At 36.2% G+C, this 72,089-nt stretch overlaps 1 protein-coding gene across 1 annotated transcript; it reads left to right on the top strand.

The window, feature by feature from the left end:
• The first annotated feature begins 46,386 nt into the window (after positions 1-46,386).
• LOC131162413 (uncharacterized) lies at positions 46,387-71,745 on the top strand. Its single transcript, XM_058118861.1, has 16 exons — positions 46,387-46,442; positions 46,524-46,614; positions 47,063-47,184; positions 47,571-47,621; positions 49,468-49,587; positions 49,675-49,794; positions 51,628-51,769; positions 51,912-52,082; positions 52,228-52,383; positions 52,501-52,607; positions 69,053-69,143; positions 69,445-69,586; positions 69,672-69,828; positions 70,086-70,202; positions 71,079-71,202; positions 71,313-71,745. Exons 2-16 carry the CDS (start codon positions 46,570-46,572, stop codon positions 71,556-71,558), a joined length of 1,911 nt encoding a protein of 636 aa, XP_057974844.1. The 5' UTR covers positions 46,387-46,442; positions 46,524-46,569; the 3' UTR covers positions 71,559-71,745.
• The last annotated feature ends 344 nt before the right edge of the window (positions 71,746-72,089 follow it).

The following is a 72,089-nucleotide window of genomic DNA, read 5'->3' as shown; positions in this document are numbered from 1 at the left end:
TCTCTCTTTCTCTCTAACCCGCGCCCCACTCTCTCTCTCTCTCTCTCTCTCTCTCTCTCTCTTCGATTCTCTTGTCGTTCGTGCCTGATTCGACAATTGGAAACCGCTACCAGGATTTAGAAGGAATTCTCTACAAGTCTAGCGGAGCAAATTGTTGATTTAAGCTTTTCGGTTATCACTCCAAAGTTCGGGTTCGTTTTTCAAGAGTCCCATATCATTTTTCAAGAAAACGGGTAAAGGGATTATATTATGTCAGCTAATCTTATGGATTTTACCAGTTTAAAATGTTGGAAATGTTTATATGTGTAAAATTATGGCTTTTCTAGGGTTTCCAAGCTTAGGGTTCGGTTAACCGACTTTATTTTCAAAACCAAACTATTAAATTCAAATATGATATTTTTAAATTAAAGTACCCAACTTTATGAATGTTTTCACCGGTTAGGAATTTGGGATTTCAAACCATAGGGGTATTTTACAACGAATCAAAGGTGGTAGGGTTGATTGTCTCCATTTTTCCTGTATTTAATTATATATCTATATTCTTAGTAAAATAACAACTTGGAGATACTCATACCCCTATTTTCAATATAGTATTTATTCTCTCAAGCAGTTGTGTATTTATGAATTACCTGATGAAAAATTGTGTGGCATGAGTACAGTTTTTAATTGGCATAAATGAGCAAGTTTTGTGTAATATTGATATGATACAACGGCCATATGTCGATATGTAATATGACAACTAGATGCTGAGTTTATGAGATGCCGATTTTACCGAGACAATATATAGTAGATATTTTACAAACTTATGAACAGCTATTGTTTTATGCAGTTTCATGAAAATGAATTATGATTTCAGTTTAATACGATGTAAATTGTCATATATGACTGTAAAACCCTATTGATATGATGTTATGTTATGAGCACGGTACCGTAGCTATATATATTGTAGGGGTGCCACCACACATCTAAGATAGAGTGTGGATATGGGAAAGGCGATTGGTGACCTTGGTAAAGTACTCCCCGATGCAAAAATTTCAGGGCTCCATCTAATGTAGTAATTCCGGGTGACTCTGTCTTCGAGCATAGGGTAGGCCCCATCGTACTACTTTATGTTTGACTTAGCTATAGTCGGTCGACTATATGCTAGGTCCAGCCTTCGAGCCGTACAACCCGTCATGGGGGGAAGCATGTCGTATGTTATGATTAGTGTGATGATGCTAAGTCAGTAGTACAGGTTGTATCTTCTAGGCATATATGGGTATATTTACTATAGAAAGGACTATATTGAGCTAGCAGCATGTATTTTCAAATATACAGTTCAATATTGTTTTAAAATTCCAGTTGAATGATCCAAAAAGTTAACAAAAATTATGTACACATGAAATCTCATGTTAACCACACACTAATGATAATATAATTCGTCTTACTAAGAAATGTCTTGCCCTTTTATACAAATCAGGTTTCAGGTCCTTTGAGGGATTGACTTTAGCATACCACCAAGCTGGTTTTGATCGTTGTTTGGTTTGTTAGTGCAGGTGAGTCGTAGACAGTAGCTGTGTTCATTTTATGGTTGTAATAGGCGGAGTATCGATTTATGTATGTATGTATGTTGGGAAACAGTTAGATACTCAGGTAACTTTATAGAGGATGTATGTTTTTCTGCTGTGTATATTTATACAAATCAGTATGGAACACCCGTTCCCCTTTTTGGGTGGGTTATTTATGTGTGGTATCAGAGAAATGTATGTTATATATGTTTAGTAGCACTCCGGGCCCACCTAAAGGGTCAGGGCGTTACAGTTGGTATCAAAGCAACCAGGTTGTTAGGTGTTGTAAACTTGGTTAGACAAGGTTAGGAGGTCATGCCAAAGTATAGGAAGATAAGAATGGGTAGAATAGGAATGTTGAGTTTTTCTCCGTAAGCCTAGAGGCTGAAATTCCATTAACTGACTTCTGTATTTTTTTGGATCAGTCGACGGATTCAGAAAATCACAGCAATCCATTGACAGTTTTGTTTCTGAGTGGAGAGATGAAACTTGATCTAGAATGGGAGTAAAAGGTTGGTGGAGTATGTCGTCATTAAGGACGTTAAGTTATTAAAGTAAGTCTTAAGGTATTGTAGTTGTAGCAGTTATGTAGGGTACCAAGATTTTAACAACTTTCTCGGTTGTCTCTTCAGGATGGAGTCCAGGAACAATACTACTAATGCCGAAGGGAGTAGCAGTGGGGGGTGACAGCCATGAGGTTGGTAATGACACTACGGTGGTACTTCGAGACTTCGCCCAACAGTTTACTGCGGAGGTTATGTGGAATTCTAGGGGGGAAAACCGTCCCATGGCTGAGTTAAAGGTTCTATTGATCAATTCACCTTACTGAAGCCTCCTACCTTCACAGGGAGTACAAACCTGATCTGTGCGGAGAACTAGATTCGGGAAATTGAGAAGATATTGGTTGTTCTGCATTGTACGGATGAGTAGAAAGTGCTCTGCGCGACGTTGAAGTTGACTAGAGAAGCCGAGAGGTGGTAGGAATCTGTAAGGATGTTGGAGGAGCAGAGACCGGTACCTATGGCGATGACATGGAACCGTTTCAGAGAAGTGTTCTTTAAGCAGTACTTTCCGGCCTCTATTAGGAATGCAAAGATGGAGGAGTTCATGAGCCTGACTCAGGGGTAGCATTCAGTTCAGTAGTACACTATCCGATTCATGGAGTTGTCCCACTTTGCTTCTTTTATGATATCGGATGACGTTAGGAAAGCTTGGAAGTTTGAGAGGGGTCTAAAGAAGGAAATCCTAAATCAAGTGGCAATACTGTAGATACAGGACTTTGCTACTCTGGTGGATAAAGCCACTCTGGCAGAGGAGAGCCTATAGGGAGATACAGTTATATTTTTGTAAGTAAATTTGATTATGTTATATTTTTATTAAAATTTATACCCGAGTTTATTCGTAAGTAAATTTTGATTTTGTTAGTTATTTTCATAAAATTTTTCCGAGTTTATTTTTATGCATATTGAATTATACAAGTTTTATCTTTAATATACTTGCATTTATTTTTGAGTTAAAAAATGTTCTAAATTCTTCGGGTATTTTACAACATTAATTTCTATTCAAGAAAATATTTTTAATACGAAAATTGTGTGGCATTATTTTATTTTTACGTTGCATATTTCACGAAAATATGAGTAAAAATGAGATTTTCATGATATTATTTTAATTGTATAAATTATATAATAAGATGTTTTCAAAACCCCTTATGGCTCAGACGATACAAAAAATTACGAATGCTCGGTACCGCAACTTAAAGTTTAAATGGATCAGAATGCACCCACACTGTTTACAGAGTTGTTTTATATGGTAGTGGATTTATCCTGAATGCACACCTGGGTTGGACCAAGGTTTAATAAGGAAAATCTCACGTAATGATTATGTACGTTGATTTAGTTTGACCGGCCAACCAGTTAAATCTAGTTTTCGGACTGCACAACCCAGTCATGGAGGTAAACATGACTTACGCCTAACAGAAACATGATTTACGGCTAACATGCCTAAGGGTGGTTTTTACAGTACATGTATATACATATTTAATTACATGTATAAAGTTATTGATCATTTGAAGGAAAAGTATATGCTTATGTGAACATGGCCATTTTTGTGCCTAAATGATAATTTAAGGGAAACATGTAAGGAAAAGTATGGATTTCCCCTGAATGCACACCTAGGTCGGACCAGGGTTTAATAAGGAAAATCTCACTTAATGATTATGTACGTTGATTTAGTTTGGTCGGCAAACCAGTTAAGTCTAATTTTCAGACCGCATAACCCAGTCATGGGGGTAAACATGACTTACGCTTAACAGAAACATAATTTATGGCTAACATGCCTAAGGGTGATTTTTACAGTACATGTATATATATATTTAATTACGTATATAGAGTTATTGATCATTTGAAGAAAAAGTATATGTTTATGTGAACATGGCCATTTTTGTGCCTAAATGATGATTTAAGGGAATAATGTAAGGAAAAGTATGTATGTGTATAATTAAATATTATAGTTATAGTTTTAAAATTAAAATTTTTATTTAACAATTACAGTATATGTTTATTAAATTTTACTGCCGTAGTTAATGGTAAAAGTTTTACGTAGAAAATTTTAAATTCACATTTATTTTAAAAGCAATTTTAAAGTTATAATATTAAATGTTGACTTTTTGAGTCTTATCTCGTTTTTTTATAATGACAAATACAAGATATTTAATGTTTGCCGAGTTTGTGTGCATGATCAAATTGGCAAAATTATATGGCGGCACACAGTGGCTTGAAGAAAAAGAAGACCCAAAGTGCCCAATTTCTTTGTAATTCATTTTCAATTCATTGGGTTTGTAATAAGTATCTATTGGTCTGTAATAATTAATGCATGTCATGCATGGTAGGGACTATAAGCTCAAGACCATAGATAGACCTTAGGGATCACTCTTCAATCAACCGACACCGAAGTTAATATTCAAAAACCCTAAGTCCTTGCACTAGCACATAGGAAGTCCCCATTATCATATATGCTATCGGGGGAAGTTAATATTCAAAAACAGTACTTAAATGAACAAAGTTAGTGTGTTCGGTCAAGCGAACCCTAACATACTAAACAACTTCGGGCGACCAAACCTCTCCAGGGTCAAAAAGTTGACCAGATGGTCAATCATTTCTAAAATGAACTGCAACGCCCTGGTCGACCAAACTGGCACGTGGGAAATCCCAATGCCCTGGTCGAATGAACTCACAGTTGTAAACTGGTCTAATTGACCGAACGTTCAACTTCGGTTAACCGAACTTAGCCCGGTCAACCGAACCTCGAAGGTTCAAAAAATTGCCTCAAGTCTGGTCGACCATCTCCTCAGTTCAAAAACACCTTAGTCGACCGAATTGAGTAACCTAGTCGACCGAACCTCTCGGGTTGCTTGAATTTTACCAAGGTTAAAATGGGGTTATTTTTTATTAACCATACTTAATCTTTTCTAAAAATTCCATCTATGTCCCCCAACGGTTATATTTTTTATGAATGTCTATATATACCAATTCGTTTGGAAAGATTAAGCATGGATTAGAAAATATCATTAGCCAAAACTCTCTGAATTTCAAAACCTTTGTTTTATCATATACAAGCAATAAATCCATCTCTTACTCATCCTACTTGCTAAAATCCTTTCGTAAGAGTATTAGTGAGATTATTTATATTGGCTCTCACTCTTATTGTATGTGTTTGATGTTAATTTTTGAGAGTGAGCTTGAGAGTCCCCTTGTGATTTAATTCATAAGTCTTCGGTGGGAATACTCTCTAGAGCTTGTGAATCTTGCATTATTGTTACAAGTATTCAAAGGCTTGTTCTTGTGCTTTGTGAAATATTTTTCAAACAAGCTTGATTTCAAATATCTCTTGTGCTAGAATTTTGAGGAAATCATCTTAGAGATATTTTGATTATATTCTTTGGAAATATTTGAAACCCTACTTGTGGTTGAAATATATTTACATATTATTTCAAAGATTGATTAGCTATACACTCTTGCACTTGATTGAATATTGACATTACCTAGAGTGTTTTTACAAATTGTTTGCACTGAGTTTATAATTCCTATCTGGTTAAGGTGCATTGATTATTGCTTGTGCGTATTGGTACATAATCTACTTGTTTAAAAGTACATTTCCTTATACACAAAAAATTATATTGAATATCTGTTGTATTCCCAATGTGTGGTCAAAAGAGGGTGACTAGCCCTATAAATAGTCCCGAATTGGTTTTGACTCGGTTAGAAAAACTAGGTGCACCATCCTGGTAAAGTGTTGTAATCAGTGCCGCTCCACCCGTTAAGTGAGTTGTGGTGGAAATCCTCTTGTTTGTTAGCTTGAGGCAGGGATGTAGGTAGTATTGGCTGAACCCCAATAACATATCTTGTTTCTGCTCCTAAATTCATGCACTTTAATTTCCTACACATGTATGCTCATATTTAATTATTTATGAATGCATGCATGATTTAAATATTGTGAATAATTGGGAAATACTTAGATAAACCCTAGGTTGTGCATTACTGCTGCTAGCTAATTTAACCAAGGAAGAAATTTTTTTTAAATACCCAATTCACCTCCCTCTTAGGAATACACTAATTCCAACATTAAATATTATTTTACGAAAGTATAATATTATGAAAACTCATTTTGGCCACACACTAATAATAATCTTATTTACTTACTGAGCGTTGTCTCACCCCAATCATTATTTTACATTTCAGATAATTTTGAAGAGTATACCAAAAATCTAGCGTAGCAAATGCATGGGCGGGAGTAGAAGAATAGACTAAAATAAAAATTTAGCATAGTATAATTTATAATATGTTTGTGTATTTTAGAATTTTAGAAATTTTCATTTTAATAGTTGAGACTTATATTTGTAATAAAGTTGTGAGAGGTGTGGTGTGTCTACTGTGAGTGTTGTGAGTGCAAAGAGGTTGTGTTGTACGCGGAGAGAATTGTAGTAAGAGATAGAGAAAGTTGAGCAGTGAGGCTCCTTGTAATATTTCTTCCAGTATAGTGCAGTGGTGTGTGCTCTGCGGACGTAGGTCGATTCGACCGAACCGCGTAAATTTTCGGTGTTCCATTATGGATGGTTATTTTTTCTTTGTGTGTGATTGTTGCTCCATGATTATCCCCAACAATTGGTATTAGAGCTTGGTTGGAGTAAAATCATCAGATCAAAAAAAAAATTCCTGGATTTTTTGAGCCTCTATCTAGTAGCTCAAAATTTAATTTTGAGGCCACCATCACACTCCTCTCGTCGAGACGAAGCAAATGGTGGCCGCCGAAGCTCCAAACATCTTTAGACGACGCCGCACGCACCACCATGCGCATCGCCGGAGAATTACGCCTCGCCACGCGTCGGTAACCTGCGGGTCACGCACCACATGCGCGCCCACGCGTCTTCCTAGCCTGGACTGCCTCAACACGACCTGGACTCCACCTGACCAGACCCAAAGACTCACTCATACCGGATCAACCCAAGACCCGATCTGCGAATCCATATCCGACCCGAACCGATCCAGACCCGAGAGCCACATTAGCGCTGCTGCGTTAGTGCCACGCCAGCGGCGCTGAGTTAGCCACCACGTCAACGAGTTGGCCTGCACTGCCAGGTCATCGATGGGCCCACAGTAACACGTCAGCAGGTGGACCCCACTACCATGTCGGTAGCAGACCCTACTGCCATGTCAGTAGGTGGGCCCACTACCACGGCAGCCTGCCACGTCAGCATAGTTGACTAGAGTTTACCATTTTTTACTAAGAGTTTGACCAGACCTTTCGAAGCCATTTCGGGTCCGTTTTTCGAGTGACTTGAGCCATTTCTAGGATTTTAGGTTGTTCTGGATCCAACCATGCTACTCGTTTGAGCTAATTTTATCTCTAGATTAGTGAATTGAGATGTCAAACGAAAAGAGCTCTCAGATCGAGATGTTTGACAGCACGAATTTCTGTTTCTGGAAAATGCAGATTGAGGACTATTTATTTGGTAAAGAGTTGCACTTACCATTGAAGGAGAAGCCAAAATCCATGCAGGAGAGCGAGTGGGAGTTGCTTGATCGAAAGGCTCTCGGAGCTATTAGGATGACATTGGCAAAGTCTGTTGCCTTCAACATCAAGCACTTGACAACCACCAAGTCCTTTATGGATGCGCTATCTAATATGTACAAGCAGCCATCAATCGTAAATAAGGTACATCTAATGAAAAGATTGTTTACCATAAGCATGTCTTCTGGTGAAAGTTTCACCAGACACCTGAATAATTTCAACTAGCTGTCGGAATCAACTCGCCTTGGTTAGAATTACATTTGACAGTGAGATTCATGCCCTGCTGATTCTCAGTTAGCTGCCTGAGAGTTGGAAAGGTATTGTTACTGCAATCAATAGCTCTGTAGGAAAATCAAAGCTAAAGTACGAAGAGGTTATCAGCATGATTTTGACAGAAGAGATCAGAATGCAGTCGAACAATGCCTCCACTTTAAGTTCAACTTTGAACGTGGAAAGCCGAGGAAAAGGAAGCAGGCATGGACGATCTAACGATTGCAGCAGATCCAGGACCAGGCGGTCTAAATCTAGAAATCCTAGAGGTTCCCAAGGCACAAAGAATGTTGAGTGCTGGAACTGTGGAAAGACCAAGCATTTCAGAAACCAGTGCAAAGCAAGAGTCTTTGGTCTTATACTTCGGAGCCTCATTTCATGTCACTTGCTGCAGAGATTGCCTAGAGGAGTACACACCAGGTAATTTCGGTAAGATGTACCTTACCAACGATCAACCTTGTGACATAACTGGCAAGGGAGTTGTAAAGATTAATATAAATGGGTCAGTATGGAAGCTGAAGGATGTCAGACATATTCCAGACCTAAGAAAGAATTTGATCTCAGTTGGTCAGTTGGCAGATGAGGGATACACGATGACATTCAATAGCGATGAATGGAAGGTTTTAAAGGGTGTACTAACGATTGCCAGAGGTAAGAAAAGCAGAACACTTTATCTAACCTCCAATGCCTCCATGTCTATTTTAGTTATTACAGGAAATGACGACAGCAACATCTGACACCAACAACTCGGTCACATGAGTGAGAAATGACTCAGGGTGATGCACTTAAAGGGAAAATTGAGTGGTCTACAGTCAGTGCAGATTGACATATGTGAGGATTGCATATTTGGGAAATAGAAGAGGGTCAGATTCCAAAAAAACACCCGTGCCCCAAAGAAGCAGAGACTAGAACTAGTCCACTCAGATGTGTGGGGACCGACGCCAGTCTCATCCATATGCGGAAGGAATTACTTCGTCACGTTCATTGATGATCACTTTCAGAAGGTATGGGTTTATTTTTTGAAGTATAAGTCGGAAGTATTTGATGCTTTCAGGGTATTGAAAGCTATGGTTGAAAACGAAACTGGTTTGAGAATTAAGAAGTTGAGAACAGACAACGGTAGTGAGTATGAAGACATCGGATTCAAGAAATTCTGTTACGAGCATGGTATCAGGATGGAAAGAACTGTGCCAGGTATGCCTCAACACAACGGCGTAGCAGAGTGGATGAATCGAACGTTGACTAAAAAAGCTAAAAGCATCTGAATACAGTCAGGTTCACCATTACAGTTCTTGGCAGAAGCAGTCAGCACGGCAACGTACTTGATCAACAGGGATCCATCAGTACCATTGGACCATCATATACCAGAAGTGGTATGGAGCGGAAAAGAGGTGAGACTTTCACATTTGAAAGTTTTTGGTTGTGTTGCATATGTACACATCAATGATCATGTCAGGAATAAGCTTGATCCTAAGTCTTGGAAATGCACCTTCTTCGATTACGGTGAAGATGAATATGGGTATCTCATTTGGGATGATGAAAACAAAAAGTTGATCAGAAGCAGAGACTTGATTTTCAATGAAAAGGTTATGTACAAAGACAAGCACACAGCAGAATCCACCGAACTAGTTCAGAAAGAATCAACCTATGTAGATATGAATGATATCACATAATGTGTCGGGACACAATAGCAGAATGCCAAGAATCCTCAGGCGGAGGAACCAGTGGAGCAGATCGTCGCACCACCACCTCCTACTCCAACTTCGGAGCTTAGGAGATCTACTCAGCCTCATGTACCAAACATAAGGTATATAGATTATTTACTTCTTACATATGGAGGAGAGCCCGAATGCAATGATGAAGCATGTCAGGTGGTAGATACGAGCAAGTGGGAGCTTGCGATGAAGGATGAGATGAAGACCCTCACCTCCAATAGAACATGGGAACTAGCTGAGTTGATCAAAGGTAAGAAGGCCCTTCACAACATATGGGTGTACAGAATCAAAGAGAAGCATGACGGCTTCAGGAGGTACAATGCTTGGTTGGTAGTTAAACGCTTCGAGTAGAAGGAAGGAATTGACTACACCGACATCTTTGCACTAGTTGTGAAGTTGACAACCATCAGATCAGTCTTGAGCATTGTTGCCTCAAAGGGCCTATATCTCAAGCAGTTAGATGTGAAGATGGTGTTTCTTCGTGGTGATCTTGATGAAGAAATTTACATGCATCAACTAGAAGGATTTTCAAAGAAAGGTAAAAAGAATCTAGTGTGTAGGTTAAAGAAGAGTTTGTACGATCTCAAACTAGCTCCCAGACAATGGTACCAGAAATTTGACAGCTTTATGCATAGGAATGATTTTCTAAAGTGTAACGCCGACCACTGTTGCTACTTCAAGAGGTATCAGTATAGCTATATCATTTTGTTGTTATATGTAGATGACATGTTAATCGCAGGACCAGATATAGAAGAGATCAAGAAATTAAAGCAGCAATTGTCAATGTAGTTTGACATGAAGGATTAGGCACAGTGAAGCAGATACTTGGGATGCGGATCTCCAGAGATAAGTAATAGGGAACATTGCATTTATCTCAGTCGGAGTACATTAGTCGTGTTTTACAGAGGTTTAACATGAGCAGTGCCAAAGCAGTAAATACACCTTTTCCATGACACTTTCGCCTTTCCAAGGATCAGGTTCCCCATACAGATGAAGAGAAGGACTTCATGGCTAAGGTACCTTACGCCTCAGCTATTGGAAGTCTCATGTACGCCATGGTTTGCACCAGATCGGACATTGGCCAAGCAGTGGGAGTAATCAGTAGATTCATGTCTAATCTAGGGAAGACTCACTGGGAAGCAGTGAAGTGGATCTTCAGGTACCTCAGAGGCATTGTTGATAAGTGCTTATGTTTTGCCTAAGGAGGCTTGAAAGTCAAAGGGTATGTAGATGCCGATTTTGTTGGTGAAGTTCATCATTGTGGAGCACCACCGGATACGTGTTCACTGTTGGCATAACAGCTGTTAGTTGAATGTCGTAGATATAAAAGATTGTTGCCCTATCCACTACATGAGCTGAATACGTAGTAGTGACAGAAGCTAGTAAAGAGATGATTTGGCTTCAGGGTTTGTTGACAGAGCTTGGATTAAAGCGGGAGAGGAATGTTTTGTACAACGATAGTCAGAGTGCGATACATCTGGCAAAGAACTCTGCATTTCATTCCAGAGCCAAACATATCGGATTGCGTTATCACTTCATCAGATCTCTATTATAGGATGGAGTACTAGCACTTGAAAATATTCAAGGTAGCAGAAATCCAACTGACTTGTTGACGAAGGTGGTGACTACAGAGAAGCTGAAGTTGTGCTCAACTTCAGTTGGTCTTCATCCTTGAAGACATACATGAGCACATCATTTGTCTATACACTGGTTGAGATGTTGTCTCCGTCTCCAAGTGGGAGATTGTTGAGATTTGAGATTGCAAATGTGGAGTCGTTGGCAGCAGCACCTTCCCCCGCAGCTTATGTAGAAATTGAAGACTTGCAGTAAATGGAGACCAACAACCCTCCACCTACCTTGCCTGCCATGGCTAACATTAAGCCACCATGTTTGAATTTCTTGTTAACCACTCCACCTCCCCATGGCTATATATAGTGTGTTGTGTTGCAGTGAAGTGTGAAGTGTGAGAAGTGCAGTGTATGTAAGAGGTGTGGTGTGTGTAGTGTGAGTGTTGTGAGTGTAGAGAGGTTGTGTTGTACGTAGAGAGAACTGCAGTAAAAGAGAGAGAAAGAGAGAGATAGAGAAAGTTGAGCAGTAAGGCTCCTTGTAATATTTCTCCTAGTATAGTGTAGTGGTGTGTGCTCCGTCGACGTAGGTCGATTCGACCGAACCACGTAAATTTTCGGTGTTCCATTGTGGATGGTTATTTTTTCTTTGTGTGTGATTATTGCTCCAGGATTGTCCCCAACAGCCACTGGTGCTTGGGTCTGGCCTTGGGGTACTTTGGTGGTGTGGGGGAAATGGGATCGAGGAAATGAAAAGTGAGGGTGAGAATATGGAGAGTGAGATGGTAAGGCTATTATGGCCAGGGGAAGAGATGGAGAGATGGAGGGATCTACGAGGAGAGGTTGGAGAGTGAGATCAAGAAAGAAATAGATGAGAGAGGAGAGGTGATGAATGAATAGTGAAAATGGAGACCCCCCCCCCCTTTGCTTTGTGCCCGAGACACTCTTTATAGAGAGTCCAACCATGCATTTCATGCCAAAAAGTTGTTAATAGAAGAATAATTCCCTGCACGTGCCTAAAATTTGTTACAAAAGAATATTTTACTGTGCGCATTTCTATTATTGGGGTTTTGGGAGAGAATCAGTTATGCACATGCTTTTCCCTTTTTATTTTTGAATTTCTTATACATTTATTTTTGTTGTCCGATTTTTGTCTCCCAAAAGAAAGAGTCAGTTTTACAAATAAAACTTGATTCCCGGAAAATAAAGGGCCTGGACTCGATTTAATAAAAAATAACTCACTAAAATTCAAAGAATTCAATTTTAAAATTAAACGAGTCAATTCAAAAAATTGAAAAACTTAATTTAAAAAATTAAGAGGCGTAATTTAAAAACAACCAGGACTTATTTTGAAAATAATTGGGACTTAACTTAAAAATACCAGGACTCAATTAAAAGAATTTTAATTTTGAGAAGGGCTCAATTGGATTTTTTTTAAAAGGATCCTCTAATTTCCAGGATTCGAAGTCAACTTTTATTGCGCCGAGTCTCTTCAGGAAGGCCGGGTAAAAATTAGGGTGTCTACAATAGGTATAGGTGTGGAGAGTAGGGGATGGAGGTTGTTAGCTTTGTCGTGATCCCAAGAGGGGGGGTGAATTGGTATTTTTAAAATTTAATCCCTAGGTAAATATTCTAACATCAGTATATTCACAACCCTATGGTCATTCTAGTGCAAGTAATGAAAATGTATACTGGAAAGTAAACAGAGCAGTTTAATCAAACAGACATGCACCAGAGAATAGTAAAGGTGACATACAGAAATGTTATCGAGGTTCGGCCAATTGCCTACGTCCCCGCCTTGGCTAACAAGCACAAGGATTACCATTATACTTGGTCACTTAAATGGGTGGAGCGGCACCTATACAAACTAGGTCAATTAGCACAGGGCTGACCTCAACCTTTACAACCAGATCATTTAACACAGGGCTGACCTCAACCTACACAATCATTACCAAGGGGGATTACTGCCCCCTCAGGCCACGCCTGAAAATACAACAATATTCTCTCAAATAGATGGTACAGAAATAGTGCTTTCACGTAAAGCAGATATGTACCCAAATACACGCATTCACATACACATCAATGATATGGATATAATGTAAGCTCAGTGATGCAAATTTTGTGCAATCAACACTCAATACAATATAATCAGTAAGATGCTCAAGAGTATTCAGCACAAGCAATATCTTGGAATCTAGACAATATGCTTCAATAGCCAATCAATATTCCAAAGATACGAATCAGATAATCAAACTAGTTCAATAAGATTTTCCTCAATGAAAGATGCACAATACTAGTTTGAAAATATTTGCTTGTTTGAAAAAATCTTTGCACAACAAAAACAAAGCTATTGGACACTTGCAATAAGATGCAAATATCCTAAGCTTACTAGGTTGTCCCAACATAAGATTTATAGAGTGAAAATATGTGGGATAAACCTAAGCAAAACTCCCCAAAAATAATATCTCAATTACACAAGCACACTAGGAGTATTAGCAACCTCTACTAATTAATCACCCAAGAAAGAACTCTTACAAACCTCTTACAATACCAAGATTTATCAAAGGATATTTGAGGGTATTTGAGCAAAGTGAGATTTTGAAATAGAGAGGATTTTTGTTAATGATTTTCTGCTAATCACACACTAATCTTGCAAATGAACTCATATTTATAGTCACGGGTAAAAATATAATCATTTGGGATATGATGGGAATAATTAAAAAAGTCTCAAATGATTAAAATGCAATTAGCTCGAAATAACCCTATTTACCCGCGGTTAAACTATTTTTAACCGGGCGAGGTTCGGGTGGCTAAACATTGGTTCGGTCGCCCGACCTAACTCAATAATAAAAGGTGTTCAATGCATTTCGGTCGCCCGGATGAAGCTTCGACAGCCCGAATCAAAGTTAGAAACATTTCTTCGTACATTCGGGTGCCCAGTCCTAGGTTTGGTGGCCCGAAACCATGTGTTCGATCGCCCGGGGTTATTTTTGAACTAAACCGCTTAGTAGCCCAGGTTGGTGGGATGTCCCTTTTAAAGGGTTCGGGTGTCCAGGGAAGATATGTGTATTATAGTTTGGTCGCCCAAAAGCCCTGGTCAACTGTTGACTTGTCAATAGTTCAGGCGCCCGAGGAGTTTTGAACTCTAGGGGTTCGGTCGCCCGAGCTCTCTCAGCATTTTGATTTTTATTCAATTTTAAGGCACAATTTTAACACACTCATATATTTTATGCTATATGTGTGAGTGTTGGAGCCTAGGGTTATGCTATGATCTTTCGAAGGCCGTTTTGAGATAGTCCCAAAAATCCAGCGTCGGTCGACCTGCCCTAAAGTCATTTAGTCCCTATGATCATTCTATGGTCATTTTGAGCTTACCATATATCCAATATGCATGATGTGCAGGTAAGGTAAAATACAGACCACATCCTAAGTTACTATTATAGATCCATATTACAAATATTGAATTTACAATTACAAACAAAAAGTATTCAGGGTCTTTTAGTTACTTCAAGTGTCCTTCCTTGGAATATTCATTTAAGCCTGCACAAACACTTGAAAACCATCAAATACCTAAGTATTTGTCATTATCAAAATTGGGTGTGACCTATAAGGTCAACAGAGGTTAATCATGAGATAAACTGAGAGGAGATTAAAACTTTAATTAAGGAGGTGATGGAGGAAGAGGACCTCTAATCCGTAGTTAGAGTTACCAAAATTTTCATTTCAAATACTAGGGCCAAAATAGGAATTTTATCAAATGAACTCACATATCGTGTTATGCCCCGAACCCAGCAGGGTCTGAGGTGTTACTTTCTATAAATATTTCAACAGTGGAAGTAAATAAACTTCAAATTTTTTTATTACCAAAGTACTAAATAACCTTATTACAACAATATCTTCAACATCAAAACTAACATTCTTAAAATTCTAAAACATTAAAGCATAACTATTTAGTACTACATCAATATTTATTCTAAATAACTCTTTTTCTTCTCGCCCACGCATTTGCTACACCTGATTTCTGGTACACTTTTCAAAATTTTCTGTAATGTAAAATAATGATTAGGGTGAGACGACGCTCAGTAAGTAAGAAAGATTATTATTAGTATATGGCCAAGATGAACTTTCACAGTATTATATTTTCGTAAAATAAAATTTAATACTATAACTTCAAAACTGCATTAAAAATAAAAAAAAAATTTAAAAATTACAGCACAAAATTTTTACTATTAACTATAACAGTAAAATTTTATAACCATATACTGTAATCGTTAAACGGAACTTGTAAATTGTTACTATAATACTTAATTATATATACATATATATATATATATATATATATGTGTGTGTGTGTGTGTGTACTTTCCTTTGTGTTTTTCCTTTAAATCATCATTTAAGCCTACTAAAAATGGTCCTATTCACACACACACACACAACAACAACAATATCTTTAACACCAAAACTAACATTCTTAAAATTCTAAAACATTAAAACATAACCATTTAGTTCTACATCAATATTTATTCTATATAACTCTTTCTATTCCCGCTCACGCGTTTGCTACACCTGATTTCTGGTACACTCTTCAAAATTTTCTGTAATGTAAAATAATGATTGGGGTGAGACGACGCTCAATAAGAAAGATTACTGTTAGTGTGTGGTCAAGATGAACTTTCACAGTATTATACTTTCGTAAAATAAAATTTAATACTGTAACTTCAAAATTGCATTAAAAATAAAAGTAAATTTAAAAATTACTGCACAAAATTTTTACTACTAACTATAACACTAAAATTTTATAACCATATATTGTAACAGTTAAACTGAACTTGTAAACTATTACTATAATACTTAATTATATATATATATATATATATATATATATATAATTAAGTATTTTAATATTGTAACTTCAAAACTGCATTAAAAATAAAAGTAAATTTAAAAATTACTGCACAAAATTTTTACTATTAACTATAACAGTAAAATTTTATAACCATATATTGTAACCGTTAAACTGAACTTGTAAACTATTACTATAATACTTAATTATATATATATATATATATATATATATATATAATTAAGTATTTTAATACTGTAACTTCAAAATTGCATTAAAAATAAAAGTAAATTTAAAAATTACTGCACAAAATTTTTACTATTAACTATAACAGTAAAATTTTATAACCATATATTGTAACTGTTAAACTGGACTTGTAAACTATTACTATAATACTTAATTATATATGTGTGTGTGTGTGTGTGTGTGTGTGTGTGTGTGTACCTTCCTTTGTGTTTTTCCTTCAAATCATCATTTAAGCCTACTAAAAATGGCCCTATTCACACACACACAGATACACACACACACACACACACAGAGATATATATATATATATATACACACACTTATATTATAGAAATCTTCCTTAGGTCTGTTAACTATAAGTCATGTTTACCCCCATGACAAAGTTGTGCAGTTTAAAGACTGGACTTAACTGGCTAGACGAACAAACTAAATCAAACTGTAAACTGTAAGTGAGATTTTTCCTATTAAGTCTTGGTCTAAGACTAGGTGTGCACTTAGAAGAAATCCACTGTTCTGTAAAACCACTCTGTAAACCGTGTGAGTGCACTCTGATCTTTATAAACTTTAAACTATAGTACCGAGCATCTGTAATTCTGTGATCTCTAAGCCACAAGGGTTTTTGAAAACATACTACTTTATAATTTATATAATTTATATCATAATATATATATATATATATATATAATTTATGCAATAAAATGAACAATACCATAAAAATTTTACCATATCTTAATTGTTTTATAAAACATGCAAAGAAATTTAATGAGCTCATGCCATACGATTGTCATACTAAAAAAATATATTTATTTTTAACAAAATATTGTAATGCTGTAAACTATCCCAAGAGAAATTAAAACATTAAAACTAAACTCGGGAATATTATAAAAACAACTAACATAATCTTACTTACTTATAAACTCAAATATATTTTATTAAAAAGAACTAACATAATCGTACTTACTTACCCTTACTTAACCCAGTGAAACAATCACGAAGAATTTTTAACTCTTAAAATGAGATTGGAAAGAGTGGAGAAATGAGAATTTTATCTTTCACTCACTTTTCCTTTTCTTCCTCTGAAAATTTTCTCATAAATGAAATTGTGAGAATGAACTAGGAGAGTCTCCTGTTTATAGGCGTGTATGTGGGTGTGGGTGAGTAGCAGCAAGCAACATCTATAGTTGAAGGGATACTGTGTATGTATATATAATATCTATATATATAATTGCATTGAGACCTTTTTGCATATAATGAAGTGCTTGTCCGAGACAATTGCATGTGCTCTTACTTTAAGCAAAGGAAATGAGTTATGAATAGTCCATAAAAGTTGATAGTTTTCTTACAAGTTGCACTCATCATGTTGGAGGTTAGATAATAATAATAATAATAATAATAATAATAATAATAATAATAATCAAAGGTGGATGAGGTTTGATACTTACATTTGATGTGTAGATGGATGCTTACCTTTATGTCAGTGGCATTATCCAAGATTAATTAATTACTCAAATTAATTAAAGAGGAGATGGTGCTAGAATCAATTTAAAACATATTCATCCTTACTATTAATAAAACTTCAATGTGTCACGTGTCCCATTCAGCGTACATTGAATGTGCAGTTTTAATAAAGCAGTTATTATTATTATTATTATTATTATTATTATTATTATTATTATTATTATTATTATTATTATCGTTATTGTTATTATTATTATTGTTGTTGTTGTTGTTGTTGTTATTATTATTATTATTATTATATATGAAGAAAGTACGTAAGTGGGTATAGGCTTTAAATAAAAATTATTATTGATATAAAGTATTGTTATTTGATTATTTACTTAAAATGGTGTGTGAAAAACTAGAAATGAGAATGAGCTTTCAATAAAATTTATTATAATATTGAGGTGTGCGGAATTAAGTGGCTAACTCACAATTACTTATATTATATATTTACATAATGCATGCCAATCAAAAATATTATTTCATATATATACTTATATATGCACACCAGCTATGTCTACCTCATTTATCCTATGAAATTCCACTTTGACCAAACCGATCTCTAGGGAGCGATTGAGCCACATGGTCTTTAAGCACTCGCTAATTACGCGTCAAAACTACGTAATTGGGCATCTTAACCCGGGTTTTACGGTTTATATTTTTAATTAAATGTTTAAAATTGTCCAATATTTTAATAAAGTGCCAAAATCATCATTCTTGAACTTTATTGCATTATTTATGAAGTTTTGGTAATTTTTTGTTGCAGGAAAAATCTCAGAAACTAAAACCAACACCTATTCGTATTTTATGCATAACTTTTCTGTCTGAGTTCCGATCGAGACGATTCAAATTTCTAGAGAAAGAGGAAAGGATTATATAAAACTCTCATGTTTTGAGTTTTGTGAGAAATGGGCTCTAGAAGAGTCAGATTTGTGATGAATAGAGAATGAAAAAAATAAAAAAAAAAATAACAATTCGGGTTGGGTCAAGTTGCCGGGTCAAGTTGGTCTTGTGGGTTTAGGGCAAGCCATTTTTTTCCCATTTAAAAACTCACTTGTTCTTCCTTTTGCCCTGTTGGGCACTGCCCCCAACCAACTCTCACTCTCTTCTCTCTTCTCTTTCTCCTTCTCTTCTTCTTCTCTTTACCTTGATTTATTTCCGTCTTCTCTTTCTCTGTTTCGGTTTGTATTTCTTCTTCCCTGTTCTCACTCTCTGTATTCCCTTCCCCCTCTGTTCTTTCATTCTCTCCCTCTTGAAAATCTCTCCTCCAGAACCAGCACCACACTAGCCTCTCCATCTCTACATAGCCCCTACGGCAGAAGGACAGAGCACAACAGCTTCAACCGAGGCATCGGGCCTTATTCCATTCAGTAGCAGTTCCCTTCCACAGCAGCAACTCCAGCCCCTGTTCTGGTATAGCAGCAGCTCTGCAACTCCACGACTCCACAAGAAGCCGACTGCCTTCCTTGCTCCACGCCACACCAGATCAGCAGCATCCCAGAGGGCCTTTGCAGCAACTTCCCTCTTCCACAACAGCAGCTGCCACGGCCAGTCACTCCAGCACTGCCAGCTTCACTGCTTTGTTCCTCTATCTCTCTTTCTCTCTCTTATTTCATTCCTTTTATTTGTTTAGTTTTCTTTTATTTCCAGTTTTTTTTAGCATTGAATAATTGTTAAACTTTGTTTTGTAAATTTTAATTAAAGCATCAATTTTTAATTCCCTCTCGTGGTTGTTATTATTTAATTTAAATTGCATTCATCCTTGTCTTATTTTAGTAACATTAAAGTTTGTGTTTTTATCGTGTTCCATTATTGTTTGCGTATTTTAAATTCTTGTTGAGTTCGTGTTTGCATTCAAATTATGGTCCTTGCTTCAATTTCGTAGTTTTGTTAAAAATTCGATTTTTATTGCGCGCGTGAGTGTTTAATTGAGTTTCCATTGCGCATCTTTGATTCCATGTTCTAGGCTACCATCCTTAATTAATGCGTGCTTTGATGTTTCCTTGAGTAGGTTAGGGTTTCCCATTTTTATTCTTTAGTTCTATGCATGTTAGTTTTAGGACTTTAATTTGCGTGCTATTTAATTTGTTAAAAGTAAAATAAAATAATTTTGAAAATCCTGAATCTGAACCGAGTTCAGTACATTTTTATTTTCAATTGGACAAACGTAACATTTGAGATTAAAACGCATTCCCTAAGGAGACGATCTAGCCCTTGGGCTAAATATTACACGACGTAACTCCTATACTTGGGATAGCTTTCGAGCTGCTCATTTTTTGAGTGAGTCACTCGCTTAAGCAAGGTCTTTCTTAAGCATCAAACATGAAATCAATGATTCTAACAGAGGAACACTTTCGTACTGACATTAGCTTAATGATCATCTTTATTATTTTATTATTATACTAGGGTAGTGAGTGAAAATAAATAACCGGTTAATATTTATATATATTATATTACTATGCTTTACTCGTATATGTATTTTTGGGATCATCACATCCTCCTTTTCTTATAAAAATTTCATCCTCGAAAGTAACTAATTATAACATTAATTAAAATCTATTAAGTTACTTAAATGGATACCTTGTCTAGTGTCAAACTTTTAGCCCAACCTCCCATTGTTGAAATGATGTGGGTTGGTCAAAATTAGATTAAAAAAAATGCAAAGATTGAATTGGTTATATATATATAATGGACACATATGGGCTTAAGTTAGAGCCTTAAGTCAACGTCAGCATTTATTGAAGTGTTGGCAGTGTCACTGCCGCCTGCCTCGGATCTTTTTCGGCGGCCTTGGACTTTTGCAATGTCGTCGGTATGGGTCAGAAAAAGGAAAAGAATGTATGTTTCTTCGACGAGGGAGGAAACGTTGCCCTCTTCTTCTTGTGGCCTCTGGTGGGGATGCTCGTAACGAACCATCGGGTGCCAATACGAGTGTCTCAACACGTAATGGAGCTGCTGAAAGTGGGTGAATAAACCAGCATCTTTAGTATGGTGACTGCAGTGCTGACACTATGAGGGCTAGGGTCTATTGGAGTGATAACCATGGTAAGCTTTATAGTTGGAGAATTGCTGATGGGAATAAGGGTACTAGCACAAGCAGTCGAGGTAGTAGTGGGAGCACTGCTCGGGGTGGCAGTGGAAGAAGAGGTAAGATCGAAGCTTGGTGGGGCAGTAGTTGAAGTGGTAGCCTCCTCAATTGATCCTTGCCCACACTTATGGTTTTCGAACCAGAAGCACACATTCTTTGGCTCAATTAGATTATACTGTCGAAGTCGTTCTGCGAGCAAGGAAGCTAGCCTTATAGAAGGAAGTTCCCTATCATTGTTGTGGAAGGCCTCCTCTAAAATCTCCAACTGCTCCTCCTTGGGCTTTCCACTTGTGGATGGGTGATCTAGCGCTTCTTTCAACAACTTGGGGTGTAACGACCTGCCTATTTTTTCATATTTACTTATATATATATATATATAAATAGCATACATAATAACCCTGTTAACCTGCTTATAAACTGGACTAATCATGATCAACCCGGACTCGTGGGTACCAAGGAAATACCTGTCATACATCTCTGATACCTAAGCAGCGGAAAACATAAATTATATACATACCATCCAACCAGTCACAATACCAGAGCTTTACTAATTATGTCATATAAGTACAAAAATCCCAAAAAGACCAAAAAGTCAACCTAAGATCATAACCCAAAAATAATCTAACCCTAGTTCACCTACTTACCCTTCAGACAGGGTAGTTCAGTCAATCTCTACTGCTACAGAGCTCGGTCCGCCTGCCTTTCTGGTTTTCCTGAAATGTTTGTAATGCGGTGGTGAGACACCTCTTAGTAAAGGAGATAAACAAATATCAGTGTGTGGCAACATGAGAATTTTCCATGGTATACATATAAGTAGTACAAAATTCATATATGGTAAAAACAGTTTGTTTGTTTATATAAGCCCTGTGATTTTGAATTTGAAAACCTTGTGAAGAATGTAATTTAATATTCAACAATCCTTTCACAAACACAATAAAGCTTTTGTTGTCAGCCCTAGATATAAATTTGAATCAAGCCCTGTATATATGGATTTGCTTAATATGATGTTCAATACAATATTCCATCACTCTTTCCAAATATTCAAAACTCAAATAAACTTTCAGTTAATTTATCTTTGAGTGTTTAACCAAGAAATGTACTCTCGTATGGTTTCCGCAAGATATGGTTTAACTAACGTACTCCCTTTCGGTTTTCGCAACCCAAATCAAAATTAAACTTTAGGTTTACTTGATTTCCAAATATGCGTAGTATATTTGATTTTCAATTTAAACCATCCACGCAATTTAAATATGCACTGAAAATAAAGAGTAGGGAAAGAAAGAGTGAGACAGAGATTTTTACGAGGTTCGGATTATACCCAGCCTATGTCCTTGCCTTTGGCAAACCACCAAAGGATTACTAAACCTGTTCCTTTAAAGGGCAGAACAAACCTTTACAACACTCCTTGTTTAAGGCTAGAGCCCGCCTTCTCCAAACGATATCCCCTCGTCCGGTCACTCCTTAACTAGGCTAGAGCCCACCTCTCTAAGCAATATCCCTTTGCTTAGCCATCGATCCAAACAATCCTTGAAATCGTCAATCTACAAGAAATAAATCAAATAGATGCGTACAAAGAACTTGCTCCTCAAAGAGCTGGTTAGTACACCAATTACAACACAACTAATATACTTCAAAGTAAATCACAATATGGAAATTAACATGAAGCTCAAGAAAGTATATCACCAATTAATTCTTTCAATGATTGAAAGATTTATAATTTTTAGCACAATTCCGGTGGAATAAGATCAGCTAAAACTCAGTTGAATACGTGCACAATATGTGAGCTTGAGAGCAAAAGAGAGTCTTGAGAATTTGAGAGCAATTTGAGAGTGACTTTGAATTTTTTCAGAATTTGATTTTTTTGGTTGTGTTGATTCAATGATATTTGAGGCTTATTTATAGACTTTAAAAAGTGTATAACTTGATCCCCAAGAGGCTTGAAGTATTCCCCAAGTTTCCATACGTTTTGAGCCTCAAACAACCCCATTTAAAAAATTGGACGTTATGAAAAATTCAAAACAGCCGCGTGACAGATGACTGTCCATTTTGGGCAGTCGTCTATCCAATTAAACCAAAGGGGCAAAAAGGTGACAATCGTCTATTCAAACCCACACAGATGCCTCAAAGTGCATTGGCAGTCGACAGTCTAGTTCTTAACAGTCGTCTGTCAAGCTGTCAACTTTGAGCACCCTTCAGTCTTTTGGTCATAACTCTTTTTGTATAATTCCAAATTTGACGTTCTTGGTGTCAAATGAAATATAAGAGAAAATAATAAAACTTTTATGTTGAACACATTTTAAAATAAATATTGTGTGATGGATAAAAATGCATATCAATGCAGTGTAAAAAAATTGACAGCATTTGAGAAATCCTTTTTTTGGTGCTTTTCATTCCAAAACTAATTCTAACTTTTTTAAAACAATTTTGACCTTATAAAAATATTTTCCAAGTATGTTCAAAGGTATCTAGGTCCAGTAAATTTACCTAAGAGTTTCATGCATCCATATTGAAATTCTTTGAAGTACTTACATGAAATTTCCTAGACTTTTTCAATTCTTGAATTCCTTGAGGCCTTTATACTTGTTTCATTTTTCTTTGAACTTTCCATGTTGATCACTTGGGCTTTCATTCTTTGAAGCTGTTTCTTTAATATCAATGCTTTCATGATCTTCAATCTTTATCTTTAAATCCATTTTTGAATCCATGCTTTAAGCTTCATATTGAATTCCTTCTTTGAAGTACAAGCTTTCATCAATTCTTTAACGCTCTATCTTTGAGTCCTGAAAATACTTCACTTAAACAAAGCATGTTAAGTTCTACTTTTTTGTTAGTAACAAAATAAGTTGTTTAGTCTTATAAGGCCAACAATCTCTCCCTTTTTGATAATGACAAACAAGAAGCAAAAATTGGAGTGAGCCTTAAAAAACTCCCCCTCTCAATAAGCATCATCTTAACAATATTTGCATGATCAATATCAATTTCAAAAACTCTTTTATAATTATGCTCATCACTTTATTTTACAATCATGCTCATCACTTTATTCAAGTTCAAGTTTTATTAATTAACATCAAGTACTTCTCCTCCTTTTGATATATTATGTTCATGCTCAATTTTCGCAATCCTATGCTCAATTTTTGCTTAAAACTTCTCCCCCTTTTGACATCAATCAAAAAGAGAAAAAAAAAATAATTAAGTTCAAGTAAAATCACATTTTGAGCATATCATCAAACATGCATATCAACATATTTACACACTCAATTTATTTTTCAATATAACATATGTAGTGTGTTTTAACAATCATATCTTTATTAACAGCTTTTTCCTTCTTTGACATTACTCGAGATTTCAATTGTTGATATTATGATACCGATTTAAAATTAAATTCATGATATCTATTTAAAATTCATGATACCAATTGAGAATTGATACCAATTGAAAATTTCTCTGAATTGATTAATAGGGAAACAATCATAATATAAGCAATAAGTTATACTCCCCCTGAATTTAATACATTCAGTTTTGTTATCAATTATGCTTTCATCATCCTATGTTTCAAAACATCAAATGTCAATATTATGCTAAAATCATTAATGTCATATCATGCTAATAGATATAATCATACTTGTCATGCTTAAAAAACAAATTTAATTTTAGATTGAGATACCAAGTAAGCTTTTAAATTGTGTTACCAATTAAAATTTTTAAAATGTGATACCAAAAATATTCATGGATACCAAAGACTCTATAGATACCAAAGTCATTATCACATTATACATAACTCATGAATACCAATATAACCATTATATCTCTTATAGCTCATGGATATTAATATAAAAAGCAGTAAGTCTATCCATGTAATTCATCAATAGCATGCATGATCAAGAATTAATCTCATATCAAAATTCATGCTTATACTCAATAATCTCATGCTCAGATTTTCAACATAGTGAGCCATAAATTTTCAATATAAGTCAAGCATATCATGTAGCATAGGTATGTAAGCATGTAACATATAACATTTCATATAGGCATGTAAGCATGTAGCATATAGCATTTCATTCTCAAATATCTTTTAAAAAAATTTTATGCAGTCGCCTGTCAACAGGGGGCAGTCGTCTGTCACTAAATAACTAGGTTTTTAAAAATGAACAGAAGGGTGACAGTCGTCTGTCCATATGATGACAGTCGTCTGTCCATGAACACATCAATTTTTTAATATACATAGAAGGTTGACAGTCATCTGGTAGAACACTCACAGACAGCTCACTGGTCACTAGCAGTCGTCTATCCATTACTTGACAGTCGTCTGTCGGTCTTCTGACTTGTATTAAAATACTTCAAAACATGCCAGTCGTCTGTCTTTGAACAGACAGTCGTCTGTCAGTAGATTTTCCTCATTTCAATATATTTTTGAGTTCTCTCTTCTTTGCTCAATTGATCTTGGAATATGAACTTGTTTAACTTTGAAAAACTTGTTCCAAGTTTTATACTAAGGTCTCTAAGTCTCTTTGCCTAATGAGCTTCAAAATGAAAAATCATACTTGAAATACTTATGTAATAAGCTCAGTTTGATATTTTCTTAATATTTTCTTAAGTTAAGCCTTGTAAAAAATCATCATATGATTTTGCCAACTATGTCATTTTGAATTTGTTATAATAAGCTTCTAAACTCATCTTTCAGTTTGTCTACTAGTTCGTTTGTTGATCATGAATTAAGTTACTTTCTCAATTTTTAAAGGGGAATGACTTAATCTATGGAGTTTTTTATTTATGAACTAGTCTTTCTTCTTGGTACCCATACTTTTTTGGGTCCGGTTGGTTTGATAAAGGATGTTTCTTTAACTCTCCATATTTGTTTAGTTTTCACTCCTTTTCTCTTAAATGGACATTCAAACTTTATATGCCTATTTTTCTTACATTGATAGCATATTGTATTAGTGTAGGCATTACTAGATGTGGTAGCATTATCTTTGGAGGCTTTTGAGAAATAAACCATGTAAAGATTCCTTTTCTTTTTATTTTCAATTCCGTTAAATCCAATGCCTTCTTTGTTTAGAGACATTCTTTGGGAGCCTATCATTTTGTCAAAGTTTGTTTTTCCTTTAGTAAAGTTATAAATGATTTTTTCTTTATCTTCAATCTGATTTTTGTGATCATTTAACTCTACCTTTTTCTTGTTATCAACCTTCTTCTGAGATTTCTCTAAATCTAGAAATAATTTTCTTATTTTATCCTCTAATTCAAAAATATACATATCTTTCTCATATACAGTAGAGGATAGGGATCTAAAGTCTTCTATCATTTTTTCATTCTTACATTCTAATTCTTTAATTTTCAAGTCCTTTTCTTTTTCAATAAGAGTTTTAACTTCTAATTCTTTCATTGCAGCATCATACTTATTTTCAATTTTCTTGATCCTTGAATCCTTTTCCCTTTCAGCATTCTTAAGGGATTCTAATTCTTTCATTATACCTTCATTCTTATTCTTCAATGAAGCATTTTGTTTATTTACTTTGATCAGCATCTTATGTACTTTGAATAGATCATTTTGTAGTTCTTCATAAGATGGCATACCCTCATCATTGGATTCATTTGAAGAATTACTACAAGAATTATCTAAGGATTTGGCTGAAGAACTTTCCTCATCGTCCCAAGCCATAAAGCATGTATAAGCAACCTCTTGGTCACTTGATTCAATTTCAGAACTACTTGTACTCATCATGTCCCAAGTAGTGGCTTTCATGGCCTTTTTATTTTTCTTCTTAGACTCTTTCTTTAGTAGTGGACATTTTGGTTTTATATATCCAGCTTTGTTGCAATTGTAACACGTAGAAGTTTTATTCTTTGATTTCTTGCTAACTTCTTCTTCTGATTCATCTGATTCATCTGATTCAAATTTTTGATTTCTTCTCTTGAATTTGTTTCTCCTTCTTAGTATCCTTGCTAGCTTTTTAGATATGAAGGCTTCTTCATCTTCATCCATTTCACTACTTAAGTTTTCTTTTAAGGCTTTAAAGGCTATTAATTCTAGGGCTTTGGTTTTTCCATTTTTTTCATTCATTGTCATTTCATATGTAAGGAGAGAACCTATAAGTTCATCTAAGGAAGTGTTTTTCAAATTTCTTCCTTCGGTTATGGCAGTGGCTTTTGGTTCCCATATGGTTGGTAGCCCTCTAAGAATTTTCCTTATCATTTCATAAGTAGTGTAGGTTTTTCCTAGTGCATTTAGGGAATTTATTATGTGAGTGAACCTTGTAAACATATTAGTTATGGATTCATTTGGGTTCATCACAAAGGCTTCATATTCACTTTTGAGCATATCGATCCTATTATCCCTAACATCTATAGTGCCTTCATATGTTACTTCTAGCTTGTCCCATATCTCTTTAGCTGATTTGCAAGCCATTATTCTATTAAATTCATTGGCATCTAAAGCACAATATAGAGCATTCATAGCACTAGAATTTACTTGCAGCATCTTATAGTCTAAGTCTGTCATATCAATTTTCTCCTTAGGGACTTGTTTTCCATCAACTATCTTAGTAGGATTTGGTCACCTTCCATGACAACCTCCCATGCTTTCCAATTCATAGTTTGGAGATATATTTGCATTCTCTTTTTCCAAAAAGTATAGTTCAAACCACAAAAGATTGGTGGCCTAATTGAAGATTGTCCCTCTCCAAAGGGAGCTACGCCTAAGTTAGCCATTTAGATCTTTTTATAACTTCTAGTTAAGAGTTGCTATAACCCCTCTCTAATACCAATTGAAATTAGGAATAGCTTCCCAAGAGGGGGGTGAATTGGATTCTAAAAATTTCTTTTAATTCCTTTTAAGATACATTAAACTTCTTTTATTTCTTTTAACCAATTCTTGATTTGTTTGTTTAATTCTTTAATCAATCAAGAACTTAGTTCTTTTATCCAATCAATAACACAATTAAACAACCAATCAATTAAACACAATCTTCAAGCCAAACAATCAATTTATTTGCAAAGTACAAGTTAAACAACAAACAACCAAACCAAGATATAAAGTATTCAGCACTTTGGTAATATAAGATCTTCAGATAGTTTGTTTGTTTATATAAGCCCTATGATTATGAATTTGAAAACCTTGTGAAGAATGTAATTTAATATTCAACAATTTTTTCACAAACACAATAAAGCTTTTGTTGTCAATCCTAGATATAAATTTGAATCAAGCCCTGTATCTATGGATTTTCTTAATATGATGTTCAATACAACATTCAATCACTCTTCCCAAATATTCAAAACTCAAATAAACTTTCAGTTAATTTATCTTTGAGTGTTTAACCAAGAAACGTACTCCCGTATGGTTTTCGCAAGATATGGTTTAACCAACGTACTCCCTTTCGGTTTTCGCAACCCAAATCAAAATTAAACTTTAGGTTTACTTGATTTCCAAATATGCGTAGTATATTTGATTTTCAATTTAAACCATCCACACAATTTAAATATATACTGAAAATAAAGAGTAGGGAAAGAAAGAGTGAGACGGATATTTTTAAAAGGTTCGGCTTATACCCAGCCTACGTCCTCGCCTTTGGCAAACCATCAAAGGATTACTAAACATGTTCCTTTAACGGGCGGAACAAACCTTTACAACACTCCTTGGGTAAGGCTAAAGCCCACCTTCTTCAAATGATATCCCCTCGTCCGGTCACTCCTTAACTAGGCTAGAGCCCGCCTCTCTAAGCAATATCCCCTTGCTTAGCCAACGATCCAAACAATCCTTGAAATCGTCAATATACAAGAAATAAATCAAATAGATGCGTACAAACAACTTGCTCCTCAAAGAGCTGGTTAGTACACCAATTACAACACAACTAATATACTTCAAAGTAAATCACAATATGGAAATTAACTTGAAGCTCAAGGAAGTATATCACCGATTAATTCTTTCAATGATTGAAAGATTTATAATTTTTAGCACAATTCCGATGGAAGAAGATCAGCTAAAACTCAGTTGAATTCGTGCACAATATGTGAGCTTGAGAGTAAAAGAGAGCCTTGAGAATTTGAGAGCAATTTGAGAGAGACTTTGAATTTTTTTAGAATTTGAATTCTTGGTTGTGTTGATTCAATGATATTTGAGGCTTATTTATAGACTTTAAAAAGTGTATAACTTGATCCCTAAGAGGCTTGAAGTATTCCCCAAGTTTCCATAAGTTTTGAGCTCCAAACAACCCCATTTAAAAAATTGGACCGTTATGAAAAATTCAAAATAGCCGCGTGACAGATGATTGTCCATTTTGGGCAGTCATCTGTCCAGTTAAACCAAAGAGGCAGAAAGGTGGCATTCATCTGTTCAAACCCACACAGATGCCTCAAAGTGAACTGGCAGTTGACTGTCCAATTCTTGACAGTCGTCTGTCAAGCTGTCAACTTCGAGCACCCTTCAGTTTTTTGGTCATAACTTTTTCTGTATAACTTCAAATTTGAATTTCTTGGTGTAAAAATAAATATAAGAAAAAATACTAAAACTTTCATGTTGAACACATTTAAAAATAAAGATTTTGTAATGGCTAAAAATGCACATCAATGCATATGTATAAAAATTGACAGCATTTGAGAAATCCTTTTTTTGGTGTTTTTCATTCCAAAACTAATTCTAACTTTTTTAGAACAATTTTTGACCTTATAAAAATATTTTCCAAGTATGTTCAAAGGTATCTAGGTCCAATAAATTTACCTAAGAGTTTCATGCATCCATATTGAAATTCTTTGAAATACTTACATGAAATTTCGTAGACTTTTTCAATTCTTAAATTCCTTGAGGCCTTTATACTTGTTTCATCTTTCTTTGAGCTTTCCATGTTGATCACCTGGGCTTTCATTCTTTGAAATTGTTTTTTTAATATCAATGCTCTCATGATCTTCAATCTTTATCTTTAAATCCATTTTTGAATCCATGCTTTAAGTTTCATATTGAATTCCTCCTTTGAAGTACAAGCTTTCATCAATTCTTTAACACTCTATCTTTGAGTCTTAAAAATACATCACTTAAACAAAGCATGTTAAGTTCTACTTTTTTGTTAGCATCAAAATAAGATGTTAAGCCTTATAAGGCCAACATCGTGTATCCTAGATAACGCTGGTGGAAAAGCTAACCTATAGGCAACTGACCCTATTCTCTCTAGTATCTCAAAAGGGCCAATATACCTAGGGTTCAACTTGCCCTTCTTCCCAAATCTCATAATTCCTCTCATAGGAGCTACTTTCAAGAATACCCGATCTCCCACTTCAAACTCTAACTCTCGGCAGCGAGTGTCTGCATAACTTTTTTACCAACTCTGTATGGTACTGATTCTTTCTTTGATTAGTCAGACCTTGTCACGAGCCTGTTGTACGATCTCTGGACCCAAAACTCGCCTCTCGCCTACTCATCCCAGAAGAGAGGAGAACGACATCTCCTGCCGTACAATGCTTCGTATGGAGCCATGCCAATACTAGACTAGTAACTATTATTATAGGCAAATTTAATTAATGGTAAAAACTGAGTCGAGCTACCCCCAAAATCTAGCATACACGCACGAAGCATATCTTCTAAGGTCTGAATTCTCCTCTCAGTCTGACCATCTGTCTGGGGATGGAAAGCAGTGCTAAATGCTAATTGTGTACCTATAGCCTCTTGAAAACTTTTCCAAAACCACGAAGTAAACCGAGGATCTCGGTCTGATACTATGGATACTAGTACACCATGGACGCGAACTATCTCCTGAACATATATCTCTGCCAGTATGTCCATGGAATAGCCGACTTTAATAGGGATAAAATGGGCAGTCTTCATCAAACGATCTACAACTACCCAAATTGCATTCAATTCCTGCCGCACTGGTGGTAACCCCGTAACGAAATCCATAGAAATGTGGTCCCACTTCCACTCTAGAATAAACAAGGGCTGCAACTGTTCTATTGGTCTCTGGTGCTTAGTTTTAACCTTCCGGCACGTCAAGCACTGCTGTAAAAATTCAGGAATTTCTCTTTTCATCCCACTCCACTAAAAGTACTCTCGCAGATCCTTGTACATTTTTGTACTACCCGAATGAACAGTGTATAGGGATCTGTGAGCTTCCTCCAATACAGTTCTTTTGATCTCAGTATCTGCAGGAACACAAATCCTGGTACGGAACCGCAGGGCTCCATCATCTGATATGCTAAACTCCTCTCCCTGACCATCCCTCACTCTAGCCATAACCTCTGCCAACTCTACATCATCACTCTGAGCTGCTTTAATTTTCTCATATAGGGTAGGTTGTATAACTAGGCTGGCAACAAAAGCTTGTGGACTATCCTCTACCAACTCTATACTGAGTCTCCCCAAATCCATCAGGATCAAGTGCTGAATCTCTATGGCTGCGAGTATTGGTTCTACTGATTTCGTGCTCAGAGCATCTGCCACTACATTCGCTTTCCCTGAGTGGTAACTAATAATATAGTCATAATCTTTGATAAGTTCTAACCACCTTCTTTGCCTCATGTTCAATTCTCTCTGGGTGAAGAAATATTTCAAACTCTTGTGATCCGTGAAGATTTCGCATTTCCCACCATACAGATAATGCCTCTAGATTTTAAGAGCATACACCACTGTGGCTAACTCTAAATCATGAGTAGGGTAATTCTTTTCATATTCTTTAAACTATCAAGAAGCATATGCAATGACTCTGTCATGCTGCATCAATATGCACCCAAGCCCCTTTAGGGACGCATCACTCTATATCACAAACTCATCCTCTCTGGATGGAATAGCCAATACTGGGGTTGTAACCAACCTCTGCTTCAACTCCTGGAAGCTCCGCTCACAGTCATCAGTCCATTCAAACCTTACATTTTTCCTCGTAAGTCGCATCAACGGACCTGAAAAACTAGAGAAACCATTCGCAAAGCGCCGATAATAGCCTGCTAAACCCAGAAAACTCCTAACCTCTTGAACATTTCCTAGCCTTATCCAATTTACCACTGCCTCTATCTTACTCGGATCGACAAATACACTTGCCTCAAAGATCACGTGGCTGAGAAAAGAAACTTGTTTCAGCCAGAATTCACATTTCTTGAACTTCGTATATAACTTTCTCTCTCTCAATGTCTGCAATACCAGCCTCAAATGATGCTCGTGCTCCTCAAAACTCCTCGAGTAAACCAGTATATTATCAATAAATACAACTATGAACTGGTCTAAATATTGATGAAACAATCAGTTCATTAAATCCATAAATACCGCTAGTGTGTTAGTTAACCCAAATGGCATCACCAAGAACTCGTAATGGGTATATCTCGTACGAAACGCCATTTTTAAGACGTTCTCTGCCCTCACTTTCACCTAATGGTACCGCTAGTATAATAATATAAATTGCTGATGTGTGATATATCTGTACATAGGAACTTCTGCTATACCCTAGGATCTGTATATCATGATATATCGCCTCATGATAAGGTTGTGCCGCCCGTAGGCTGGACTTACTCTGGTTGGCCCTCCAAGTAAGTCAATCTCTATCATCTGCCAATCTGTAATGATCTATGTAGATCCTAGCCCACTGCAATCACTCCCGGCTATCTCAAACCTCTGTCATCGTCTAACCGGCTACCTCAACCCAGCGTGCTAAGGAGACTGCAATCTCTCCTAACACAGTTAGACGGAATCCACATGCTATCTGAGTCATGTGGTTGCATGTGTCTGAAACTAGCAATGGTACCGTACTCTGCTGTAATTATATCTGTCTGTAATTTCCACAAGGATCTAATATCATGTAATACTGTATACATATATAAATATATACTCATCTTACTGCTTTTAACATGATTTCAAAAACAACCATAACACTATATTTTTGAGCTGTATTATTTGAGATATCTGACTAGTATATATATATATATATCTGTATCATCTGTTCTTTCTATCTGTACTATCTGTAATATCTGTATAAAATATCTATATATATATATATAATATCTATATACTCTGTATATAATATCTATATGCTCTGTATATAATATCTGTGTGCTCTGTATATAATATATGTATACTCTATATATCTGTCGTAGCATCTTGATGCTATCACTGTATAATCTGTCTGAATAAACTATATGAGTGTTATGGTTTAGAAATCATGTTTTTCTATAAAAATACTGTAAGTCTCATTCATTTCTAATATTATGAAATATCTGAATATCTGTATATCTGTAACACTGTAAAATCTATATATAGGGTATTGTAATAAACTCATGCCACACATTTGAATAATCGTAGTCTTATGCTCAATCTCTGTAATTCTGCTATAAAAAAAATATTCATAATTCTCTGGAAAATAATCTGATATTACATGCTTGTAAATATACTTTCTTAATCTTCTGTATACATATTAAAAATTGCTAGCATAGCATATTTCCCTTACCTTAACTCTGAAAAGCCCCTACTAAATTTTGGTCCTATACCCATAAGGTTCCTAGCTCAACATCCTGAAAACAATATCCCCCAGAACAAAACATCAGTATTTTCTTACCTACTACATTTTTTATAACTACAAAGATGACATAATCTGAATAAAATACATTACCCTGGATTTGGGATGAATTTCAAACCAACTTTCCCCACGATCTGCTCCAGCAGACTTGCAGAGAACTTCGCCAGGAGCATCGTGGTGGCCTCAAATCTTCAATCTGGCAAAAAATGGGGCCAGAATCGAAGAGAGAAGGGGAGGGGGTCGTAGAAGAGAGAGAGAAGGGCTCTACGCTGAAATTTCTGGTTAAAAATATGAGTTTCAGCTATTTATAGGGTAGGATTCGTCGACGAGACACGTCACCTCGTCGATGAGTCCTATAAAAAGTTCGTCGACGAACCTACACCTTCGTCGACGAATTTCAGATTTCCCCAAAATCCTCTCTTGGTATCTTCTCGTCGATGAAACTTGTCTTCGTTGACGAGGCCCTATTGTACTCTCGTCGACGAATCCCCTGTGTTCATTGCCCAGATGCTGAAAAATTCTTCGGGTTATTACAACCAAAGTAGCACTTCAGGCCCACATGGTGGGTCGGGGTCGTTAGAGGTGGTATCAAAGCCTAGGTTTGTTAGGTTCTGCAAACTTCGAGGATTGATAATTACCAGAGTATAGGTTAAGATAAGAAGGAGTGGATAGGTTAAGATGGGGTTTTGTTTGGAAGCTTGGAGGCAGAAATCTATTGACGGACTTCTGTGATTTTCTGAATCAGTTACGAGTTTCAGAAAACCATGGTAAATCCATCGATGGTTTTGTTTCTATGTTGAGGGACTTGAACCCATAAAATTTAGGTTGGAATGTTAGGATGAGTGGGTATGTGTGTGAAGTTAATGTTGGGATGGGGATTTTACCTTAATGGTTTAGTGATAGAATTGGAATATGAATTATTAAATTAGAACTCGTACATTATATCAATTCCGCTATTCCTTATTTGCATTAATTGTGTTAAATGTGAAATTACTAAATCAGGTTATATCCTATTTACAGGATGAATTCTAGAGGAAAAGATGTTGTGATTGGAGGAGATACCTCTAGCGAGGATGATGTTGATGCTTCAGCAGTGCTGCAAAATATAGCGCGGTAGGCTAGAAAGGAAAACATGAGGGACTCTAAAGAGCATGATTAGCTAGTGGCTGATAGGGGTTGCACATTTCAGCAGTTCACCTAGGCGAACCCACCGGCATTTGCAAGTGGACCAAACCCGATCACAGCTGAAGATTGGATTCAGGAAATAGAGGAGCTACTAGGGGTGTTGGAGTGTACTGAGGAGCAAAAGGTGAAGTGTGCCATTTACAAACTAGTGGGAGAAGCAAAGAGATGGTGGCGATTGGTGAGACTGGTGGAGGAGCAACGCTCAGAGCCGGCGGTAATCACTTGGAGCTGGTTCAGGGAGGTTTTCTTCGACAGGTATTTCCCTACTGTCACCTGCACAGCTAAGGTATAGGAATTCCTGCAGCTGACTCAGGGGCCCATGACTGTGCAGTAGTATGCAGCCAAGTTTGTGGAGTTGTCTTGTTTTGCTCCACACATGGTTCCAAACGAGCCACTGAAGGCACGGACGTTTGAAAGGGGACTGATACAGAGCATACGCATTCAGGTGGTGGCGTTGTTGACTCAGAGCTTTGCTGAGTTAGTGGATCAGGGTATGGCAGTTGAGGCCAGCATTCAGGAGGGGGAGAGTGTAGTGAACCAAAAGAAGAGGTCTTTGCCTCAAGGGTTCCAGACCAACACTAGCCAGGGCTCTTACAAGCGTCCTAGTAATTTCTCGGGCCAGCGACAGGAGATGGGGTACCGAGGCCATCAGGGGGGTTCCTAGCACCCTATATGTTCTAGATGCCATCAAAGGCATTGGGGCGAGTGCAGGGGAGGACCATTTTTCTGCTACCGATGTGGAAAGGCAGGACATCTTATGCGAGATTGTTGTGTGGTGTTGAACTACACACCGCCACATCCGCAATATCGAGGACGTCCATAGGCACCTCGAGATGGTCACCAACAAGGTACGACTCAGGCACGAGTATACTCACTTACGCCGGGTGATGTGGAGAACTCCAACGATGTGGTGACAAGTACTAACTCCATATTGTCAAATAGTGCCATTGTATTATTTGATTCAGGTGCAATCCACTTGTTTGTGTCTTGGGGATTTGTTAAACTATGTGGGTTAGAGGCTTAATTGTTAGAGACTGAGTTAGGAGTGGCACACCGACAGGGTCAGTGTTAATATGTAGCTAGGAGATCAGAAATTATCCAGTAGAGATTCAAGGGAGAGTGTTGCCTGCTAGTTTGATAGTCCTTGATATGCATGGTTTTGACATTATTCTGGGCATAGATTGGCTAGCATCCAGTTACACAAGCATTGACTGTCGCAGGAAAGAGGTGGTATTTAGACCCCCTGGGGAGCAGGATTTTGTGTTTGTCAGGTCGTTTGTGCGTTCAGCACCATGAATCCTTTTGGCTATCCAGGCAAAGAGGTTACTTTTGGGGGGATGTCGGGGTTACCTAGCAATGGTGAAGGAAGCGCTAAAGGAGGAACTCAAGTTGGAAGATATCCCAATGATAAGGGAGTTCTTTGATGTTTTTCCAGAGGATTTACCGGGGTTGCCTCCTGATTGTGAGGTGGAATTTGCAATTAATTTGATCCTAGGGACAGCACCAATCTCCAAAGCCCCATACAGAATGGCTCCAGCTAAATTAAAAGAGTTAAAGAAGCAACTACAAGAGCTTCTAGATAGGGGGTTTATCAAATCGAGTGTATCGCCTTGGGGTGCACCAGTGTTGTTTGTGAGGAAGAAGGATGGGTCGATGAGGATGTGCATCGACTACCAAGAGATTAATAAGGTAACGGTGAAGAACAAGTATCCATTACCCCGAATTGACAACCTGTTTGATCAGCTTCAGGGTACGTATATTTTCTTTAAAATTTATCTGTGATCTGGATATCATCAGGTGAAGGTTATATCAGATGATGTACCTAAAATTGCTTTTCAAACTCAGTACGGCCACTACGAGTTCTTGGTTATGCTGTTCGAGTTGACGAATGCTCCAGCGGTATTTATGGATTTGATGAACAGGGTATTCCATGAGTACTTATACCAGTTTGTTATCATATTCATAAATGATATTTTGGTCTACTCGAGGATCCGTGAGGAGCATGAAACTCATATGAGACTAGTACTTCAGGTGCTCATGGAAAATAAGTTATTTGCTAAACTTAATAAATGTGAATTCTGGCTAGAGCAGGTTGCATTTTTGGGTCATGTGGTATCTAAGGAAGGGATTTCAGTAGATCCGAGCAAAGTAGAGGTTGTAGTTGATTGGGCAAGGCTGAAGAACGTGCAAGAAGTCAGAAGTTTTCTAAGTCTTGCCGGATACTACCGCCAATTTGTTAAGGGGTTCTCCATATTATCAGGGTCTTTGACACGACTCACGAGAAAGAATGTGAAGTTTGACTGGACCGATGAGTGCGATCGGAGCTTCCATTTGTTGAAGCAGCATCTAGTCACTGCCTCAGTGTTAACTCTTCCATCAGGTGAGGGTGGATTTGTAATATACAGTGATGCATCACAAAAGAGACTTAGTTATGTTCTAATGCAACAAGGGAAAGTCACTGCGTATGCGTCTCGCTAGTTGAAAGAGTACGAAAAGAACTACCCTACGCACAACTTGGAGCTAGCAGCAGTTATGTTTGCATTGAAGATCTGGTGACACTACCTTTATGGCGTAAGGTGCGAGATCTTTACTGACCATAAAATTCTCAAGTACTTCTTCACCCAGAAGGAGTTGAATGTGAGGCAGCACAAATGGCTCAAGTTGATAAAAGATTACGACTGTACCATTAGCTATCACCTAGGAAAGGCGAACGTGGTAGCCGATGCATTGAGCCGGAAATCTGGGGGTACGTCAGCCTCAGCAGTTATGGCTTCTCATCATATCGTGATAGACCTGGAGAGGTTGGGTGTAGAATTGGTAGAAGGGAATCATCAGGCACTCATTTCTAGTATGGTGGTTCAGCCGACTTTACGGGAAAGAATCAGAACAGCTCAGTTGAAAGATGCAGAGTTAATGGAGATTGTAAAGAAGATACAGGATGAGTAGCACATAGGCTTTAATGTTGCTGAGGATGGAGTTCTTAGATTTCACACTCGATTGTGTGTGCCAGATGATGCAGAGATAAAGAGGATGATTCTAGGGGAAGCTCACCGTTCTCTTTATACTATTCACCCAGGTAGCACGAAGATGTATAAAGACTTGCAAGAATCGTTCTGGTGGAGTAACATGAAGAGGGAAATTACTAAATTTGTGGGTCAGTGCTTGACATGTTAGCAGGTGAAGGAAGAACACCAGAGGCCAGCGGGACCACTTCAACCACTGGACATCCCTACGTGGAAGTGGGAGCATATCTCGATGGATTTTGTATCGGGATTGCCTTTAGCGTTGCATGGGCAGAATGCCATATGGGTAGTGGTTGACAGATTGACGAAAACTGCCCATTTCATTCTGGTTAGAACCAGTTATTCCATGGATAAGCTGGTAGAACTCTATGTTCAGGTGATATTCAGAATACATGGCATGCCCGTGTCCATCGTTTCAGATCGAGATCCGCGGTTCACTTCTTGTTTCTAGAAGAGTTTGCAGGGAGCATTGGGTTCTCAACTCACTTTCAGTACTGCATTTCACCCTCAGACGAATGGATAGTTCGAACATTCAGATTCTTGAGGATATGCTACGGGCATGTGTGTTAGATTTTGGGGGCAGTTGGATCCTATATCTACCGTTGGTTGAGTTTGCATACAATAATAGTCACCAGGCCAACATTGGAATGGCACCATATGAGGCTTTGTATGGTCACTGGTGCCGATCTCTGTTGTATTGGGATGAAGTAGGCGAGCAACAAATTTTGGGACCAGAACTTGTTCAGCAAGCCTCTGCAAAGGTCGAGCTTATCAGGGAAAGGATCAAAGCAGCCTAGAGTCGGCAGAAGAGTTATGCGAATACTTACCGATGGGAGCTAGAATTCAAAGTAGGTGATATGATATTCTTAAGGATTGCTCCGATGAAGGGGGTGATAAGGTATGGAAAGAAGGGCAAGCTAAGCCTTAGATACATTGGGTCGTTCGAGATTCTAGAGAGAATTGGTTCGATGGTGTACAAGATAGCACTACCCCCATCGCTGTCCAAGATACACGATGTGTTTCACATGTCCATGTTGAGGAGGTACGTTCCAGACCCATCGCATGCAATCAGTTATAAATTGTTGGAGATCGGGGATACTCTAGCATATAAGGAGGTGCCAGTTCAAATTTTGGATCAGAAAATACAGGAACTACGTACTAAGGATATACCATTAGTGAAGGTGTTGTAGTGAAATCATGCAGTTGAGGAGGCTTCTTGGGAGCTAGAAATCGAAATACGCCAGAAGTACCTACAGCTGTTCAGCGAGGGTTAGTGCTAGACGGGTATGGTTGTATATAGAGGGATTAGAGTAGGTTGTGTGGTTAGTTGTGTATAGTTTTAATTATGGATAGTCTTTGGGAAACTTTGTTATGATTATTATAATTTCCCAAAGACAATATTGTAACCACGGTATTCTTTCGCCACAAGTGAGAATAATTAATAAATGTGGGACGGGACCACTATATGGGTGGCTACCGACTCTTCTGTAGACAAGGGTAGTTAAGAATGTGATTGGTAATAGTTAACAAATTTCGAGGACGAAATTTTTGTAAGGAGGGGAGAATGTAGTGATCCTTAAAAAAGTAAAAAAAAAATTAAAAAATAAAAAAAAATAAAAAAAAAATAAATTAAATGTAAAATTAAAAAAATAATAAAATTAATTAATTAAATAATTATTATTAATTAAATAATATAATATAATAATATAATATTATAAGGTATATTATATTTATAAAGAAAAGCTTCTTGAAGGTTTTCTTCAGGAAGCAACTAAATTTTTTTTTTTCTAGAGGATGCTCTGAGCTTCTGCGCCTCTGTTCCTCCATCTCCTCTCTCCTACTCTCCTTCATCTCATCTTCGTTATTCGGCCGATCAAAAATCTAAAAATACCATTGGGCTCTGCTCGCCACCACCAACATTTCTACTGGAGCAGATCTGTCGTGGGAGCGGCGTAGGCATATCTCTTGGGGTAAGGCCAAATCTTAAATTTATCTTAATTTCTCTTAAACTATAAGCCCCATTAACAAACGAAAATTTTCAAGAGAGTTGTGGGGAGATTCTCTACAATCTAGTCGGAGCGAGTTTTCGAATTGGAAATCCGGGGTACCAATCCTAAATCAGGGGTAAGTTTAATAACTTGGGCTTTTATTAGGCTATTTAGGGTATTCAAAACTTAGGGAAATTTTAGAAAAAGTTACTCTAGGAATTATAACGAATAATATGGTGAAATTTGAATTTCAGGGTGTAGGGGCTTTTGAACACTTGGGGCGTAGGCCAGGGTGTTAGTAGGCTTTTTCAAGAATTAGGTAAGGGGATTAAGTTAAGTCAGTAATTTTATGAAATTTGAATCCATTTAATTGTTATGTTTATATAAATAAATATATTTATTTATTTGAAAATTTAAAGGTTATTTTGAAAAGCAACCATTCGAAATGGATTTTACAAACTTAGGATATATGGTATGGTATTTTTTAATAAAATGAACGGTGGAAAGTTTGTTTGTTTATATAGATATATTAAAATGTGGAAAATCGTGTGGCAGATGATTTAATTTGTATGGATTATTGTATATTTGGACTTGAGATTTTGAAATACTAAATTGTCTGTGAAATACTGAATTATTTGAGAAATACTGGAAATGCTTGTGAAAATACTAGAACTATTTATAAAATGCAGGAATTTGAACTAACGGCCAGTGGCCGGGTATTGTTTGATTGGCCAAGGGCCAGGATTATTATGTGACGACCAAGGGCTGCGTTTTAATTGATGGCTATATGTCGAATTGTATTTTGTGGCCAGGGCCAAGTTTTTGGAATAATAGGAAATATATGTGAATTAATGTTTTAAATGGTGATTTCTATTATCTAAATTGCATGATATGCTTTAGAAACCATGGGGACCAGTGTATTGTAAGCATGGTATCATTGCTAGTTAGACCATGTGCACCCACATTGTCTGGATAGAAGTGTAGGGGGTCCAACCAACTGCCTGCGTGAGGTTGAAGTAAGGGCGTCGGACCTGCAATTTTGCTGTGGATGCCTGTAGATGTGTTTGCAGAGGATGTTGTTTTTGACTTTGTTTGGGCTGATCACTCAGGCTTAGTCCAGCCTTCAGGCCGCACAACTTGTGCCATGGGGAAGTAAATGGTGTATTTGTCACACGGAGTGTCTTATATGCATATATGTTAATTTATGTGAATACGGTTAATTAATAAGATAATTTCGAGGGATTACTGAGAAAGGTGAGTGCCCTGGTTGCAGTAATGGTACTAGAGTAGAGGGAAGCTACTTGTATGGGCGGGTAATCTTCCTTATCCTCGACTAATTGTGTGTGTGAGTGTAAAATAAGAATATTTTCATAAATGTGTTTATCTATTTAGTGAACTGGTTATTTTCTGTACACTAAATGCATGCTAGCCACACACTGACATTAACTTAGTCTTTCCCTTACTGAGCTGTGTCTCACCCCTACTTTACAAACTGTTTTTTCAGGGAATCCTAGAGATCGGGTCTAACAGGCTAAAGGAGCCGGGCTAGTAATGTAAATTTTATGTAGGTAGTGTGCAGATAGAGATTTTATTTTTGTTTAGTTTTATGAGATGTAATTATATGAAAATGGATATATTCATGTATAAAGATAGTTAGAACTTTAGTAATGTAATTCGAGGATTTTATATTTTATTTTCACTGCGTATGTATGTTTTATATTTGATGAATAAGGTATCAGGTACACTGACGTCACTAAAGTAGCACTTCAGGCCCACGTGGCAGGTCGGGGTCGTTACATGGTGCCCATCATTCATACAAATATTTACTATTATTATATTTATATATTTGATTTAATTATGAATATGAAATTTTAAATTGTTAGTGCACCTGAACTAAAATTTAATTATGGAACATTATGTGTATGTGTTTTTGCAAGCCTAAATAATATATTTTAAAACAAATTAATGTGTCTCCACAATAATACTATTATTTTTCTTAGAGAATATAAGATTGTTACCTGTCATTGGGAGTCTCTACATTAATCTCATTCCTTCCAATATTCACGTTACTATCTTTGAGGTCCATTCTTAAACAATAACCAAATGTTATTTTAGAATCATAAATCACATAACAATATAATAGGCTAAAAGAAAACTTCCTAAACTATTCAGTCCTACCCATATCATGATTTATGTCTATGTTCTCGTAAAAATTATTTTCTGAAGTCTACAAAACCTATAACTTATGCTCTGATACCAAGCTATCACTCCCCGAACTCAGCAGGGTCTAGGGTGTTACTTTCTATAAATATTTCAACAGCGAAAGTAAATAAACCTCAAATATTTTTATTACCAGAGTACTAAATAACATTATTACAACAATATCTTCAATATCAAAACTAACATTCTTAAAATTCCAAAACATTAAAACATAACCATTTAGTACTACATCAATATTTATTCTAAATAACTCTTTCTATTCCCGTCCACCCGCTTGTCATGCCTGATTTCTGGCACACTCTTTGAAAAGTAAGGTGTACTCCTAAGAGGGGGGGGGGGGTGAATTGGGTTTTAAAATTTTCTTTGTAAGCTTTTGGTTAAGTATAACCCTTTTTGAAATTTTAAGTTAATCTCACAATTCAATTTAACTTGATATTGATATAATTATTATCAACCACCTTATTTAACTTAGTATCCAATGATATTCCAATTTCAAGTTCAAACTTTTTATGTGAAGACACAACTTGATCAAATTTAGGAATCAATTTAAGATGGTTTAGAAACCAATATCAGATTTTATTTTTGCTTTTGAATATATCAATCCAACAAACAATATAGTGTGTTAATAAAGAATCAAACTTAGAAATTCAGAAGCCTTTCAAACTTCAGTCTTTGATATGTATCAATCAATGTACTCCCTTTAATATTTCTGCAAACTTTGATATTTATAAAAAAACATACTTCCTTTAAGGTTTCCGCAAACTTTGATATTTATCAAAAAATGTACTTTCTTTAAGGTTTCCTCAAATCCCAATAACAAATTAATTTCTAGTAATTAAGTAAGCATCCGCGCAATTTATATATGTAGAAAATTAAAGAGAGTAGGGAAGAGAAAGACACCGAGATTTTACGAAATTCGGCTATACCCCCCTACATCTTCGCCTTAGGTAAACCACTCAAAGATTTCACTATACCGCACCCTTAATTAACCAGGCAGAGCAAACTGTTTACACACTCCTTCAAGTAGGATAGAGCCCTCCTCTCCAAGCGATACCCCACGTTCGGTACAAAGATTCAAACACCTGAACTGTCAACAAATCTCCCTAGCAAGAATCCCCTCTCGCTAGTCCATTGATTCAATAATTGGAACCATCAAAAATCAACACGAGAAACAAGAACAATTCTTGTGTACAAAGAGCACTCTTAAAAGAGCTTATTAGTACAATTTAAAAATAATATACTTCAATCAAATAAAAATGTAGAAAGATGAAGTTCAAGTATATATCACCGAGTTCTTTCTTAGATTGAAGATTTCAAGTAGAGCATAAGAACCGTAAGCTATATCAGCACAAACCCAGCAAGACTTCAGAAATTAGTTGAGCAAGAAAGCTTTGAACTTTGTAATTCGTTTGATTAATGTTGATTGTTGTTGGTGTGTTTGATCCTTGGAATTAACTTGTATTTATAGAGTTTAAAAGTGATTTTTCGTGTTACCCAAGTTACTTGGAGTATTCCCCAAGTTTTCACAAAAATTGGTGGCCAAGAAATCACTTTTAAAAAGTTTCCTAACTGTTAAAATTTGAATTATACGAAGGTTAGTTGACTGGACTTGAAGGTCAGTTGCTTGAGCCTTTTAAATCAGTGTATTTTTGAAAATAGTATAGGGTCAGTCGACTGGGCCTGTTCTGTCTACTTGTCAGTCGACGGATCAGATATGGTCACTCGCCTAAAGTGCTATCAGTTTCGACCACCCTTCAGTATTTTGATCATAAATTTTTCTATACAACTCCAAATTAGATGTTCTTGACATCAATAGAAAGTTAAGAGAAAATCTCACAACTTTCATGTTGAACACTTTTTAAGATAGGAAGTGTTTGATAGATAAAATTGTACATCAATACATATGTAGAAAAAAAGAAGGGAACTTGGAAAATCCTGTTTTGGTGTTTTCCATTCCAAAAATAATTTTAACATTTTTGAAATAACTTTTGACCTTTAAAAAATATTTTCCAAGTATTTTAAAAGACATTTAGGTTCAAGTAATTAACCTAAGAGTTTCATGCATCCATATTGAAATCATTTGAAATACTTACATGAGACTTCTTAAAAGACTAAAACTTTTTATCACTTAGTCTTCATGTTTTTGCTTTCATTCTTGAGCTTCTTCCTTCAATTGACTTTTACTTTATCATGAGCTATGTCTTTAAACATATGTAATCTTCTTTAAACACTTGAACTTGATCTTTTATAAGAACTTTTGAGCTTGATCTCTTCATGAAAGCTTTTGAGCCCTGAAACTTATCTTAGCAAAACATGTTAAGTTCATTTGATTTGTTATCATCAAAATAAAATTTTAAGCCTTGTTAGGCTAACACTCTTCAAAATTTTCTGCAATGTAAAATAATGATTGGGGGTGAGACGATGCTCAGTAAGTAAGAAAGATTATTATTAGTGTTGCCAAAATGAGCTTTCACAGTATTATAATTTCGTAAAATAACAGTTAATATTGTAACTTCAAAACTGTATTATAATTTAATCGATTCTCAAATTGAATGATTTATCGGTTCAATCACTTTGAATCAATCAATTGACATAACTATGACAAAAAAAATTATTATTATTTTACAATTTTTTAAAAATATATTAAAAAATTTAAATGGTATCAAATTAAATAAATTAAATTTGAAAGATTCGTTAGTGTAATGTCTTGAAAACAAAATGAATGAATTGGAAACATAACCAATTCTCGAATTAAACAGTTTACTAGCCTTATCATTTTGGATCGATCAACTGACTTAAGTATGATAAAATAATTTTACTATTATTTTAAATTTTTTTAAAAATATATAAAAAATAAAAAGTACTAATAACTCATAAAAAATGCATAGTAATTATAGTTTTACAAAATGCTTGTTAAATGTAATTTCTTAAAAATTTAATGACTAAACACATCATAAAACAAATAAAACATAATTCAATATTTTTTAATTCAAGTAACCTATCAACCATAATGCTAAAAAAAAAAAAAACATAAACTATATTTCTAATTACAAACTTCATAAGTTAAAATTATAAAGTTGAATGTTAGTTGTTCTTTATGTAAAATATAAGTACTAAATAAATAAAGAATACCTAAATTTATATTAATTGGTTAACCTTTGTTCTAACCAATTCACAAATCTTTTTAAATTTTAATCAAGTCGCTATATTATTAAGTATGGATTCGACTAACTCCTTGGGTGTGGTTCAGGTGGTAGTGCGGACTGCGGGAGTGCCTTTCACGAGGTCAGGTGTTCAAACCCTCCCGAACTCATTTTCGCCCCTGGACTCCTGAATTTACCCTCCCTTTGGAATTGTGGAATCAACTTCAAGGGGCGCAGGATTAGTCACGTGGACCGTAAAACGGACGCGTGGATACCCGGTGCGTATTCCAAAAAAAAAAAAAAAAAAAAAAGGTATGGATTCGACTAGACTAAGAAAACGAGTGACAATTCGACCAACTGATTGATACAAGTCGATTTTTAAACTATATATTAATTTTAAAGATATATTTAGTCATTTAATTAGCATGTAAATTGTATATAAAAAATTTTGGAACAATAAAATTATGTAATTATTTTTTATGAATTATTAAATTATTTATTTTACACATACTTTAAATTTTTAAAAAAATAATAATTTTATTATGTTGTCATCCTTAAGTCAATTGGTTGACTTGAATCACTTGGGCCGGTTAACTCGAGAGTTAGGTGTCTAATTTATTTATGAGTTCAATTTTCAAAACATATTCTACTTAATAGAACAATTTTTTTGACTTAATTTATTAAATTAATGTCATTTTTAAGCTATCTAATCACAAATGATTAAAAAATGACAAAATTTTTATTTTATTTATTTTTCATATATACTTAACGATGAACTAATGGTCAATTAACGAAAGATTTATTTTGTCACTACATTTTTAATCTTAGGAGATTTCGTGGCAATCTCTAAAAACACAGGAGGTGGAATATCATTTTCAAAAAGTTCGGGGAGTGGTACTGGATTTTACTCATAATGAAAAAAATTATGAATAAAAATAGAAAATGTAAATTTTTTTTCTTTATTTTAATATACCATTATAAAATGTTAATTTATCTTTAGAATTAGTAGAAGGGAAAGTCAAATAATGATAAAGTTAATAACATAAAAGGTGATCATAATAACAAATAATAAATTTGGTGACCCACGTTTAGTACATGCGATATCTATATATATATATATATATATATATATATATATGTATAGTCACGTGACCATCCTTGTATGGGCATGACAAAAAGTAACATTTTGGCTGCCGTGCAAAGGTGCAATCGTCCAAAACCTTAGATTCTCGTCGGGAAAAGTCGTCGTCGTCAAAGGAACACAACATATTTCGTGGGTAAAAATCATCATTAAAAATAGTTTCATAGTTTTGCAATATAAGAGTTATATGATTGCTTAACTTTATAGTGCTCCGCCCACTTTATATTGCGACCCTTGCACGCCCACCTCCATTCGTATCACCAAACGGTGTTGGCGAATAAGGAAAGAGACTGAAGAGCCAACAACGAACAGTGTGTGAAAAGAGGCGAATGCTTCGTATTTAGTTCAAGAAAACCAGCACAAACCCGTATTAATATGTCTTCCAATTCGTTAAATCCTCTCCACACCGATCGCGGCAAGGTTAGAGATCAACAGTCGCTAATTTCTTCTCATAATCGTCGCTGGTCTGCTGATATTTTCACCATTTCAATTTGTTTTCAGAAATTCACTGCTGCTTCAGAAGCTGCGTTGATATTTTCTGGGATCGATGGCGCCTCTGGGGGTTCAATTGTACATTCAAGAGGACCGCCATGTAAGTGTAAATCCCTCGTGTAAATTTGGGTTTTTTTTTTCCTTCTAACTATTTAGTTAATTTAGAGTTTTTCATGACTAATGTACGGTACGTTAATGTAGTTGTTTAGTGTTTTCCAAATTGCCGCGAAATTAAACTTTTAGATTAAGCTTCTGCTTTAGTGTCTTGGTGTGGCATTTGTTGAATTCATTCACGACATTCAGCAATGGTTGATGAACTTTAGTAGATAATTTTTCTTATTATTGCATATGCAGGAATTCATCGTCAAGAATGTTTTTGAAATAGAAAGATATCGTACTAGTTTTTGGTTTCTGTTAGGCCTATGCTCTTGTTCATAGAAGAGATATGGTCAAAATTGAATGAGAACAAACAAAATATAGAGGTGTATCCAAATATATGAAAGATTAGAATTGATGGGTTCTGCTTCATTGCGTGTGTTTCTCTGCAGGTGATGTTGGATAATGGCATAGTTCAAGTCACACTGTCAAATCCAGAGGGAATTGTCACTGGAATCCGATATAATGGAATTGAAAATTTGCTTGAAGTTTTGAATGACGAAAATAATAGAGGGTACATGGCACTACATACATTTCCTTTTATTTTTTCTTTCTATTTTCCTGCCAAATTTTTTTTGATGTTCAAGTGCAGAGTAGCTGTGAATTATTAAAAAAAAACCCTTATACATTGACATTAAATGACAATGTATGTAAAGAAGGAAGGCTTAATAGCCTAATGGGTAGTTTGGACCTGAAATGTTGGAATTAAATGCACTTTAAAGCACTCATTTGTTCAGTGCAAACCAGAGTCATGTTTGGCCAGGGTGGGGAAGATTTTCTGCCACACACATTATCTTAAAAATTATGGCCTTATCTTTTTAGCTGATGCTATCTAAAAGATTAGCTTTCACTTACAATTCTTTAGTTAATTAGCCTGAATTCATTTGATGGATTAAATAGGTACTGGGATATTGTCTGGAATGATCCAGTGACTACAGGAACCTTTGATGTGTATGCTCTCTCTCTCTCTCTCTCTCTCTCTCTCTCTCATATCTACAATATGAAAAATAATCTCAAGCCAATTTTCATACCTGAGAAATCTTTTTCTTTTATGCATGGATTAGAGTTAGACTGTCCGCATTTATGAAAATGAATGTTTATAAACTGAACAATATCCAGAAATTAATAGTTAATCTCACCAGAAGAATTTTCATGTCTAGTAAAATGTTTTTATTTCATCCATTGGTTAGATTGCCAAACATGGGAAAATCAGTGTTGCACTGAAATATCCAGAAAGTAAAGGGTATAATAATCTCTCCTCAAGCCCATTTTCATATATACAAGCCTTGGGCATGCACTACGTGCATGTGGAGATATTTTAGGAATTCAAATTTAAAATTAGTTTATCCATTTCCTATTTTGTAAGAGACGGCAAATGATGAAGATGTTTTAGAAACTGCTGTACCTGGAAAAAAAAGGGAAGTGGGTTGGTTGAAAGTGTGAAGATTGTTTTCAATCAGCAAAGAAGAGATTTTATTACTGAGAATAATAAGTAGAAAAAGAAGCATAAGAAGTCTTCCTTAGAAGATAAACTTAGAAGATAAACAAACAAAAAACAAAAAATATCAATGCGTCCCTACCCGCCAATCATGATGTAAATTTAAAAAGCGACTCTTCTGAAACAATCTGTTGCAAAAACCCACAATGAGGTCAAATACTGAATCCTGTCCCAAAAGTATAGATGAAGACATCCTCTTTCCCGTGAGTAAGTGTGAAGATTAATTCGTAAAATACATTATTACATATTTTTCCTTATTTTGAAGAGTTAGTTATTATTTGAAAATGTGCAAAATTTGAGAGGTATGAAGGAGGTTTTTTTGGAAATATGATTCATGAGAAAAGATGATTGGAAAAGTTGTTTTGGGTTTGTTAATCAATTATAGAGATGAATACTTTGTTTTACAGTTCTCACTGATCTAGCTGCACAGATGAGACTCTTTAAAATATCCTGAAAGCAAAGGCTTAGAGGCACCTAAACAACTGTGTGCAATTTGGGTAGTATTTGTGTGCAAGTTAGTTTATCTTGCATTCCTTTATTCATGAATAGCAAGAATAATTTTGAATATAAAATTTAATTTAAAATTATATGCATACGTTTACTATTCTGAATCATTCTAACTTATAATATATATGTGTGTGTTGTGTTTAGATCTTTTCCACTTTTCTAAAAAATTATTCTGAATGATTCCATAATGTGACTAATATCCTAGGTGCTCACATTACTACTAACTTCTTTTAGACCAGTCATTTTATCCTGGATTATTCAGAAATTTCTAAAATTTTTCATTCCTCTTAGGCTTTAATTTTTTCACTCCCATTAGGTAATAGGTTTTCTCACAAAGAATGACTGATCAGTTCTCTTAGCCCCCAATTCATGTCTGCGCCAAAGTACAACTTATTAAAAATTATATTTGAATTACCTGCATTATTCTGAATCATTCTAACTTATCCAAAAAGAATTATTTTGAATGATTCCATAACATGACTAATGTCACTATGTGCTTACTTTACAGATTTTTTGTTTTAGACCTGTCATTTTTTTCTGCGTTATTCAGAAAATTATAATTTTTTTTTTAAATTTCTATTAGTCTTTGATTTTTTCATGCCCATTAGATTTTAGGTTTTCTTGGAAAGAAAGCCTGATCTGTTCTCTTCTCACTGTCCCAAGTCATGTCTGCATAACTTTACTTAAAAAAATATGAATTCTTCCTCTATTCTTTTGAATTGTAGCAGTGTTTAATATATATTCCGTGTTTATACTTAAGATATTCCATAATTAAAACTAATTATTTTCCAGGATCAAAGGAACGGAATTCAGGATTATAGTGGAAAATGAGGAGCAGGTAGAGCTCTCTTTCAGAAGAACATGGGATCCCTCCCTAAAGGGAAAGTTTGCCCCTCTAAATATAGACAAAAGGTCCTACCTTAAATCTTAAATATAATTGCTTCATGTAAATGTTGATTAATGATGATAATGATGGTTGTGGTTATGTTAATTCCCTAGGTTTATAATGCTTCGTGGTTCATCTGGCTTTTACTCCTATGCCATTTATGAACACCTGAAGGAATGGCCTGCTTTCAGTCTTGGTGAAACAAGGATTGCTTTCAAGCTCCGAAAAGACAAGTAAACACTTCTCTTCAATTTCTTTTATTAGATATTGGGCAAACATTAAGCTAAGAACAGTAAAAAGTTGCCTTAGTTTTTTGTGGAGGAGGTTCTTGAGAGGGGAGGAGAGGTTTTGTTGCATACAGGTAATAGATGTTCTGGATGGGACCTAAAGAGGATAATTGTGCAGTTCCCACGAAACTCGAGTGTGGACAGTGGAAATTGAAGGTGTTATGATAGCCGGAGGGGTGTTTCTTTCTCATTGTTTCTTTGTACATCCTCTACTTGTATGCAACAAAACCTTGATTTTCTTGACACTTTTCAGTAAGGGGTGCTTCTTTCTTGTTGTTTCTTTGTACTTGGGTGGCATCCCCTTGATGCTTTGTTTTATATAATTTCTCTTTGCTGATAAAAAGAAAATGATGGTAGGAGGGATTCCCTGAACTAGTGCAAGTCCAAAGTGAGGGATTGGGGTAGGAGAAAGGCTAAAAGGGTGTGAGATGTCATCCTCCAGTAAGAGAATGCCAATCACATTTCAACTAATGGAAAAGTGACAAATTATTGGGCCAATAAGGTCATGACACATACTTAGAGTGGGAGAAAAGAACACATATGCAACAAATGACACGTGGCAGGCATTTGTGTAGCTTAGGAAAAGGCTAAGGGATTAAGGTCCCCTTTAGCAACCCTTAATTCACGCTCACCAAACCAAGACTCTTTGGAACATCCCCTCCATGTGTCTCTATGGCCAAATCTCGGCGTGCACTGCTAATTTTGACTTCTTGCAAGAATGCATATATAATGTAATTGTTAGATTTCCACTTTACCTAAAAGCTTAAGCTATTAGGTTATGGGCCAACAATGTATATCGAGATTTAGCACTCCCCCGCATGTGCAGACCAACAACACGGGGAGAGATATATGAAAGATAAATAACATCCATTACAAGGAATAATAATTTTTAAACACCAAACAATAAACGCGGACAACAAGACTTGAACCCAAGACCTCGGGGTAACCAACTTTGATGCCATGTTGGATTACCACTTTACATAAAAGCTTAAACTATTAGGTTGTGGGCCAACAATGTATATCAAGCTTTAACAGTTCTAATAATTAATTTTAATTGTGCACATGCAAGCTTGATGGTGTTGGTCAATTTCACAATCTAGGGGAGAGACTCATTTACCTTTTTCAAAGAGAATGTGTGGGACTCCAAAGTGGATAACATGTGATCAGAAATCCTTTCTGGCTATGCAGTCCATCCATGTAGTTTGTACAAGTCCATCATGATACTTATAAAAAGAAGATTATTCTTCTAGTCTTTCATTCCTATTGATTACCCTTCCATATTTCAAAAATCATTGGATTCACCTACATCAAACTTAAAAGAAAATTTTCTAGGTAACTAAAAGGTTAGATGAAACCCCCTTGGGGTTGCTCAGGTGGTAAGGTGAGGGCCTTGTCTACCACTCGAGGGTTCAAGCCTGCTTACCCTGAGATCAGACTCAAGAATTTACTGGGATGTTGGTAGTGGGGTGTGCTAAACATCCCCTGGGTTTAGTGCCGCACCATGAGGTTCAATGTGGCTTGGTGATGGTCCGGAGTTCCTGGGTCGTAAAAAAAAAAAGGGAAAAAAGCTAAAGGGTTTAGATGGCTTCCAAAGCTCTTGGTGAACTTGGCTGTTAACTTTTTCTATAAAGGTCACAAGCCATTATTTGCAATGGAAAGGTTACAATGGATTGGAGTTGACAAGGGGGTTGGGTCTAGATTGAGGTGCTTACAACCCTATTAATCCACTTACCAAATTACATTTGCATACAATGACAATTGATTATTTTGTGCAAATAGGTTCCACTACATGGCTGTAGCGGACAACAGGAGAAGATTTATGCCCCTGCCTGATGACCGCTTGCCTGCAAGATGCCAAGCCCTGGCCTATCCGGAAGCTGTTCTACTTGTCAATCCTTCGGAGCCAGAACTCAAAGGAGAGGTACTAATTATACAATGTTTACCTTCAGTGTTTCAATTGTTTAGTTGATTTGCTAAATAAGGCCATTGAGTTTGTGGGTCTAATTTCCTCTTAAGCTAACATGGCTAATCCATTTGGTGCTAATTGATTTCTTAATGCATAGGTGGATGACAAGTACCAGTACTCTTGTGAGAACAAAGATCTTCGAGTCCATGGGTGGATGTGCTTCAACCCACCTGTTGGGTTCTGGCAAATCACACCCAGTGATGAATACAGATCTGGTGGGCCCCTCAAACAGAACTTGAGTTCCCATGTGGGCCCTACAACCCTTGCAGTAAGTGACTAATCTCTTATTAGACATTCATTTGAACTGCCATTCTGGATTCTTGGTCATGATAGATATTGAAAAGATAATATTTACTATATCAGCATTGTGACACTCTCTAATTGCATTGAAACAATCAAAATTGCTTCATCAGATGTTTCTCAGCGCTCATTATGCGGGAGATGACCTAGTGCCAAAATTTGAAGCGGGTGAGCCATGGAAGAAAGTTTTTGGCCCCGTTTTTATCTATCTTAATTCTGGGTTGTATGGAGATGACCCACTTTCGCTTTGGGATGATGCCAAAATCCAGGTCTTGTCTACAAACTAAAAATAAAAATAGCTGTTTTCTTCATTAATATGGAATATATAATGCAATTGACATGTACCTATTTTTATGGACTAGCATTGATGGAAATTTAATTTTCAGACGGCAATCGAAATCCAAAGCTGGCCTTACAGTTTCCCAGCTTCTGAAGATTTTCCCTCATCAGATCAACGTGGTAATATTAGCGGCAGATTATTAATCTGGGACAGGTTTGTACATGTTTTTTAGCTTTTTCTTATCTTCTTTGAGTCTAGTTTTAACTGGGTTGGATTCAAATCTTGCTAAGTTGTCATTATAACAAACAACGTACAAGCTATCAATTTAAGTTGAAAATTCATTATCAGTGTTGCCGGCTACTGGTTATTTAGTTTTGGTTATATGGTATTGCTGTTGTGTGTTAGTAAGAATGATTTGGTAAGGGTGTGATGGTCATTCTAATGCACGTGAGACACATTATAAGTTTTCCAATTTACTAAACATCTTCAACATGGTATTATAGGCTTACAGAGTGATCCCAAGACCTAAACCCTAAGTGACACAGCCACTGCCAAATCAAGCCCTAAACCTCATAAGCATATGCATGTCTGCCACCGTAGTAGGGTCATTCTTACCACCATAGGCCTAAAACAAGTCCAGCAGTTGCCGGGAAAAGTCCTGGATTCTACTACCAGTTCAGAACCATAAGAACCCCTCTAGATTTGACCTCACAATTACCCACAGACATCGTCCACCTATAGCCTTCTGAAATTTCATCGATAGAGGTCCATCCACGCGCCCTCATGTGCCAGATGAAGGCCGACTGCCCTAACTCCATGTACCAGCACATGAGGGTGAGGCTTTGTTGACTTGTTTGGTACGATCTGTTTTCCCTGGGCTTCAATCCCTCTACAAGTCATAATATCAAGTTGTGGGTCATGTTCTTTGTTCAAAGATTGAACCTTTTTTTCTGTTATTCACTCAGCACTTCATTATTGATTGTTTGATACCCATGATAGTTTGTATGTATGTCAGTCTGTGGTTGCTGATATCCTTGGGGCTGTGGCAGTGTTATGTCAGTTTATTTGTAATTCGTTTTGGTTATTCATCTTGTTTGTGGTTGTTCCACTTGTTTACCTTTTTAGTTGTTGGTCTTGTTTGTGATCTTTGGCATGGAATCCATGAATGTCGGAAGTATGTTCCCTTCATCATTGCTGCAGATAACTATTGAGAAGTTGGAAAGAATTATATGGAGTGGTCCAAGGCTGTCAAAGATCTATTTTACTGATGTAGGAAAATTTGAACACCTGTTTCAGTCTGGCTCAGTGATGACAAATGGAGAGAAGTATGGGTTCATGAAGATGCGTTGATTCCAAATGTGGAATGTGATGAAACCCTAGACTGCTCAGATGTGCATGCATTTGGATGTGTGCAAAAAGATGTGGGATTATGTCAAACTCTTATACTTGAGTAACATTAATCATATGTATGATCTCTTTCTGGAATACATGCAGTTACAAATGGGAGATGTGAGTGTCACTAGTACTCTGCAGTGATGAAGCGCATCCACTTGAAATTCAGCATCGTGCAATTGCAACCCATAACAGTTCATTTCAATGAGATGCAAAAGAAGAGGAAGTAGATGACAATCCTTTGGGCCCTGGTGCGTATGGTACCTAAGCTCAATGTAGTTTGATTCTTGATTATGGGTAGCGCAAAGTAGCACAAAGTTGGTATCCTTATTCTCATGTCTTTCATGCTTCCTGTAACACCCATTCCTCAGCCCCTGGTTTGAGTATTTTTCCTTCTAGCTCTAAGAAACTAATTTTGTACGCAAGTTGGTTCTGGTTTTCAAAAAGAGTAGCTTTGAGTTGTCACAGTAGAAGGGATTGACATGGTAGGGGCACCTCACACAAGCATACATACTCATTGTGGACGAGATAGTCGTACAATTGAGCAATGTTGGTATCTTTCCAAAAACCTCACGTGTTGCCAATGCAGCCACCACTAATTCCATTTTTCTTGGTTCAGCAAATGGGAAGCAACGTGTTTGTTTCAGAGGAAGAGTATTCAAGGTTATTGTAGTATTAGACATCCCAACAAGCTTCTTTTCCCATTGCCATCTCTTGCTCGGTTAGGTTAATAGGAGTAAGTTTCTCTACCATATATATGTGACCCCTACGGGGCTTTTGGCATTCAAGCAATCAAGCAAGCAATAACATAATTCATAGCCTTTGGTTAATTTGGAGGCAAATCCCCTCAAAAGTGATCAAACCCTGTTTTCTCTTACTATTTTCCCTTCTTTAAATTTCCCCAATTTCTCTGTGATAAAACCTCAGGGTCTTACCATTTGGTATCAGAGCCGGCGTTCTTGTGGATGCCATTAACCCGTTGACAAAAGCAAGATCTTGGAATTCTTGATCTTCACTGATATGCAATGACCTCAGAAAATTCAGAAAAATCCCAGATGGAAACTAGGCTAAAGGCTGAACTTAGCAATATGTTTAAGTCTCATTTTGGAGAGATCCAGGCATTGCTATCTAAACTGCTTAGTACATCTGCCTATAAAGAGAGAGAATATGATGTCTCTACATCCGCTAATCATAGGGAGCAACTGTACATGCCTGAAGGAGGTTACCAAGGAGAGCGTGATCATGGTCCTTTTCGTATGAAGGTGGAATTTCCTTGGTGGGACAGTGATGACCCTACCAATTGGGTTTCTAGGGCTGAAAAATACTTTCGCTTTCATCACACTCCTGAAGTATCTAAAGTTCAGATTTCTTCTATTAATCTGGATGGCGATGCTATTCAATGGTATGATTGGTTTGAGGCTCGTTATAGAATGCCTTCATGGGCAGAATTTGTTTCTGGATTACTTGGCCGATTTGGGCCCACTGGATATGAGAATATTGATGGAGAGCTTGCTAAAATACGCCAAACTAGCACTGTCTTGGAGTGTCAAACACGATTGGAGTGGCTATCTAACAAGACCAAAGATTGGATTTGGAATGAAAGCCAATTCATGGGTACTTTTATTGAAGGTCTCCTACCTGATATTCAGCATGAGGTCAAAGTGCGTCGGCCACGAACTATGATTGCTGCAATTTCCTTTGCATGGTTAGAAGAAGAGAAGTTGGGTGAAGAACAATGTCACTCTAACAAGACCATTAGCAAGCAGAATGTTAGCAGCAATATCACACCACCTGCTCCTTGTAATCCTTCTACCAAATGATTGACTTAGGAGCAACTTAAAGAGCGAATGACAAAAGGTTTGTGCTGGCATTGCGATGAAAAGTGGCATAGAGGGCACTATTGCAAAAAAAAAAAAAAAGAAAAAAAAGATGACTCTTGATGAATGAACTAGTCATGGTCTTAAATTTCCACGAAATTGTTGAAATTTCCGTCGAAATTTCCGATTTCCATCACCCTTGAAATCGAAATGGTAGTCAATTTTCGTCTTGCATAGTTTCCATCGAAATCTCAACGAATCATCTGAAATTTATTGAAATCTCGAAACTTTAGTGAAACTTGTCAAAATTTTAACTATACGATGAAATTTCGTCAGAATTCAAATGAGAAATTTAGGAGTGAAGTGAAATTTCTGTCTTAATTTATTTTATTGAAAGAAAAGATTATTACAAGTGCTTTTGAAATTATATGAAAAAATAAACTTGCAGTAACATTTTATTTAACCATTCATGTCTAAATTGCCATTATTTGTATAATAAATAATATTTAAATAATTTATGAATTTCATTTGTATTAATTAAATATGTTTAATGTACATTATCTTACAAATAAGTTTGATACACATACTATTATACAACTTTTCCACCTCATACAAAACATAGATGCATTTAATTTGTAATATATTAGTCCTAAAACTTATATTAATATGTTTGTTAACCATTTCTAAAGTTTCACAAAGAATTCCATGCTTTACTACTAATTTTTGTTATTTTTTCAAATTGAAATCGAAATTTCCATACTTTAGGAGCTTCGAAATTTGAGTCGAAATCAAATTTAAGACCTTGGAACCATTGGAGGAGCCAGAAGAGGTTGTGGATGACTCCCCTTATTCAAATAAGGAAGGTGTGGAATATGATGATAATGATGAATCTATCACTTTTTCAATTCATGCTTTAGTTGATTATGCTAATCCTTAAACCATGAAAATTAGCGGGTTACTATCTTAATTGATATGGGTAGCTTTAATAATTTCATGGACACTAAAATTGCTAAACAACTAGCATATCCTATGGAACAATGTGAAAAGTTTGATGTGAGGGTTGCAGATGGAAGGACCTTGACATGTCAGAGCAAGTTTTCAAAGGTTAAACTTACCATGAAAAATCATGGGTTGTATGTTGATTTCTTTTTGTTGTCACTAGAAGACTATGAAGTGGTTTTGGGTATTGAATGGTAAAGGACTTTAGGTGATATAGTTTGGAATTTCTTTAAACTGGTTATCAAGTTCGTTGTGAATGGCTAGAGCTTGACTCTTAAAGGCAAACATTGTGGTAATATCATTACAGTTTCAAGCCATTGTATAGAGAAGCTCCTTAAAGGAGCAGCATAGTTACTTGGTACAACTTTGAGTACCAGAGGAGTTACAACATCAATCTAGCTAGGATGAACTCTCTTATTTTAGAATTTTTTGACTTATTTGTGGAGCCATAGGGATTGCTACCCTAGAAAACAGATGATCACCACATTCTTCTATTGCCAGATCATTTAGGTCAATTGCGAACTATACTCACCACTCTTCATGAGCATCATCTGTCCATCAAGAAATCTAAATGCAGTTTTGCTCGACTGCACGTGGAATACCTTGGGCATACTATTTCCCAAGGAGTTTAAGTTTACCCTTCTAAAATAAAAGTGATGACATACTGGCCTATCCTACAAACAATAAAAATGTTGCAAGGATTTTTGGGATTGACTAGATACTACCGCAAGTTTGTCAAGGATTATGGAACGATTAGCGCCTCGTTGACCGTTCTATTGAAAAAGGATGTACTCAAATGGAGTGAAGCTAAGCAAACCTTTTTCACATTTAAGCACGCAATGTCCACCACACCAATTCTTGCCTTGCCAAATTTCAATAAGGTGTTCATCATTAAGTTTGATGCATCTAGTGTTGGCATGGTGCAATTTTAATGCAAGACAGACGCCCCATTGCTTTTACCAATAAGGTTTTTTCTGATTGACAAAGAGATGCTAGCCATTGTGCATGTAGCTACAAAGTGGAGAGATTCTCGATTTATTGCTACTCAGCCTTGAGGACAATGCACAAGGCTGATTTGAACTAGGCGGGAATGTTAGGATTCCCAAATAAATTGGGATTTCTAATTAATAGGATGATTCCGAAATCAATTAAGATATCATTAGGATTAGTTAATGTTGTTTCGATTCCCAAATCAATTGGGATTTCTAATGTGTTACGATTCCCAAATCCATTGGGATTCTATTTAATGTTAGGATTATTTCATGTTTGTTAGGATTCCAAAATCAACTAAGATTCGAGGGGATGTTTTACAGTCCTAATAGGATTAAGTTTCTCATCCCTATATATATGTGACCCCTATGGGGCTTTTGGCTTTCAAGCAATCAAGCAAGCAATAACATAGTTCATAGCATTTGGCTAATTCGGAGTTAGATCACCTCAAAGTGATCAAATCCTATTTTCTCTTAATATTTTCCTTTCTGTAAATTTTCCCAATTTCTCCATGATAAAACCCTAGAGTCTTATCAAGAAAGTTAGTTCGTTACAAACCGTTATAGTGCCATACTAGCTATGAATGACCAAAATTGGTTTTTGTGTTCCCCCCCCCCCCCCCCCTTCTTTTTTTCCCCCTTTTTTGAAGCATAATCAATTTTAAGTTGGTTTGTTTAGTTGGTGATTTAAAAAAAAAAAAAATCATTTTTGTGTTTATTTTCCTTGAAATTTAGTATGCATTTTTCTTTTCCCTTTAGTATGCATTTTTCAATAATTACCATTAAAATAAACCCAGCTTTTTCTCTCATTCAATTGCATATATTTGTATTTTAAGTTCTTTCAGTTTTATTTTTTCTTTTGTTTTTCTTACACCTAGTTTGGAGACTAAAATAATTTCTATCGTGTGCATTTTTTTTTCCTTGTTTAACATATTAAATTCGATAATTTATTTCTTGGATGGAAAAAAATTCCATTAAAGACTTTATAGAAGATGGCATTCTATATTTTATATTTCTTTATATTTATGATTTCCTAGTTTGAATTTCACTTATAATCAATAAAGTAGTGAAAATTAGCAAATGCATGCTTTTTCTTGCTAATAGCAACTAAAGTGACCAACATGACATCCTATACTTGTAGTATATCAGTATATGTTATATTTAAATTGATTAAAGTTTACTAAAAATCATTTAAAGCATTACTGTAAGGATTTTGGGATCAAAATATATGAATAGATATGTTAATAAGAAGTTTGCTAATGGAAAAAAAATTAATTCATGGATGCGGTGACCGCTACCCATTGCGTAATGTTTGCAATCGTAGCAACTATTACACCACGACCGAAACTAATAATATGATAGCTATAACCAATTTCTTTTCCACCCTTCATATTTTGAGTACTTATCTCGTGATACCCTTGTTGATGGGTCCACTACTACCATTAGGGAATTAGGGATAGTATATCCTACTACCTCTATCTTTTTTTCTTCTGTTTTATATATTCCTAAGTTTCTCTTTAATATGTGGGTTGCAAGATTATAGAATTCATGAATTGTTCTATAACATTGTCCCTTACTCTATTGTCATTAAGAATTTGAAGCGTTCATGAAGGACATGGGGTTGATGGGCTTTAATACTTGCTATCCCCTTTGGTTGCACTAATGCTGTTACTCCAATTCAAATCCATTGTCACCTTGGTCATCCTTCATTGGACTAGTTAATATATGTGGTTCCTAATTTGAATTCTATGTTTAGTCTTGAGTACGATTCTCTTCAGGTAAAGCATTATTGTATTCCATTTGCTTCCTTGGTCAATAAACAAGTGGTAGATAAATGAGTCCTTTCATGTCAGTACACTTTGATGTCTGGAGTCCTAGCCAAATTGTGTCAAAGTTGAGTTTCCAGTATTTTATCACTTTTGTAGAGGATTACTCAAGGATGACTTGGCTTTATTTAATAAAATATTATTCTTAGTTAATTCATATCTTTTTTGCCTTTTTTTTTTTTTAGTAAAATGAATATTCAATTTGATTTTCTTCAAAACAACCCAATTGACTACCTATACAACTAAATTTGGTATGATTCATAATCATCTTATGCCTACTCTCCACAAAAGAATGAAGTTGTAAAAGGAAAGTCACTCATACTTGTATTAGATGAATGTCCCTTGGGTGATTACATGCTCATGGATTGCTCTTTTATCAACAAAATACCATCCTTTGTTCTAGGTGGTAAGATACCCTACTCTGTTCTCTTCTCGAATGCTTCTTTATTCTCACCAATATTTTGGGGTGTGTGTTGTGTCTTTTTCCATAGGGTAACTCTAGAAGTGGGTAAGTTGGGACCTCATGCTATCAAATGTATTTTTCTGGGCAACTTATGCACTTAAAAGGGGTATCATTGTTATAGTCCTACCTTGCATTTATTATTTATTTATTTATTTATGTATTGTTGTTACCTTATTTGAGATACACCATACTAATCTAATTCCTTGAGCCTTGCTGACCTTGATGAGTCCCTTCCTTCGCCTAACCTTAGAAATTTTGGCCCTTTATTTCTGCCCAAGCATCATCTTGCCTCTTCTATTTGAGTCCTACTATTCACCAAGATCATCCTAATTGTCAAGTGTACACATGGCAACAACTCAAGGGAGGAGAGCCTCCTCCAATTTCTACTACTATGCCTTTGATTTCCTCATCTAATGATTTTGTTTCTTAAGATGTTTATCTTTGTTGTTCATAAAGGTCAATGCACGTGTACCCAACATCCAATCTCACGCATGTACCCAACATCCAATCTCATGCATTTACTCAACATCTAGTCTCCAATTTTGTTTGCTATGATTTGTTGCCTTCATATTAATATTTTGGTAGTACTATATCAAGAGCTCTTCCCAAATTTATCTCTAAAATTATCGATGGAGTACTTGCAAAGGTTGAAGAGATGCAGTCGTCGCCGCAGCAAAATGACACTAGGTCATTTGTGATGATTCCTTTGCTCATCTAAAGACCCATCTTGTTGCCAAAGGATATACCTAGGTGTATAGTATGGATTATTCTCACACATTCTCACTGGTCGCCAAACGTGCCTTGGTTCATTTGTTTGTCTCCTTAGCCAACATGTGGCATTGCTCTCTACGTTAGTTATATGTGAAGAATGCCTAGAAGGTGATCCTTATAAAGAGGTCTATATATGGAGCAACCACCTAGGTTTGTTGCTTAAAGGGAGTCAACATTTCTGTATTGTCTAAAAAGAAACCTTTTATGTTTTGAAGCAATCTCTTAAAACCTGACCTTGTAGTTTCAATTCAAGTGTGCTTCAATTCGGCCTTTAGTGATGTGTGGTAGATTACTCCAAAATTTATTGCCATATTGCGACTAATAGGATTTTGTTGATTACAAGTAAATTCATAATGATGACTCTCGCTATGTCTTTCCTCTCTCATGTGAAACAACATTCTCTCTCTCTCTCTCTCTCTCTCTCTCTCTCACACACACACACGCGCGCGCGAGCGCGCGCGTGCGTGAATCTCCCTATAGCTTCGAATGTAATAGGAGATGTCAAAGTTCACAATTTAGATCAAAGGGAAGACCTTCAATTTGAGATTGGACATGATAAGAGATATCCGGTTTCTATTTGTGCTCAAGTAAAATCCTACGTGGAATAGATGGATTAAACTTCCAAAAGAGGCAGTTTTCTGGTTTGCCAATGGTCTTCCAAATGTTGTTTGGTTGGTTAGGGGTTCTTAAAGAGGTCTGAATGGGAATATTCTGTATTGGGTGTCGATTAAATGGACTAGGGTGCGGAAGTTTTTGGAGTTATGGCTAGGATGGAATGGTAAGATTTTCTTTGTCTTGTATGGGAATCGTTTTGTCACAAAGGAAGTATCTTCTAGATCTTTTAGATGAGATTGTGATAAAACCCCTTAATACACTTTATTGGTCCTAATAGTGGATTACTACCAGATATGGTTGATTTGCCTGCTAACCTTGGACAATATCAGCGACTTTTTGAGAAGTGAAACTACCTCTTGAGAAGTGAAACTACCTCACAGTCACAATCAAATGTATCTTTCACAGGAAGTGTTTTGAACCATTTTCTTGATTCTCAAACAAGTTACTCGGATGTTGTCATTAATGTCTAATGATGCCTCAAAAGTGCACCAGGAACATGCTAGGATTGGGATCATATCCGTATTCATGGATGTATAGATGCGGATTAGGTTAGGCTACCTTATGACTGAAGATCCACAGCTGAGTATTGCGTATTTGTTGGTGGTAACCTAGTATTCTCGAAGAGTAAGAAAAAAGAATTGTTACACTGCGATGGAGTGCTAAGTCAGAACATGGGGCCATGACATAATATACGTGAGCTTGGCTAAAGAACATATTGGAAGAAGTTTGTTTTCCACATTCTCAGCCTTTAGAGTTTGTTAGAAGAGAATAGGTTGTTTTGCAATTAGGTTGTGTGAGTGGGGGTGTTTTTGTACTTAAGAATTTTATTATTATTAATATATATGAGAGCAGACCTGGAGCAGTACGTAACTTTCCAGGATACTGCTGCCTCCTCCTTTTTCTTATTTTCTTCTTCTGTTCTTTTCTTCTCCTCTCCTCCATCTCTAACTTTACAACATGGAATCAGAGCATTAATCACCTTTAAGTCTAATTTATCACAGTTGTTTCTTTAGATACTCCGTTTTTCGTTTTTTATCTTATCTCCCCCTAATTAATTCCCAAATCTGATTTTCTGATTGGTTTGAGTGTCACTTAGGGACTCTTCTTCCTCGTGTTTTGGCTGTGCAGCATCCTTGATAGGATGCTGTCTGTTTATGGTGGTTTGGTGTTGTGAAGCAGTTATGCTCTGTTTTGGGACTGCCTGTGCTGTTCTGCAGTTCTGGGTCGTGTTGCTGTGATGAAAGCTGTTTTAATTTTACATGTTCGGGATTGCTTGCTCTCAATCTTGTTTCAGTTGCCGGTGGTTTCAGTTGGTGTTCAATGACTTTGCACTTTCTTCTAGTTGCTGCCAGCAACAATTCCTGCATCTGCTGTGTTACCATGTAGTTTATAAAGTGCCCGTTATGCCTTTGTGTGCTGCCTGATTCTTTATAGTTGCTGCATTATTCATTCTCGATGCTGGTGCGGGCTGATTGTAGTGTATAGGGGGTGGTTTTGATGGCTTGTATAGCGAGAGCTTCAGCTGATACTGTTAATTTATAGATCATGGTGATCAAATTGATTGGATCCTCAAAGTACCTGTTGTGGTCTCAGGCAGTGCGTGTGTATATTAATGCGAAAGGGAAGTGCAAGTATTTGTTGCATTCTTCCCCATGTGACTCCAATGATTATGAAGATTGGATGAAAGAGAATGATATACTGCTTGTGTGGCTGTGGAATAGCATGGAGCCATGAATTGCTGCGAATGTGATGTTTCATAGGACAGCCAAGGCTGTATGGGATGATCTTCATGAAATATTCTCTGATAAAAATCAAACTTGTATTTTTGACCTCTATGAAAAGTTTTCAAATATGACCAAGATAGGTCCATTAGCGAGTATTATAGCACTTTGAAGGGTATATGGGAGGAGCTAAACATCGCCGTTGGGATCTCCACAGGAAATCAACTTGGGCTAATAAGTTTGATGCTGAGGGTGCCCCCATTGTTGAAAGTTCAAGTGCACCTAGCCACTCCACTAGGGGGTTGAGTACATCATATTCATCTACCTTGTCCGGAGAAGAGTATAACAATTTTATCCGCACCTTTCAACAAATAGGTGTTCTCGTTGGAACATGCCGGCGTACTCCTTGCTTCTGGGGACATTGATCCGAAGCTCAAGTATGGTTTTCCATTTGTGCGCTGTTTTTCTTCTCTACCATGACGAACTCAAAATTATTCTACGTCTAATGATATTGTGGCTCATTCAGATACAATCGGGCTTCTTGCCTCTTCATCCTCTTCATCCTGGGTTATTGATTCTGGTGCCTCCTCCTATATGACATCAGTCTTTGAAACCCACTACTTTACACTGTAAGGTTACCCTTGCTGATGGTTCAGTTTCTCGTTGTGGCAATATTCTCTCATTTCCTTCTATGCCTTTTTTTCTTTTTCTTATATATAACCTTGAATTTATCATCAATTAGTCAACTAACAAAATCTCATAATTATTTTGTGACATTCGTTTCTTCTCATTGTGATATTCAAGATGTCCAAACGAAGAAGAGGGTTGGTGGAGGGCTTGAGAAGGACAACTTGTTCTATTTCAATGGTGGTGGTAGTCGATCCAATTCTTGTCATACTGCTTCCTCAATTTCTACTCATGGTCTTTCCCTTGATTAGTGACATACTTGTTTGGGTCATCCATCCTTTCAAAATGTACAACAAGTTTTTCCCATTTTCAAGTCTATTTCTTGTTTTGAGCATACTGCATGTTAGTTGGGAAAGCATGTCAGGACATCTTTTCTGTCTAGAATTGAGTCTTGTAGTAAATCCTTGTTTTCTCTTATGCATTTCGATATATGGAGTCCGTATAGAGTCAAGAATTTGAGTGGTCCTCAATATTTTGTGTCCTTTGTAGATGACTTTTCGTGTATGATATAGATTTTTTTGTTAAAAGATAGGTTGGAATTTTTGAATCTATTTACTCCATTCTACCAAGAAATAGAAACTCAGTTTGGCATTGGTAATCAAAATTTTCAATCTGATAATGCACTTGAACTAGTTCAAAATGAGCTTAAATCTTTTTGCCTTAGCCAAAGAAATTATTCATCAAACATCATGTGTACATACCTGATAATACCCCTCGGCAAAATGGAGTTTCTGAAAGGAAAAATAGACATTTACTTGACATAGCATTGTCTCTCCTTCTTTATATGCATGCTCTTAAAAATTTTTGGATTGATGCTTTTCTTATAGCTTTTTTTTGGCTTGGTAGTATGCCCTCTAATGTTCTAGGGGGGACAAAAACCCTTCTCCATTGTGTATCCAAAAACATCCATGTTTTTTGTCATGCCTTGTGTCTTTGGTTGCTGTTGTTTTGTTCATGTTCCACATATTGGACAGGACAAGTTCTCTCCTCGTGCTATTAAATGTGTCTTTGTTAGATACTCGAGATCTCATAAAGATTATAAATGTTATGATCCCCACTCCTGCAGGAAACATGTTAGTGCAGATGTTACCTTTTTTTGAATGGACACCTTATTTGTCTAGTGCAGGGCCCTCCTTGAATGAATCTATTTTGAGTTCATCAACGATTTTTTATCCCCCCTCGTGTGCTGATCCTCTGGTTCCTTCCATTATCCCTCTCCAAAAATCTTCAGTTCCTCTTCCAAATCCATAAAATACAGACAAAGATGAACAATTGAGGGGGTTGTGAATGATGGAAAGCAAGCACAGAAATCACTACCACCAAGCAGCTGCCACTTCTGACCATCACTATTTTGACTTCTGATTCTAGAGATCCATCCCACTGTGACTTGGATTTGCCCATTGCTCAGCGGAAAGTTACTTGAGCATGTACGTGGTCTTCAGTTACTTATCCTATCCTATTGCTCATTATCTTTCAGTTCTTCACCTTCTATGTATTCTATTTCCTTTGTTTCTGCTCCTTCATCGCATGTTAAAGTGTAGCATGCAATGGATGTAGAAATAGGTGCTTTGATTACTTGAGGGACATGGAACTTGGTGGATCTTTCTCCTGGTAAGGAATTGGTTAAGTGTCATTGGGTCTACACTATTAAATATCTTCCCGATGACCCTATTGAATGATTTTGAGGCTCGATTGGTTGCAAAGAGGTACACCTAAACATAGGGTATTAATTATTTTGAGAACTTCTCTCTTGTTGCTTCACCAAACTATGTTTGTGTGTTGATCTCGTTGGTAATTAATTTTGATTGGCCCTTGCTATAGTTGGATATGAAGAATGCCTTTTTATATGGAGATTTGCAGGAAGAAGTATACATGGAGCAACCTCTAGGGTATGTTGTTTAGGGGGAGGATGGCAAAGTTTGGTGATTTCATGAGTCCATTTATGGTCTTAAGTAGTCTCCTCAAGCTTGGCTTGACAAATTTAATGTTGTCGTCTCTACATTTGGCTTCATCTAGTGCTATTCTGATGATTCGGGATTTGTCTGCAAATTAGACGCAGGTGTAGTAATTCTAGTAGTTTATGTTGATGATATCATCATCACTGGCAGTGACCAAAGTCGGATTGCAGATGTTAAACAGTGGCTTTCAAATTAAGGAATTGGGTACTTTGCATTGCTTTCTTGGTATTGAGATTGTATGGTGTAGGAAAGGGTTGAGTCTATCTCAGTGAAAATATACCTTGGGCTTGCTAAGTGAGACTGGTTTTTTAGGAGCTAAGCCAACTGATACTCCTATGGATCCTAACATGAAGTTGTCTAGGATGTTGGACCGGAATTTGAGGACAAGCATCAATGTAGGCAGTTGGTTGGCAAGTTGATCTACTTGACTATTGCTAGACCTGACATATCTTTGCAGTAGGGGTGGTGAGTCAGTATATGGAAAATCCTAAACAACCACGTTGGGTGTTGTTTGTAGGATTTTGCGGTATCTCAAAGGCTCAAGGCTCTCTTATCGAAGGTTTGATATATAAATGTAATAAAAATAGTGAGATCATGAGATATTCTGATGCAGATTGGGCTGGACAAACAACTGTAGTAAGATCTAGTGCTGAAGCAGAATACTGAGCTACAACTCATACTGTGAGTGAGCTTGTGTGGCTAAAATCTCTTATGCCATAGATGGTGTTTTCGGTCACAAAGCCAATGGATATGTTTTGTTATCATCAAGCTGCCATCTATGTCGCTAGTGGTCCAATATTCCATGAGAGGACAAAGAACATTGAAGTTGACTGTCATTTTGTGAGAGATGTGTTGAAGAAGGTCCTGAGAACTCCTTTTGTGAAATATATGGATCAGTCGGGCGATGTTTTCACAAAGCCTCTATTTAAGCCTGTCTTGTCTAATGGTTGTGACAAGCTGGGGTTGGGTGATATTTATACACCTCCAGCTTGAGGGGGAGTGTTGGAAGAGAATAGGTTATTTCAAGAAATAGGTTGTGAGTGTGGGTATTTTTGTCCTTAAGAATTTTAATATTATAAATATATAAGAGGGCAGACCTGGAGCTGTACGTAACTCTCTAGGATACTACTGCCTCCACCTTTCTCTTACTCTCTTCTTTTTTTTCTTCTCTTCTCCTTTTCTCTTTATTTCTTCTCTCCTCCATCTCTAACTTTACAACAGGGTTGATGAGTGAAAATCAAAATGCTATACATGGTGCCTCCAACCTAGTCTTTCATTAGAAGGTGTAACATATTGAACTTGATTGTCACGTTGTTTGTGAGAAACTTGTGTAGAAGCTCATCACAACATTTATGTGAAGTCTGAATTCTAACTTGCTGATTTATTCATTAAGCTCTATTGGATGCTCATGTTAAATCCATTTGTAACATGTTAGGAGCATATGATAACTTTTTCTTTTCTTTTTTTTTTTGGGGGGCGGGGGGGGGGGGGGGGGGGTGGGGGTTGATTTCCATTTTTCTAGGAATCTCAAATGAAAGAGAGGTTTACAAACTCACCAGTTTGCTTAATGTTTTGGATTCTTTTGTTCCTTCAACTAGGGGAGATGAGAGAGTTTAGGAGGGGGATTCTTTAGGTCTCTTTCCTACTAAAATTCTTTTTCCTCTTAAAAAACTCCTTCCACCATTCATTTTCCCTAGAACCACATTATTTGGGAGTCTTAAGGGGCCATTGGTATCCCTATCAAAAATTTTGAAAACGAAGACCAAAAATAAAAACTAAAAACTAAAAATAGAAACTAAAAACTGAAAACTAGCAATCTGTTATTTCTAAAATTAAAACAAATTAAAAACTTGATTAAACAAGTACTCATTTTTTTCCCTTGGAATCAAATGACCATTAAAAAATATGATTAAAATAATAGAAGTACAAAATAATACAAATTTAAAATACTATAATAAAATAAAAATTATTTTGATTATTTTACTTGATAATTATATTTCAAAATTCACCTTACTAGAACAATTTTATTCTATTAAAAAAATAGTAAAAATATCCTATAAATAACTTTGCATTTTTTTAATTTTTTTTTCAAATTTTTTGGACATTTTTATTTTAGTTATACTTTAAATTCTATGATCATTTAATTCTAATTTAATTAAAAAGTTTGTATAAAATGAATGATTTAATCTAAAAGAAATTAGTTATGGATACTAAAATATTCTGGCAACAAGTTATGATAACAACTAAAAACCATAAAATTTGGTTTTAGTTTTTCCGCAAACAATAGAAAAAGAAAACTAACAACGTAAGCAAACATGTTTTCATAATCTATTTTTCACCATACAAAAATCAGTAACAAAAACAATATTAAACAGACCCAAAGGCTCTTTTTAAGATTTAGATGCTTATTTTTTATTGTCTCTCAATGGGCTTAATACACCACTTGTTACACAGCAGACGACCTTATAAGGCCCTTAATCCCGACATGTGCTCCATGTGCTGTTAGTCCGATGAAATGAAAGCACACCTTTTCCTTCACTGTTGAGTGGCACACCATCTTTGGAATGCTCTTTTCTTTTGTTTTGGTGAAGGTTGGGTGGCTCCTTGGGTCATGGGGGATTTCTCAGTTGAGACATTGGGGATTTAGAAAAACTAGAAAGGGAAGAGCTTTGTGGAGATGCACGGTTTTTGCTGCGTTGTAGACTCTTTGGATCGAGAGGGATTTGCTGCATTGTGGATTCTTCTTGTTGCTCAACCTGCGAAGGGGTTGGAGGACAGCTCTACTGTAATTGTTTGTGCTTGTGTTTTATCTCCTAGTAGGACATCTTGTTCTCCTTTCATTGTACTTTGCTTTTTTGTTATTATATTTATCTAATCTTTAAAAGAAAAAAAAAAAAGCCTTTGCTCAAGCTGGAAGGGTACTAGTTGTTGGTTATTTAATCTCAATTATTTACTATTACTGTTGTGTGTTAATAAGCATGAGCTATTGAGGGTATGATGGTTATAGTAATGTACATGGCACATTATAACTAGAGAAGGAAACCTATATAGTTATGATTAGGTTTTCCAATACTAAACATTCTAAACAATCATTTTGGTGTAGCCAGCAATATTTTGTGAAAAAACTAGATTTATTTCAGTTGGTGAATGTTGAAGGAACACCAGAGTCATAATTTAGAGTATTAGGAATAAATGTTTATGTTAGTACACTCTGTAGTGTGCACACAACTTACAAAATTTAATGCAAAAGATAATTCTGTAGATGATGAAATTTTAACTGCTTAAAAGAAATTAATGCATGGTTTGTTGAGGTTGAATATCGCGTGCATGACACTGTTTTTGAAATCTTTTATTTCATCTTTTATCATAGTGCCCATTTTAGATAATGTTTGCTGAAGTGTTGTAATAATATTTGTCCAGGTATATTAGCGACAACTATATATCAGCAAATGGTGCTTATGTAGGGTTAGCCCCACCAGGAGCTGCTGGATCATGGCAAAGAGAATGCAAGGTGATTTTGGTTGAACTTTTGTTTTTTAAAAAAATTTCTAAGCCAATCATTCAAAATCCTGACAGCGTCTTTTTAATAAAATCAACAATGGATGTAGGACTCACTGACCACAGCTAGCACAATTAGATAAGACCCCCTAAATCTGTTCCTAGTTGTGCCAATATCTTTCAGTAATTTCTCATTTAAACAAGTTGATTATTGTCTCAGTTCTTCAATGAGTTGAACCCTAAATGTGAAATGTTTTGTTGCAAACCTGTTACACACTATATATAAGAGTAACGTTCACAACTTCTCTTCTCAGGACTACCAATTCTGGACCAGAGCTGATGAGCAGGGCTGTTTCTCCATTAATGACATACGTACAGGCAACTATAATCTTTATGCATGGGTCCCTGGATTAATTGGAGATTACCAATTTGATGCTGACATCAACATAACCTCAGGTCTTGTTCTCTCACTACTTATTGAACTTATATATTCTTCTGTGGCATTCTAAACATTTTACGATTTGATTACCATGCAAAACAGGTGGTGATATTGATATGGGTGATCTTGTCTATGAGCCTCCAAGAGATGGGCCCACATTGTGGGAAATTGGCATCCCTGATCGTTCTGCTGCAGAGTTCTATATTCCTGATCCTAATCCAAAGTATATTAACAGACTTTTTGTCAATCATCCTGACAGGTTAGTGCCACTGCCGGCTACTGCCGCTGTCAAGAAGTCAAAAATGTATATAATAAACGACAATAGAGCAAATTTGACCCACCCACCCTATTCTTCAAATGGTCATCCCCTGCCCCCCCATTCCCATCCCCAGGTTACTGCACTAAGTGTCTCAGAATTAGCAGCAGGACAATTTATGTTATGCCTGAGCCATCTGTTGTCCAATTTATTTATTTATTTCAAAAAAAGGTGTTTGTGATATCTTCTTGCATGAACAGGTTCAGGCAGTATGGATTGTGGGAGAAATATGCAGAGTTATATCCTGATGGAGACTTGGTTTATACAGTTGGCGTCAGTGACTATAGAAAAGATTGGTTCTTTGCTCAGGTTACCAGGTTCGAATGCCGGTTTCCTTTAAATTGTATATCACTTCTATTCATCATTAAATGAATTGTTGAACTTCAGTAGAAATCTGAACAGGATTGAGGAGAGTATATAAACCATATAGTTAAGCTGTATCGCGGGTTTCCTGCTTTCTGAGTGGGTGAATGGGTTCCTGGGTGCTTGCTATGTGATGATGGCTCCACTTTTCTTTTTTGTTTGAACAATTTTTTTTATAGATTGCAATAAGAAAAAGAATGAGATCTACAACCACATTTCATCTATATTTTCTGGTGCGAATGAACATTAATAAGCATAATGTAACACCCACGAGTACAGGAAATTTTAAGAGGCTAAAGTAAAGAAGAATCTAGAACACTCTGGATTTATGAAGAACTCTTCAGAGTATCCTAGAGTGATCAAGAACTGTGGAGAACTCTCTAGAGTGTCCTAGAGTATAGTAGGACTTACTAGATATTTCTATATTGTATTGGAATGTACATATGCTAGAACCTTTCTTGTAAATATCTAGATGAAGAGTCTAGAAGATAAATTTAGGCCGTTGATTCAAATTGATCACCACTGTCCATTGAGGAGGTGGAAGTGTATAAATAGGGGGAGGTCTCATTTGGCCAAACAACACACAAACCCTCAAAACATCTAAGTGTTGTAAAGCATTCTCCAAGCAATATAAGAGTCTTCATTCTCTCAAACTCTCTAGCTCTCTCTTGGTGTCCATCTAGCAGGTTGAGCTGACTTAGCATCATAGTAGGTGTGAATATTGCTAAGTGCCAGTATGGTTGGCTTAGGGAAAGGTCCAAGGCCGTGACAATAAGCTAGTATGATGATTAAAATATTTATCAGGAAATAAAAGCCTTCTTGCATTACAGGAAAAAGGATAACACTTACCAGGGAACAACCTGGCAAATTAAGTTCAAACTTGATACGGTGGATCAGGACGGAACCTACAAACTGCGAGTGGCACTTGCATCGGCCGCTCTTGCTGAATTACAGGTACATAAACTGCCTGTGATGCTTCCCCATTTCCTTTACAATTTCTCGTCATGCATTTCATTTTAATATTTAAATTTTAGCTGCATTAATCGAATTTAACTTTGTAAAAGGTTCGGGTTAATGACCCAAAGGCAAATCGTCCTCTGTTTTCGAGTGGGCTGATCGGGAGAGACAATGCAATTGCAAGGCATGGCATTCATGGGCTGTACTGGCTGTACAGTGTGGACATTTCAGGAGCGCTGCTGCTGGTGGGGGATAATACCATATACTTGACACAACCCAGATGCGTCAGCCCTTTCCAGGGGATCATGTATGACTACCTTCGCTTAGAAGCCCCTCCCTCCTCCAAGAAGTGACAGTGACCCTGACCCTATTAAGAAGCTTGGAATTTATGTAGATTTTTATAAAATGTTACATAAAATTTGTATTGAAGGTTACCACAAATGTGTAATAAAATTTGTAAGACGCGGCGTTTGTTTTCATGCTATCTTGTATTGCTTATATTCTTTTTGCAATAGAATTCGGGAAGAGAAAATTCAAATAGAATCTTGGTCTCTCTGCCCTCTTTAGCCATGCTGACCTCAAACCACATACTAAATATTCTAATGTCAGCAAGAGTTAAATCTTACATCTTCATTTGAGTATATATTTATTCAATCACAAACCATGAACCCTGATATTTGTGTCTACAATGATTCTTTTATGACACATCAAGTTCAAAAAGAATTATTTCATAAAATTTAATTTATATACATTAGTGTAACATCAACTTGACTTATAAAATTGAAGTTGTTGAGCCTTGTATCTATATATAAACCCACACATTATGATTGAGATGCTTAGGCAAAACAAAGGGTAAAAAATACCAGTCTTTTTTTAGATTTGAC

The sequence above is a fragment of the Malania oleifera genome, chromosome 8, assembly GCF_029873635.1.
Source record: "Malania oleifera isolate guangnan ecotype guangnan chromosome 8, ASM2987363v1, whole genome shotgun sequence".
NCBI lineage: Eukaryota > Viridiplantae > Streptophyta > Magnoliopsida > Santalales > Ximeniaceae > Malania > Malania oleifera.
Note: the sequence above shows the minus strand (reverse complement) of the source record. Positions and strands in the feature narration are given on the sequence as shown.

What these genes read in the sequence shown, in the direction of transcription:
- LOC131162413 (XM_058118861.1), top strand. Translation starts at nt 46,570, where the DNA reads ATGGCGCCTCTGGGGGTTCAATTGTACATTCAAGAGGACCGCCAT. An exon ending in AGCCAGAACTCAAAGGAGAG is followed by an intron (nt 51,770 to 51,911) that starts GTACTAATTATA and finishes CTTAATGCATAG; the next exon opens with GTGGATGACAAGTACCAGTA. An exon ending in GGGATGATGCCAAAATCCAG is followed by an intron (nt 52,384 to 52,500) that starts GTCTTGTCTACA and finishes TTTAATTTTCAG; the next exon opens with ACGGCAATCGAAATCCAAAG.